The following is a 70,382-nucleotide window of genomic DNA, read 5'->3' as shown; positions in this document are numbered from 1 at the left end:
CAACTAATAAATATAGTAATAGAATTCAATAAATATTCGATCAAAAATACTAACTTATCTTCAAATACTAATATCTTCACAGAAAATTTCGCAGGATATCGAGTTGCGTTTTTAATCAATTTCTTTTCAGATTACAATCAGATTCTATTAGCTATAAAAAGTCGCGATATAACTATATTTCAAATACCTCTCGAATTATTATGCTATACTATGCTACCTTAAGATGCTACAAACTCTATTGCCTAATTCTGTAGAATCATTATGAAAATTTTGAGCGATCTAATATTCGAAATAGCAATACCGTTTTTGGACAATATAAGGATAAAGGGATTTAAGATTAACTTCAATAATGAGGAAATAGTTTTTAGAATACAAAAATTTATTCTCGAATATATTCAAGGAATTAACAAAATTCTAAAATGTATAGAGAGGGCAGGATATTCGATTGATGCAAAATCAAAATGGTGTTATGATAGTATAGAAATTGTTAGATATATAATTGGTTTTGAGGGGCGGACTCTACAACAATCGAAGATTGCTTGGATTATAGATTAATTTGAATCTAAGGATGCTATTGAAGTATAAATGTTTCTAAAAGTATATATGTATTACCATATATAGATTGAGAAATTCATTTAGAAAGCTGAATCGTTATATTGTTTATTGAAAAAAGATTGGGAGTTTGTTTGAATAAAAAAATAAGTAAAAGCTATAGAATTACTAAAAGCTGAATTAACCAAACCCCTTATTCTAATACTATTAAACTATGGAGACACTTTGATTATCGGAATGATTATCTTAAGCATAGATATTAGTCTCAATAATTAGAGTATAATTTTAGATCAAGAATTCAATAATAAGTATATAATAATTAGATTTGAAAGTAATTTATAGAATAATACGGAAAAAAAACTATAATACTATAAAAAGAGAATATAGAGGGGTATTTAAGGTTTTTTGAAAGTGTAAATACAATTTATATGGAATTCATTTCATTCTCAAAACCAATATTAAAGTCCTTATTACTTAATTGAATAGGGCTGTAACAGATCTCCTAGGAGTGCTAATAACAAGATGGATTGCATGGATTAGGCTCTTTGACTTTGAAGTTCGATATATAAAAGGGACAATCTATATTATAGCGGATAGACTTTCCTATAGATCGAGTATTCTATCCAAATTTCAATAAGAAAAAGCTTAAGATAATGATATTGATAAATGGATTATTGATAAACTAAACAATATTCAAGATATCCTTATCCTTTATAATTTTACCAAAAACCAGTAAAGTTATGTATTGAAATTGATCTATAATAAGAATAGTTAAGAAATAGTTAAATACCTAACAACATTATAAAAGCCTAAAGATATAATAAAAGAGATCTTCAGAAACTTCAAGAAGAAAGCTTTCGGTTTTGTATTTATAACAATTATTTTTTCAAAATCGATATAAAACAATTATCTTCAAGAAAAATGATTAATAATCAGAAAGAACAAAATAAGCTTATCGAAAATCTATATAAGATATATAGATATAAAGATATGAAAAGCATTTTTGATAAGATATCCCATTTATATTATTAAACAGGGATATATGAAACTATTAAGAAATTTATTAATTCCTATCCAAACTATCAATTTCGATAATCGAACCTTCAAGAAGAGCCCTTATATTTTATATAGATAAGTATATATTAGCAAAAATATAATTTAGATATTATATATATACCTTTTGATAACAATTATAAATATCTTGTACTTTTGAGAGATGATTTGTTAGGATAGATAAAAGGAAAAGTACTTTGGAATATAATTTCACAAGCTATAACTGCTTTCATTTGAAGTATTATTTGTTGACATTTTGTTTTTGGTAAGGTTTTGATTAACAGAGGATCGGAGAATAAAGTGTATGTAATGTATTTCCTGAAAAAATATGGTATATAGTGAGTGCAAATTTCCGTATATAACTCTAAAGCAAATAGTCAAATTGAAAGAGAACACCAACCCATTACTAATAAATTATTCAAAATGATAAATGGAAAAAGAGATTGGCTTAAACATTTCAATATAATATTGTTTATTAATAGGATTACAATATATCAATCAACTAATCTTATTTTATTCTATATGATCTATGGTTGCTACCTAGTACTGCCTATTGAAATAAGGTTTTACACCTAGAGAATCCTTAATTGGAAATCTGTAACAATCTAAATAGAACTGTTAGTATTACACCTTTGATAATTGGAAATATAGAATATTAATATAGAAGAAATTATATTCCAGAAAAAGTATTATTGTTTGGATGGGAAAGTATACTTTGATAAAAATAATAATGTAATAAATAAAAATATTATAATAGGGGATATTATATTCCAATATAATTTATAATCAAAAATTGATATATCGCAAAAAAGGAAGTTTATATATCAATAGTTTAAGCTATATTGAATAGTAATTATCAATCCGGATAAAAGTATTTATACCTTAGAAGAAATGGATAGTATCCCAATTGATAAAATTTATGCAGATTTCTGCTTTAAGAAATTTATCAAAAGAAAGGGGAATATCTACCTGTTTTTAAAAAAAGAAATAAAAAGAAGGATAATCAATCGAAATACAAGAATCTATTGGAAGTCTTATTGAAATTATATTGATTGAATCGAATAAATCAATATTTTGATAATATAGAAATAATAATAGATTATATATAAACAGACAAAACTCCTGAAGCCTTGATAACTACCTTAGAAGGTTTTAATTGTATATTTGTAGAAATTCCGGTTATCAGTTTATCAACAAAAACAGCGTTTTTCCCTGTATAACAAAAAAAATAAATACTTATTAAAAATTTAGGTAAGAAAAGGTATTTATCCTTATCCTTATTTGAAAATTTCAAAATCTTTTTCTTTTTCTAAAATTCACCTTTAAATATACCTTCTCTCTTATTTTATAAAAGAATAAGAAGAATTGGAAAAGCTAGATAAAAATACTTTTTATAAAAAAATAAATACTTTTCCTTTCTTCTCAAAATTGATTATCTATATTCACTTTATTTTTTTATATTGTATTAATTCTTTTTTCTTCACAATTTCTTTTTTCTTCAATTATAACTTTCTATTTCATTTAAGGGAAGATACTTATTACTTATTTCAAAGTGATTCCCTTTTTCAATTATTTTAAAAGTCTTTATAATTTTATCACTTTTTGGTAAAGTTACTTTTTATACAAAAATCCTTTATAATAATGGATCAACCCGAAAATAATAATGCCTTAGAACAGTCTGAAGATATGAATCTAGTTATTCAATATTCGGATATTTAATTACAATATATACGATATAATACGGTAATAACAATTAATAACATTAACTGATTAATATGTTAAACACTTTCAAGACTATCCAAAGACTTTTCGAGAAATTTCAATATATAAAGTTTATGGAATTCAATGTCTAAACAGAAATGCAAAAGGTAAAAGCTGATACCCTAATAGAAATAGTTATAATACTAATCCTATGAGATAATCTATATATCAAGATGTATATAATAATAAAGCAAATGAAAATCAATAATAAGGATATCCTTGTATAAATAAAAAAATCCTATAAGCTGAGGCAAAAGGCTATTAATAAGATTAGTGTATATTAGGATTACTTTCAAAAAGATATTATATTTACCACAATCCTTATCATAACTTACAAAACTAAGTTTCAGAATAAACTCTTCAAGCTAGCCAGAATAGCTAATTCTGAAATAATACTGGAATTAGTTAACAAAGAACTTATATATAAACTGATAGCAAAACCAAAAGCAGGTGTTTGGATTAATAGACATTTAATATTTTTTGAATTCAAGAATACCCTTAGGATTTTTGATAAAAATCTCTCCGATATTGTTTTTAAATGAGATAATAAACAACAATATAAACTCAATCTCCAATATAATATAATTGGTATACTAGGAAAGGCCAATATAGACTACTCCAAGGATACCCCGTCCATTGGAAATTCTATTATTGAATTTCAAGATATCCTACCTCCTCCACCCTCCGAAAATATTATTACCAATCTGAAAAGGTGGAAAAGATTTGGTGTACTAATGGTTAATAAAGATATCGAGTCCTTTCAGGAATGTTTAATAGATAAGATTATATCTTGATAAGATAATTTTTTAGAAAAGAAAAGTGATGTGTTAGAGGATGAGGAGGAGATAAATATTGTTTAACCTAAAGTCTGTAAGTATGATTAGGAGGTATTAAACTTTTAGGACTAATTTTATATACTCAAAAGAAATATATCACAAAGTAAATCGATTAGTAAGTAATAATAATATTAATTAATCAAATACTTTTTAATCTTTATAAATACTATATTTATCAACTCGCTAATATTTTTGATTTCAAGATGGCTTGTATTAACCGAAAGGTATTATTTAAATACCTTTGATATGTATACAAGAACTAGGATTGAATCGATAATATTTATATTTACAAAAAGTATTTTTATTAATTCAAGGAAAGCTCTATAACCAGTAAAGAGTAAAGAAATAAACTTTTCAGTATTCTCAAATTTAAATTTATCAATCAAAATACCACTATATCAATATTGATATAAGCTCTTCCGACTGGATTGATTGATATTCACAAGATTGGCACTTATATACTAAAAGAATGATATCTTCATCTCTATAAGGAGACTTTTGCACCGTTGATTCAAGAATCTATAAAAATATATTGTTATTATAACCGTTATAAAAAAATGAGCCTCAGCTTCACCCACCATTATTACTATTCCTTTTGGTAATAAGCCTCCTAACGAAATTTAAAAATTTAGCGAAATATTGTATTACAACACATAGATCGAGAGTTCTATTTGATTTTATTCCTTTTCTATAATTATTATATAAACCAACAAAGCTTTTAATTATATCTTTATACATAATAATATAAAAGAACTATATACAAAAGACAATACAATATATAGTAATAATCTTATTACATACATTATCCATTTAATAAACAAAAGTATTAACAAATCGATATACAAAGTTCGTTATGGTAAATAAAAACAAAAACCGAGCAAGATATAACATAGTATGAATTTGTTAAAAAAACTTTTGGGAAATTAATAAGCTTTTCGAAAAGGAGTATTTTCAAGATATAACCTCGAAAAAGAAGTATGCAGGCTATATTAAACTAATCAAATCTGGATAATTCAATAAAGTAAACAATATATCTTAGACTCTTATTGTTAATGATAACTCAGTGAGCTTTAGGCAAAATATGAATAGCTAAGGAAACAAACCGTTTGCTATATCCATTATTTTATATACTATAATAAAACTGGCTTCTGGTAATGGCTTAAATCCTATTCTCAGGAATGAAATGAAGTACAAAAATATTATAGAAGTCTATCACAACTTGAAACCTATTTTTGATAATTATATTACCAATAATAGGCAATACGAAATTCCCGAATTTCTAATTGAATATTATTTAACTTGCAAAACCTTATTAAGTAAGTTTTCATTAATAAATTCTTTTAAAATAATATATCTATTCTCAACAAGATAACAAAACTTTTTACTATAAATAACTAAAATTTCGATTAATGGTATAAAAAGTATATAAGAATTATTAAAGTTTTTCTTATATAGATATTTAATAATATCAAGTTTTGTTAAAAGAAATTATAGGAAACAAGTTTTATTTTGAAATTATTGAAAATCTCCCAAAGGATAAGTATAAAGGTATATATATTGAATCGAATAGTGAAAGAGAAATCGAATCCATTTTGTTTAATAATAATAAGAACTCTAATTCTGATCCAGACTAAGATCTAAATAAAGATCTGAATAAAAATCCAGATTCAGATTTAGACTAAGGCAAAGCTAAACCTTTGAGTATTTCAAAACACAGGAGGTTTAAGTGTAATAAGATTCTAGAGATAGAGAAAGGATTGGAATCTGAGATACAAAAGAGAACTCCCAAATAATACAAACAAAACAAAAGTATTGAAACTTCAAGTTGATGGAGCAATCGGATTCAACAAAGGGCCTCGGAGATGACTTTAAGCTATTAAACTACTAGTTCATTATAACTTTACCAAAATTCGGCAAAGTTATATCGATTGATATTAAAAGCTGATTAACGAGTTACTGCTCCTAAAAATATCGGTGCCTATATCTTTCCTCATCTTGTTCTTCTTGCTTCTCTTCCTTTCAGGATATGTTTTTTTTTCCTTTTGATTTAATCAGAACGATCAACCTTTCTATGTAGGGAGGAATATAAGCGAAACTTGGTATTGGTCATGTAACCTCTTTTTATAACTAATATTTATAGGTCTTCTTTATATAATTTAGAAAAAGCAATCAGTTCCCACCCATCTTCTCGTATGTTTTGTGATACACTATATAGAGCCTTTTCCTCCTCTCCTTTGCCAGAGACACTACATCTCAGTGACTTATCTGTAATATTTGCAAAGGACTACTTTACGACCCTATCACCTTCTACTCTTTTACACTAATCGAGAGTAGGATTTGCAAATGAATCCTTTATTTAGATTATCATTAAGTCATTTGCAAACAATTTGAAGCTCGACTAAAAACATTAGACAACCTTTGTTATACAGAAACTCTTTGTTTAGTATAATCTCAATCTTATAATCCCAAAAGCATCATAACAGAAGCTCGTTAGTAAAGGAAAATAAAAATCCAACAAATAAATCGCGAAATCAGAATAATAATTTGCTTTGAATCTTTGTTATAAATAGTATAGATTAGTCAGTCTTTTCCATAAACTTTTGATATCGTTTTCTATAATACTACAATATAATTGAATAAAATCATTTATTATTATATAATATAACTCATAAGCTCTATCTAATTCATCCCAAATTACTTTTGTAATATAAGCTTCCTGATCTTTACAGAATTAAATAAAGCTATTAGTTATAAGGAACTTTATATCATTCATTTTCTATCGAATATTTTGTAAGACATCAATCGGTTCCTCAAAGAACTTCTATAGCAATAAGGGATTCAATAGGAATAAAACGTTTTGGTTTTGTAGTAATCTTTTGTATATCCTAAAGCCTACGATAATCTATACTAGGACCGGTTTCAAAATCGGCCAGTTTGATATCATCTTGATACGGATCTCTGTTTTTCCGTTAATTCGATAAATATAACAACAATTTGAATTGAATGATATTAGATTAGTAGGATTTATATTGTAGAGGTTTCTATTAGTATTCTTCTCCACAACTAGAGTCGAAGAATTGTATTCCAAAAGTATCAACTGATTTTGAAATGAGAAAAAAAGAGTCTGAAGATTTTTATCAATAACTTTTTCAACAAAAGCACAATATAAAGTTAAGATAGATTTTTTCGAAATAGACTTTAAAATAGACTTCCTAACAGATATACATAATATTAGATTGAACACTATATCTACTAGGGTCAACATATCATTACAATCGGGAACAACAATTACAACAAAGTTAACTAGGTAGCAATATCTAGAGTAGTATATAAACATAAACTTAAGAGTATTATTACCCAATTAATAATAAAATTATAATACTAAAACCATAAAAAACCAAGGATTATAGGGTCCGCGTCAGAAAGATTGGTAATATAAAATAAGCCAATTTCTTTATAATTATTAATCCATAAATCTAATAATACATATTAAAATAGGATATCAAAATCCTTCCATCTATAAATAATAGATTATAGATAATAGAAAAAGGATGTGTAGGGATATCAAGCTTAGATATAAGGATTCTATCTATAAATCTATATTCCGTAGCTCTATTATCTATTAAGCCAATAAGTGAGATGATTATGTTAGGTATAAGGAAAATTTCCATTAAGATTTTAAGAGATTTGCTATTTATTATTCTAAGATATAAAGAATTCCTAAATATAATCGATTTCTTAATCCATAAAGACAAACTTTTTATAAAGAATCTTGATTTGCAATTATAAATCGAGATTAGTTTTTTAATATGTTTAACTGGGGAATTGAATTTCCATTATTATCCAAATATACAAAGCCTTCAATAAATCTACTTAGATTTCTACTATCAGTAGAGATTAAAGAGGTATATTGAAATGATATCATAACAGTCAGGAAACAATTAGTAAGCAGGAATGTATTTTGATAAGTAAGGCTATAAGCATTGCAATAGGGTCCGGGGTTATAATAATAATCGATAATGGGAAAATAGTAAACATTCGGAGCGTATTGATTCGTAGTAAGGGAATAATCAAAGTATTATATAATTCCTGAGTTAATATTATATTTTGCATCGTTACATCGCTTTTCTTTGCAATTGAATTTAATATAACCAGACTTTTTGCAATAAAGACAAAGGCTAAGATCTAGATATTATTCTCTATTATAATATAATAAAAGTCGCTAGCCTTAACAAACAACATCCAATTACATAAGATCTCCAAAGAAATCAGGCGTAAATATTACAACAATAATAACAGGCTTCTTTTTATTAGGTTTTTTCTGATTACTAAAGTTAATACCTTGGTTCTTGTATTGATTATCAAATGAATTTTCTTCTCTAAATTATTATAAATACTTTATTACTAGATTACCCACACATCAATATGACAATAGAAAGTTTATTGAAATAATTAACTAAAATATCGATTAGTTTTTGTAAGACTTTGAATTTAAGATTAGCAACTTGTTATTCGGTAATCTTTTTATATTTAATAGCAAGCTGCTTGAATTCAATAATAAAGTTACCAAATGGAGTCTTTTTCATTTTATATTTATCATAATCTATAAAAGCTTTATGTAAAAAATCTAGAGTCTGGTATTGCTTATTTAATTCACACCAGATATCTATTACAATATACCATTCAAAAAGCCAAAGATCGGAATTATATATATTGTCTGTAATTGTATTAAAGTATATCTAATTGTTTGTATAAACAGGGTTAGAAAGTAGGCTAACAAGAAATGTGATTTTCTGAAACTCTAATTTATTTTTGTAATCTATAATCAAACAGTAATTAATTACACTATAAAAAATCGTATACTAATCTTGGCGCTTTGCAATATCTTACTTATCACTACTAAACTTTTCGGAAATAGCGAAATACTTATAACAAAATAAAGCTTACGAATTATTGCAAACAATAATTTTTAATATCTCAATTGTATCTTTCAATTCGATAATCTTTGATTGAGTATCAATAACTTGAATCTAAACAACGACAGTTTAGGCTTATAATAACCCGCAATCGATTCGATCGATTTAAACACAGCTTAAACAACAACAAAATATACAGCATTTGGATCATTGAATAGATCTGTAAAAAAAGAAATATCAGTTTCAACAAAATTAAAAACATGATTCAAAAAAAGGAACTGCAAAGGTAAGCCAGATACAGGCGTTTCTGGTATAGATACTTGTTTACCCATCTTTAGCGCTTTTTAAGGTTCAAAACATCAGTAATAAAATATACAATAGATTAACAATAAATGCAATCGACGCGATCGGAACAAGACATCAGTAAAGCTTTGAAAATAAAATGGAAAATAAAACTGTAATAGCTTATTTGATAATAATACAAACTATCATAATACAAGTAAAGACTTATATTGTACCATAAGGATAAAAGAGCTATGAAAGAGTGAAGCCCTACTTATAGGAAATAGGGCGCGCTAGTATTCTGTGCTTGAGACACAAAGGCAACTACAGATCATATAGTTGGCGCTGTGACAGAAAGATTATTTATATTATTTAAACTTATTATATATTATATCTCTATATCTATTGATTTTTTTATTTTTTTTTAAATTTTTTTTATATAGATTTAAGTTTAAAACTTTCAAAAAGATATATAATTTTCTCTTAATAATTATTATTAAAAAGTTATTAAAGATTTTATAAAAATTTTAAATTTGTATATAATTTTCTATAAATCTGAAAATCGATATTTTAAAGTTTTAAATCTTAATTCAAAAAGTCCTAAAAATCTAAAAAATTTAGAATAAGCTTAAAACAATTTAAATTATATGTATATACAAATTTTCATTAAATTATATTATATATTAATAAATATATTAATAAGCTTAAAAAGTGATTTTTGATATAAAAGAATGGCTCAAAATAGAAATGATCAGAAAGTAGAGTATCCGACTTACTACTTACTAATTGTATTATACATTTCGATGTATAGCAAGTAGTACAATATTCACTATCAAAGTTGAGCCTTTTTTCTTTCATATTTAGCAGTCCAATTTTCAAATCTCTGTTTATGAGCTTCGTTCTGGGAGCTTTTGACAGGTATTGCAAAAGGAAAATACCTAGGGCATGGAAATGCGTCGCCAAGCTTTCCTACGCCGCCACCAGCCACAGGTCAAAAGCATTTTATCCCAAGCGCAACTCGTAGACGATTGAATTCAGTTCTTATCGTTTCACTTCCCAATTCTATATCTTCCCTCTCTAGATAGCATAGCTAGGGTGTCGCGAATCAGTGACGGTTCTGGCGCATCCGGAATGTATCCTTCTTCTTACCAAATAAGGTTACCGAGCCAATATATCAATCGATTTCTCACACTGCACGTCGTTCTACTCAAAGGGCTGACCATACTTCGGATTCAAAGTTGCACTTGAAACAATGTCATCATTTGCATTGTTCCATTGCGATGGCACTTGCTGGCCCCAGCTACACACTGTAAAAGCCAGATTCGCAAAAATCGTCAAATAAAAGGTTTTGGAAGGAATTTTCGCAATCTTGTACCAGTTGTCGTAGCTACCAACAACAGAAATGTCTCCTTGAGAGCAGATGAAACTGATAGCATTTTATCGAGATGAAAGCTCGACCTTGGGGGCATCTGAAAAGTCAAGAGATTGTGGTGCCTTTTGTGAGTGTGGTAAGCCCCTTGTTTCATTAGGTAGACATCAGCGCTAGATGGAGAGTTGAAGGGTAGTTTGATCATTTCTGGCTGTGACTTTGGTCATCTGTTTCTTTTCAAACATGAATTTCTTACTCATCTCATATGTCCTTATGTTCTCAAATCCTCATTTATATACTCTAACTGAGCATTCTTTGCTACTGCTGCCTGCCACCAGTTAATTGGTTCTTCAATATTCTGTCTGGAGGCCCTGGATATTTCTTTTTGCTCCTAATTCTAGCACCTCATTCTGCATCATCTACTTCTTGTTCTTCTGATCAGACTCCGAATGGGGCAAGCATCGTTGGATACTTTGAGCGTTTAGCCCGTAAGATGGCAAATTACAAACCGTTGCTATGGCGGTCAGTAGCTTTATTTCAGGCTGCGTGTCGTGCATGTCTGAAAGTACTTTCCTATATAGGTACATCGATCGTCTGGTACCTAGGAACGACACGGGATTCGTTTTCTATATGCGTCAATGACATGTAACAGCGGAAAGTGGTATAGACACTCCTTGCAGTGTTTTCCACAGGCAGGAATCCGGAGTCGAACAACGTATCCATCAGATTCATACATCGTATGTTGATTGCGTTGGGTAAAAGGAATGGATGGAAATTTTCACGAGAGACAGTTCTTCCGACACCTTTTTCGGGTCAAGATGACATCACGAAGAGAGAAGATAGCTCATACTCGTACGATGTCACTAATCAATATTTTGACCCCTGTTTGCATTAGAACCAAGGCACCTTCCAAACATACAATTCGACATGATTCCTGGAACCTCAAAGCTCCTTCCCTACATGATTTCATGTGCGTGACGCTCACATGATCTGTCATCGCCAAATCTAGAATATTCCCCAGCCAATTCCGCTCTGCAGTGGATCTCCCCATCCTTGCTCCGACTTTCCCAGGATTTCATTCGACTGCCGCATCATGAAACTCTAAATTTACACTTAACCTTAGCGTGGGGGTCAGCAGATCTATTGTGGGGTAGCATGATGATCCTTGAGACCGAGGTTCTTTCCATCTCTCTCAACCAAAGTCACATTACCTTCCTCCAAATAGTGACTGTGATGTCCATCCACTCCACTCTTACGAATATTCCGCGTGCTCAACGGACGCGGGGTATCATATTTGTATAGGGAAAGTGGCCCCCGAGATATCCATCCATATTTGAGCTACAAATATTGGGAATTTGTTCGAGTAGTGCTGAATTATAATTTGTTGAGATGCTTTCTGATCAGACCTTTCACTGTGGCATATTTGTACGTAAGTCATGAATAAGATCTGGGATATGGATAGTTCCTATTTCAGTCTATCGAAGCTAATCAAGATTCACACTTACTCTTTTTTGTATTTAAAATGTTGTCCCTTCAATTTATCCATTCTCATCCTTACATTCTCTAGTCGACCATCAATTTAAAACTATACTCTCTCGCCATTGTGCAAAATCTCGAACTCTGAACACAACTGAAAAATGACTGCCTCACACTCCTACACGAACGGCAATGGCTTTGCAAGTGGGCATCGTACATTGGTACCAGGAATCTATGTTCCTACTGTTGCATTCTTCCATCCAGAATCTGAAGAAGTCGACATCTCAACAGTCGCCAAACACGCTTCCAGACTTGCCACTTCTGGAATTGCAGGCCTTGTTGTCCACGGCTCAAATGGAGAAGCAGTTCATCTCACACATTCCGAACGCTCGCTCATCACCTCAACTACACGCGAAGCTCTTGACAAAGCAGGTGCCTCGTCCATGCCCGTTATCGTAGGCTGTGGTACCCAATCAGTTAAGGAAACACTCGAACTGTGTAGAGAAGCTAAAGAGTCAGGTGGAGACTATGCAATTGTTCTTCCACCCAGTTATTACGCATCACTCTTGAACCCACAACTGATATTGGATTTCTTCACACAAGTTGCGGATGCAAGTCCAATCCCCATTATCATATACAACTATCCTGCCGCACAAGGAGGGCTTGATCTTAGTTCCGACGTCATACTTACACTTTCTGCTCATTTAAATATTGTGGGTGTAAAACTCACATGTGGAAATACCGGAAAGTTGGCACGAATCGCCGCATCTGCCAAACCATCCTTCCTGACCACTGGCGGTTCTGCAGATTTCATTTTGCAAACCATGGTAGTAGGAGGTGATGGAGTCATAGCTGGATTGGCAAATTTAGCACCAAAAGCTTGTGTAAAAGTCATGAGATTATTCAGAGAAGGAAAGCTAGAAGAGGCGAAAGAGCTGCAAGCAATTGTTGCAAGAGGAGATTGGGTGGCTATCAAGGGGGGTTTCGTTAGTGTGAAAGTTGCATTGGAGAAGTATTACGGATATGGTGGACTACCTAGGAAACCATGTGCACTGCCTGAGAAGAAAGCATTGGCAGCAATGAATGAAGAGTTTTCAGAATTGCTTGAGTTAGAGAAAACTCTTTAGACCGATTGAGTTGAATAAATGGAATAGGAAACATTTTTAAAGCACTTTCGTTTCAAATAGCTTAATATGTGAAAGAACAACATCTTGACTTGTCTAGCGATTTGGTGAGAACACAGAACATCAAAATGCAAAGCACTAGAGGCCTTTCTCATATTATTTGAAATTCTACTATAGATCATATCCTTATATTCAGCTTCCTTCTTACTTGCGAGCCTGTCGTCTTTAGATGATCATGATCAAAATTCAAGTCACATACTCCCTGGAGGTTAGCATCCAAGTTACCTCCTGGAAATAAGATTGTCATTAATTAGGATTGATAACGCCATATTCATTGAAAGCTCTACAAGATATTTCAATCTTACGCCACTTTTGCCTCCGTATATTTAGAATATGGTAGTGTGGGGGTGCAAAGCCAGTTTCACAATTACATGACTACTTAGTTCGGATTATGGCGAGAGTGTACAACTGAAGAACAGCTTTGTAACCGAGTGGCAACTAGGTACGTAGTCGAATCTTGAGAAGACCATCGAGCGTCGTGAGTGTATTCGTTTACAGCGGATGAAAGAGCTAGAGACGTGGCAAAATGGTGAGAGGTGACCTGCCTGACCACCAAAGTTTTATCTTTTTCCTTCTGTTGTCGTCAAAAGAGTGATTGTCATGACTCGCACATTATCTACAGGCTCGATGATTCGAGCTGTTAAGAATACAGTCAGAAAAGTTTTGATAGTGTAGAAGAAAAAAATGAGAAGATGGTGTGATGGTATCGCAGATGTGGGGTGCGGGGTATGTCCCTATATGTAATCTGGTAATGTGCCGGGATCCGCGATTAATAGCTAAAAAATACTGTTACATCTGGAAAGAACAAGCCTATTCTCTCCTAAGCCTAGTCATGTTCGCCAACGCGGCAATATCGGGAATGCGAGTGATCCACTTTGTTAATTTTACCGATTGTTACTTCGGAGGTCACCCTCGGTTAGGCGAGTTTGTAGCTATGTATCGGGAAGGAGAGAATTTTGTTCGTATCTCGGTTAGTTTTATTGAATACGGAAGGTTCCAGCATACCCGCCTGTTGGAATTTGTGATGGGGATGACAATACGTGCTAAGCTACGTTGATTCTAAAGATCCACTTCATCTCTTGTCCACCCCCACGCCCGTTCTGTTGACCTAGAGTGGGAGAGGTAATTGAGTTATTTACCTTGCTGGTTTATGTTACTGTATGTATTCCCGAGGTTTCATAAGCAAGCAATGTTTACCTAGGTACATAAGGACCTTGAGAGATATTCATCTGATGTTGATAACAGCGTAGTATTAGAATGTATGTACTTTCTTGGTACTCATAAACTTACTATGAATGCAGGTAGAGTTAGTTGATATCGAGACGAGATTCAGGTAAGAGGATAGAATCAGGGGTTCTCATATACCTAGAAGTCGTTTGATAAGAGTACCTAATTGTAGTCCATACCTTCTTCTAGAATTATCACTTAGCAAAAACTCATGATTTCGGATCGGGCGGTTCTGAGTCTAGAAGTTCATACTGGGGAAGTGGCAGAGAGGAAGATTTGGAAAGTGCTAGATAGGAGCTGTTATATTTCTCATGTTCTTTTCTGGATCTTTTGAGAATGACTCTTGTACAGCCAGTCAAGTAACAGTTACGTCTATCTCTGCATTTGAAAGATACATAAAGACATACGTCTCTTGGACAATCGTCGGGACGCTCCTTGTAAGTGGAAAGCTATAGTAGCTATAGATATACAAAAAAACTAGATTGTGACTCTTGATTAGAAAATACCGGTTTAGTAATTTTCTAGATACTCATTTCAGAGTTTTCATCAATTGGCCTCAAGATACTCCAATCTGATCTACTCATTTTTACTCGACAAGTAGGTCGATCATTTTCAATTGTTTTTATTATAACTTATTCATTATGGTAAACGTTTCTATCTTATTAATTAAAAGTCCCATGAATTGCTGTCTTAATTAGGGAACTTGGACGATGATTTACTTCTTTGAGTGAGTATTGAGGCGTCCAGATTTTGACTAGATAAACGCATCACCCGGTGTATGAATATTATTTAAACTATACAATATATAGACCAATGCTTGATAATATATACTCAATAGAACAAAAAGATTAGTAAAATGCAGCAAACCTTTTTGAGTGACTCCATTTGATATTTCTACTAAGAACTAGTCGTCCGGTAACACGTAGCGGACGAAATAGAGCGCGTTTAGATAGGATTCTAATAGTAATACATAGTGTCTAAGTATCGATATTGACATAGGGAGTCCCAGAGGCAAAGTCAAACAGTCTGAATCTAATTTAAAAACGAATAATCTCATAGGGTTTAGGTATATTCTATTTCGGTGTGTGTTCCATCTTGTGGTTTAAGGTCGCCTCTTCTCCTCGAGGGGCTTAGCGAGATCTCTGAACGAATTCGAATGGCCATGACGCACGGGTTCTTAAAGATTCTCTCGAATGAGATTATGCGGAAGTTTAGAATCCAGATTTGGACATTGTTGTTCAATGGGAGGTTTCTATGAATCTCGCTATGAGAGGATTGATTTGAATTTAAGGGTTGGAGTACAACGTAATGGGATAGATAGGTGATTAAAGAGTAGGGCATAGAACAGGATGTATCAGATAGAATGAGATGGAAAGAAAAAATTCCCGATAACTCGCGAACCAACCTCAAATACATTTCATTCATTCCCACATAATGAACATGAAAATCAAACTCTGAAAAGTAGAAAATAGATGGAAGAGAACAATTAACAGATTTTGAAACGTGAGGCTATAAGTTGATAACAACCCATTTTGATCATTTACAAGAAAGAGAAAATGAAATATCGATCAGAGAAGAGTATTCTCTTTTGCTCTTCTCTTACATCTCCATATTATCTCCTCCTCTTGGATATCTTCTCATCTCAGTTCTTTGGTCTGATGATGTTTTTTGACCATAAGGGGAAATAGGTATTGGTCAAGGAGATACTTGGATATCAAATTCTGGTTACAGTATTTAGTTTACATTCAAATTCTCAAAGAAGTCTCACGATGAAAAAAAAAAGACCCAAGTCATAAGTGAAATTAGATTACAATGATTGTCTTTTAATATCCGGCAATCTCTTTATCTACTTGAGATATAATCACACATGTAACTGTTTCTCAAATCGATGAAATGAAGATATGAAGATGTGTCCAATAACCAGAAAGATTCGTTCCTGTCTTTCCCTTTCTCTCTTATTCTAAATGTTCCAAACCAACTAGAGATAGCGAGAAATAAGGATCATGTGCCTTCAAAGCGAACTTTTGAGAAGAGCAGAAGCCAGCATATCTCCCACCGAATCATGCTCAGTCCTACCAGTTGCATCCTCCTGATCACCATATCCAGATTCCTACAAATCATCTCCAGCAGTAGAATTATAACCCTCCCAGTCAGAAGATCCGAGCAGCTACAAATCATCATCATCGGATTCGCAGCTACAAACAAACTCTTCCTCCGGATAAAGACAATGCCTATTATAATCCGATATTGGGCAGCCCATTTTCTCGAAGTTTAAGAGCTGTACACGGGGAAGCTTCCAATCAGGATTATCTAGAACCCCTTCCTCTGGAAAATTAGCATCATCAAAATTTGGAAGCTCATACCTTTCAATGAAAAATTCTTTCCATATAGGCTTCCACAACTCCCACCTTGCAAATGTCCAATCAACCTTTAGTTGTTGCGATGTTAGCTTTAAACCCCTGTAGTAACGAACCGGCATAACATGATGAGGTAAGAAATCTTCAGAGTCATTATCGCTGTCCTCGCTCGAACTTTGGTCGTCTCCAACATTACCATCATCTGCAACTGTGAAATCATCATCGAGATGTCCACCTGAAATTTCAAAGTGGCCTGAGGCTGTAGCAGCATCATCATCAATATTGCTGACACCCTCAAAGTCTGGCTCCTCCTCCTCTTCCTCCTCCTCCTCCTCCTCCTCCTCCTCCTCCTCCTCCTCCTCCTCCTCAACCTTATCGCAACTTCCATAGATTTCAGTTTCATGCACGATGTCGCCATCCTGTCGTTTCCTGTGCAAAACCGATGTCCCGTCCCTGTGAGCCTTGTTGTCTCGCAAATCCTTGATATCTGATTTACGCAAGAAAAAGCTTACCACGTGAGCATTCGTCAGTTGCTGAATTGAATATCTGATATAAGATTCGAGCCAGTGGTTCCACTCCAGGAACAGGTTATCATAATTGAACGCCAAGTGGGTAATGCGCCTTTTGTCCTCCTCCGATGCCCATTCAAAAGGATTCTTTCTATAAGTGATCTCACTTTTCGCATTGTTCAATCGATTGATGTAAACAAGATCTTTCTCGGGATTGAAGTAAATAGGCCGTTCTAGAAAAGACGAGAAGCAAGACTGATAGTATTTGAGTGCTATCTTTGGAGATATACGGGTAGTGTGTAAGAGAGCAGGAGGGTTTCCATTAGCATGTTGAAATTCGGTCAAAAAGGCACACCGAAAAGTAAGACGGCCGTGGTAGTCTATGATTGGAAAATCATCATAGGCATATCGGTTAATCTTCGTTGCACGACCTGTTCTTATTTGGGTCCCTATGTGTCTCCCATCAGATTTCGGAAGATCTGCTTCAAACTCGATGACTCGGGGTGGAATGGCAACGATGGCGAATTCCCATATCAAAAGCTTGAATTCGTCAGGGAGGGATACAAATTTGGTGAAGATTCTCTCTTCTTCTATTGATCGAACGGTATGCATTGAGGGCGTCGTAGTTTCTTGATTTGACTTATCCATTGAGATTGTAAAATTTGTTCGATAGTTTTGCGCATAAATTAATAGAAGATTTCTCTTACAAAGATTGAAAACGAATAGAACACGTATAGAAAATGTGTAAAGTGCGAAATTTTTTTTTAAGATATAATGGAGCTAAAAGTCTCGTTCGTCATGTATGAGAGCTTGGCAGGCTAGAGAAAAGATCGGCCACTACTTTCGTGAGATGATACCATGAACTTTTCCCTAAACTCCTACTTGTCATCTAAAGTCACATGGAATGCTGGAAGTAGGTACATTTATCAAAAGAAGAAGAATAGAACAACTGCAAATGGCCAAGAATTTTGAACAAGTTCCAAATTAACCCCAAAATTCAACAGGTCTGGCTTGATGGTAATGGTACAACTAAGAACGTAGGATGTTTTAGTACTTCATTTTAGGACATGTGTTCAAAATGTGATATTTGAATCTGATGAATTCTTTACTGATATTGAATATGCCATTTTAGAATGTGTGCATTACACATAGAATCTGGAACTTAAAAATCTAAAGGATCTCTAAGGATTCTCGAAGTAACAGAGAAGCTCGTTTGGAAGGGGAGAGTCTCCTTCGATCATACGATTAAGCATTAGCTTCGATTCTATAATAAGGCTCAACTATACCCAATCAGAAACCTTGAACTACTGTTCATCAAATTGCTCAAGCTTGAATGACTTCACAGGATTTAGAACTCAATCTGACTTTCGATGTTGTGGACCACGTCCTGAAACTCTTTTACTGCTGCTCTTGGCTCGTCATGCTAGAATGGCGTTTCAGGCAAACTCCCTTGAACCCAATCCATTGTGGAAACCAGCAACATATTCAAAGACTAGATTATACATAGCAGCAATCGAGTCTATCCAAATATCAAAAACTCTATCATCTTAAAACAACAAAGCAGATCGATTGAATTCTAGTTGAGTAGTTTCAATACAAAACCGTATATAACAACCATCACCTACCCTAACAGCCCGCCGAACCACCCCGCAAACAAAAACAATAAAAATTGAAAAGTGGAAAACTCCATGGTGTACTATTCTGACTCTAAAAGATCGAGTACTTACTCCGTCTTCCAAGTCCCCAATCTGTTGCAGAATCATACATATACGATGTGCAGATCCGCAGGAACTCCTCAAGAGGAAAGAAAACCATTCAAACCATCGATACACATCACAGCACATACCTATATCGCAGATGACACCCATGAATCACTCAGAAGAGAAAAGAAAAGAAATTTATAATCTCAAACAAAAAGCTCGCGTACACTCAAACTCCTATCTTATAAGGAAGCAAGCTATATCCATATTCGCCATTAATATTAGAGGTATCGTATCATATCCATATATCATCTTCCATTTCATACCCTGTTTAATTCGCCATTCCATCCCGTCCCAAAGAATTCATCGCCACCTGGCCCTCATCCTGATTCTCATTCTCATACTCATACTCACAAGACCAAAGCAACAACTCCCACCATGCCCATAATTCCTGCAACTCCAATCCCCACCCCCGATCTTCCCACACCACTATCCCCAGTCGCACTAGCCGTCGTACTTGCACTTAACGCAGAAGCACTAGCACTCGCCACAACTGTCGTAACCGTAGCCACGACCTCACTGACCGTACTCGCCGCCCGCGTACTAGCACTTCTCGTCGTTCCTGGGATAGTGGTCTCCGTAGTCTTTATTTGAACTTCCGTGCTAACAACTTTATTTCCCCCAATTGAAGTTGTAATTGTCGTCGAGACTGAAATCGTCTGCTGAGAAATACTTTCCGAGACAGTAGTCGCGGGAATCGTAGTAGCAGGAATAGTACTGGCAGGAAGCGTCGTCGTGTAAGTAACTGTGACTCCACCTAAAACCGATGCGGGAATAGCGCTACCTACTCCACTAGCAGTGAATTGGGATGGCATAGGGAGGGTAGCGGTATTGGGCTTGGCGGCGCTGTTGCTACTGTAGATATTTCCTGTTGTTCCATCTTTATCTGTATAATCTCCCGATTCCAAATTGGCGGTAGCACCCGAAGAAGAACTATATGACCCTCCTACTACAGTTCCATAACTGTCATCTGGAAGATAATAATTGGTTGTGAATTGATCGTAGCAAAAAGGGATGTTTAGAGAGTGCATGGTGAGACATGTTAAAGAAGAAACGCAGCATAATGAAGCCGAGTCGCGTTTTTCAATAATATGCTCTGAGGATGAAGAAAGCGATCGTTTGCTTGCAGGTAGAGAGGAGAGAACGATATCTTGGAATAGATTCACGAAATCTGAATCGCCGATTTGTGGGGTAGTGGCAGTAGTCGCCCCAGCCGGAGAACAAAGGGTGTATCCTTGTTGACACTCACCACGAGACTTGAGAGCGGATGCTGCCGCCAATGCTGCAGGCGCAATAAATGCGATCAGAAGTTGATGGCGCATCTTGTTTGTATGTATAAGTCGTCGTGATTAGGGGTGTATCAAATATATGATGTACAACCTGAGGTTTGTATGTATGTACTGGGTTTGGAGTAGATATTAAAGTAAATAATTTGAAGTAGAAGTAAAACACCTTAATCCGGAAAGCGAAGTGTTACCTGCAAGCAATACAATCAATGAATATAAAAAAAGAGTGGGATAGATTGCAAATTGCCAACAAGACAAATAACGAACGATTGACAGTGAATGTTCTCGCCGACACGTCTGAATTTCCTTCACAATATACAGATGTGCAATGCGACAATGTTTAAAGAGAACAGAAACACAGAAGTATTCGATTCAAGAAAAGAGAAGCAAAATTTTCCGTCAACCAACAGGAAGAAAGCAAGGAGAGTAAAATACTTGGCTGCTCGGGTTGGACAATACCGTGAACTCACTGAATCAAGGATGGCTAGTATAGATAGTACTTGCGTGATCGGGACACGAGACCCGTTCGGCGTTCATAGGCCGTCGATTTGCGTGTGCCTTGCAGAGGGTCTTGCATTGTGCAGATAGATGGAATTTGTATGGACGAGAGGAAAGAAGAGAAAAAAAAGAAGGACAATATTTACGGTCACATTGTTGAGGGTTTCACTTAGCTGGTTGGATGATGTTGATTTGCTTAGTCATGTGAGGTTAGCGTGTGTTGATTAGGTAACTAGTGGATTAAGGTTATTTTAAGGCTCGAGGTCTAATAATTGTGAATTCAAAGCGCTTCACAAGCGTCGGATATTTCTTGATTATCACTCGCACCTCCTCGGTAGGTACCAGGTCGGTAGGTACATCGGAAAGTATTTGGCGATATCTAATGAGTACTACCTACCAAGATCTAATTATAAAATCTCCTTCAATCAAATCTCAACTATTCGCTTCCTCTTATTAAAGTATGAAGTATAACCTCATCAACCCTCCTCCTCATCACCTCAAACCAACATCCCACCAAAGCAAGCCCCGATTGACCCACAACCGACCCATCTGGTCCCAGCACTCACTATCCACCCCTCCTTCTGCTTCTCATCGTCTATGGCCGTTTTATCCGTTGCACGTCAATCATCAAAGTGTCTGAGCATTATTGAAAGTTAAAATCCCTCCGAGAACTTTCGACGAACCGGTCTACGTTAGGGGTCGGAGCGCAACCATTATCAATCTTGCAATCTAGACAGTTCTGTGAGGACCTCGGGAATGTTCATTATCTGACCGCACCGCCACAGAACAGCCATCTGCTCGCCGAATAATTCCCTTTCGGGTATTGCTGCACCGGGAACCTCTTCAAGAGAATTGGGAAGTGATGTCAAAATGTAAATGTAAGAAAGAAAGGTCTAGGGAGTACGTTTCTAGCTTCGTTGATTTCTAACGTTTGCTATCTCATTCTTGTGCCCCCTACCCCTCTCTGCCAAGTCAATCCAATGTCAAAAGCTTACTCAGTTGATCCCTCACACTTCGTGCTCCCATCAATCATGAAAATAAAAGTTATAAAACAAGAAAGCGTGGGTATACATAAGTCTCATCTATTCTTATAATCTTCGTTGCTCGTCACTTCTTTCTCTTCTTTATTCATCCACTGCCCCTCCATATCTATATCCGTTTCCCCAACTCCGCTCACTCTTTCTCACAATGCTACCACCGCCAAACTCCCTTATCTCATTCAATCATTCCACAACAATAGGTAATATCCTCAGGCTAAATCCAATTACACAATAAGCTCCCCAGTCCGCTCCAATAGATTTTCTTTACTTGAATCTCCACTAGGGTTTATTCATTTATTTCTGTCCTGAGAAAAACCATGAACTTCTCTTTGTGTTCCCGGTGCTTCCTGTGTCCGAGTTTTGCAAGTTTCCGATGATTGGAATTTGCGCATCACCACCACCGCCTCTCAGTGGTTTGGCAATTCGGCTTCCGGCGCCACCAAAGCTAAATCCACCCGTAGGTGAGCCTAGTCCACGGGTACTGCCTGCCTTGGCAGCTTCGAGACGTTCTTTTACCGCTGAAAGTTGAGCTTCAAATCTAAGGTAATTGTTAGTAATGCTATTGATGTACAACTGAAAGCAATCGGAAAGGAAGGCGGAAGTAAAGAGGGAATTCGAACCTGTGACTGGCAGTAGTCAATTTCTCTTGCGAATCTTGTAACAGACTCTCCAAACTCTGAATACGTTCATTCCTTGCAATCAACTTCCTCTCAGCAATCGCAACTTCCTTCTTCAAGCTGCCATTTTGTTCAACCAATTGTCTCTGAACATGAGTCAATTGCTCTAGATTTCTCTCCAAGAAAGCCATCTTCTTCTGTTGAGCTCTGTTGTTAGACGAACGAAGAACGTTGTTATATTGCTCGCGAGTCTCATCGAGGGAGATTTCTAGTTCAACAACTCGTTCACAACGATTTTGCAAGTCCCGCATCAAACTCTTCTTCATCACGTCGAATTCGGCGATCTGTTGTTGAACAGTCTTGCCGCTTGCTGAGCCTGGTGCTGTACCATTGGATGAACTGCCTGACTTAACTCTTTGTTGCAAGTCTTCATTTACAGCCTTGAACTTCTCAATCTCAGCCGACTTTTGAGCGACCTCCTTCTTGAGGTCTTCCACCAATTCGACCTTGATGTCTTGATTGTTGGAGTATGCCTTCTCTAGACGCTCCTTGATCTCAGCAACATCCCCCTCGCCTAGGTTGCGTTCGAGAAGGTCTTCGTATTCTTGCTCGAGGACTTGAAGACGTTGTTCTAACTCTTCTCGGCGCTTGACATTGGCATCATTCGATGATGAACCGAACATTGAAAGTTCTGCCTGTCGAACAATACCCTGAGTCTCGACAAGTTTTGCCTTCAATTCTTCAAACTCATCAGGGGGAATGGCTTCCCCGGCAGAGCTTTGCTCATGTAGAGAATCAATATGATCAATGACCTTCTTGATGGTCGCTTCGTTCTCACTGAAAACATCTCCGCCAAGATCAAATCCAGCCATCATTTGTGCCATCTTCTCAGCCTTTCTCTTCTCCTTCTCATCCAAGGCAGCAGTCGATTCTTTGGCGCTCATTTTTACATTAAGCAATTGCTGCTTGAGTTCGTCGAGCTCTGCGGTCAGTTCGGCGTTGGCTTCTTTCAAACTGTCCATGGTAATTTGTGCCTCTTTACTCTCGAATGCTAATCGCTCAAGTTGCATCTTGAATTCGTTTGCTTCACTAGTAAGTTTCTCATTATCCTTGTTGACCTTTGTATCCCGCTCCTTTAGATATGTGAGCTCCTCTTTGGTGTCTCGCAAGGTCTTCTCTGCAGCCGCAATTTGAGTTTCCTTTTCCGTTATCTGATCTTGAAGTTCATTTTCACGTCGTAGAAATTCTTCTCTCTCGTCCTTGTCTATTGGTATACCTGGAGTGGCGGACCTTTCTGTCACCGGTGTCTCTGCACGACTTTCTGTTGCGAGACGTGAGGGTGTAGATGGCCGAGGTGTTTGAGCTGCTGCTGCTTTTGTCCCACTGACGCCTGCGAGAGGGGGTGCCCATTGCTCCTTTGGTACAGATTCTCCCTTACGCCAAAGTTGAACTTCTCCTTCAAGTGTAGAAACATAGGTTTCGAAAGTAGTAACTTGAGATTGAGCCTTTCTAAGTAAGGCTTTGAGTTCCGCTGGACTGAGTTCTGCGTTGACCTTGGCCTTATTCTTGATTGCCTTTGCTCGCATACCGAATCTCAAGGTACTCAGGGTTTCTTCGGCATTGTAACTACTGGGCGAGCAGTTGATAATGAGTGTTGTCCTACTATTTCCTCCTAAACTCTCTTGTAGAATTCTGGTAAGTTTCGAGTCTCGATAAGGAATATGCGATGATTTGCCGTCTGTCAGATTGTTGATAACCATACCAAGAGCACTCAAACTCTTGTTGATCTTCTTTGCCTCCTCCAACGTCTGTCCACTGGCACCAGTCTTTCCGACCTTTTCACTACCAGCCAAATCGACCAAGAAAAGTTGACCGCTCTTTGCCGACCCGGTTTCAACGTTCTTTTGTGTGATCGTTATAACGAATATAGAATGTGATCGAGAAGACTCTGCGTTCATGTTGGTCGAAGCTACCACTCTTGCATCCCCTCCTCTTTTCAAAACTTCGTAGACTTCTTGAACACTTGAAACATAAACCTCTAATAAACCTTTCACGTAGACGCCTCTATTCTTTTCTTCGTGGATTGGCAGATTGTCGTTCTGCGGCTGTAGCAAATCTCTAATGCGTTCCATGTAGATTTCCATGTAGCTGACTCTCACTGTATACTCGATCGTGCCTGGACTGGACAGAATGCTGGCGAATATTTGCTCCACAATTCTGGGAATAACACCTCTACCATCATCATTGTCAAGGTTTGTTCCCATCATAGTATACGACTTTCCCGCTCCTGTTTGACCATATGCAAAGACCGTTCCATTATAACCGTTGAGAATATCGTCCACAGTGGGCTTGATAGAGAAGTCAAAAATATCTTTCTGCCGTGAGCTCATGCCAAAGACACGATCGAATGTGAAAGAACCAGCCGCTCCATTTGACTATCTCTGAGGTCAGTAGAGTACCGTATCTTCAAAGAGTTAAGTTTCACAAGACACATACATCAAGAGCGCAGGTATCATCAGCCTCGAATTTTACAACTGGTTGAGCACCCTGCTCATTCTCAATGCGATTCTGCGGCCTAAACCGACAGACAACCTTAATAGAGTTCGACATGATCGCGAGATGGTTGCTATCCCGGAACGACCATATGTACAAGAGTCGAACTCAGAATTTATGTTGTCGTTGCAGTTTCAAAGAACGTTGTATTTGAGTACTGCTTTGTGGTCAGTGGTTGATAAGGGGAGGATGTTGACACACAATCGCGCTAAAGATCTTCGCGTAGTAATTCCCAAGGCCAATGCAATGTCGGAAGAAATAAATTTGTGTCAATGCAATGCGACCATACAGAAAAGGTTGTACGGTAATGACTAGGGATATGCTTGTATGAGGAGTAATATCAATGAGTTGTTATGATTGTCAAACAGTACCAGTAAGAATACTTTTTGTACGGTGTGATGAATCCAGAAAAGCAAAAGAAAATTGCTAAGTAAATCCGTGATTCATTTTTAATCGATTGTGCTGTGTTACCATAGGTACCGTGTGGCATGTATGTACATTATCTACGATAGGTAAAAGCAGGTTGTCTGAACAAAACGATATACTTCAGAAATATCGAACAATGCTGTGTGAGATGCACCATGGTAGAGAAAATCTTGTCCTATTGACTAACTCTTCGAGAAAATAACCATATAAACATATTGTGAAGGGAAACTCCATGATAGATGCCCTTTCGAAAACTCCATAACCCCGCCATGTCATCATTAAAAGAGGCGTAACGTAAATATGACCAGGTAAAGAATCACGTTGAGTGTGCTTCAAAGCAGTTCAGCCATTATATGAGCTTCTCAAATGTTTGAAAATCCATCATCAATTATCCTCCCAACTCTTTTCCACCGTTTCCCTAACACGCTTTGTGTATTCTCTTCTGTTGTCTTTGTACAAGTTGGAAGCTTCGACATTGGCGGGCGAGCCAGTATTTGGGTCATTAAGAAGACTACTCATAGATCAGTACATATATCTGGAAACCAACAGACCATTTGTGAAGTATTGATGTACCTTTGAATACTTGTCAAAACAGCCGCAACATCATATGTAGGACTCCACCTGTTCTGCAAAATATCTAAACACAACTCTCCGGTTGCATAAACATTAGGATGAAACATTTGGCTGATGAACTTGACGGCAGGAGGCTTATTTGGATATTGTTCCTCGAAGGTCATGACGAGTCGAAAGGTTCCATCCTCAAAGGGAGTATCTGCAGGACCGATAATGACGGCATTCCTAACAGTTTCATTATTGGCATCAAGTCATGAATATTAGAATTTCTTCGGGGAGACTAACCAAAGCATCACATTGTCTGCAACAGGAGATGCGGAAACACCAGCGGGAGGATCAGTTTGCATGCGCTGTAGATGAGCGTTAGAGTTGCTCTCCAATTATCTGGGTACCCCTCCGTTCCTGGATAATGATTGCCACTAACCTTGAAATCGCGCATGAGACGACGACGAGCAGCTGTAGACATGATGGAGAATTGTGCGAATGATAACCAAGAATCAGGATGTGGAGTTCTTGTTGGATCGCGTTGGACTTGGATGAATGGGAATGTTTTATTATTTGAGTGATAGCTTTGAGGTATGCCGAAAAGCAAGTTCTATCAGATGGATATTAGTGTCCGATGTGAAAGCCGGCGGCGGAAGTTTATGTCGGCTGCCGCAAAGGATGGAATGATGGTGACTTTGTGTGATGGGTTTATCGGAAAGTTTTGATTGGAAAGGAATGAAATGACCAGTTCTAGAAAAGTGAAGAAGACTTCGCAATTCACTTGAGCGTTTTCGATGTTATACAGAGACGTATCGAGGTCTCACGACTTTGTTGGTGTGATTCGAATTTTCATTAACAATGGCCCAGCACGGTACCAACAGCCATAATAATTATAGACCGCTTTCACTCAACCCTTTTGACCCCTTCATGCAAGATTTGTCCACCAGAACCGCCACGCAAACAAGGCTCGAGCAAGGATCCTTGAGTCATGTTATCGTGAAGTCACGTGGAGATTGTGACGATAAGCTACAGCAGAATGGGCTTAGTGGCTGTCTCACAGCTACCTGGGCACGTGTAGGTCCGAGCATTTTACTCTGGGGTAAATGGAATATGGAATACATTCCGCCGGTGCTAACCGCGGGACAATCGGGACAATCAATGCTGAATATTGATCAGAAGCAACTCATTCATCACTTTTTCTTCCCTTCTTTCCATAAAGTCTTTTGGCTTGATCAACGCTCTCCTGTCTTGTGAATCCTCCAAACACATTCATCATGTTTTCACATACTGCCAAATCTTCGATTAGAAATTTAAGGATGTCGTCTCCATCATCACGGTTAGCACAAGTTCAACGGCAATTCAGCGCAAGTACCTCGGCCAAAAGAGAGATTCAAGATGCATACATTTTGAGTGCATCAAGGACACCTACTGCAAAGGTAATTCGATCTATTTCAATGTATCATTTAAAGTTGACGAAAACTAAACGGGATGACAGTTCAATGGGTCATTTCTTACTGTGAATGCCCCTCAACTTGGCGCTGTAGCCATCAAATCTGCACTCGAGAAATCCAAAGTTCCGGTCGAAAAAATCTCAGATGTATACATGGGAAACGTATTGCAGGGTGGTGTTGGACAAGCACCAGCTCGACAAGCTGCTATTTTCGCTGGCCTCCCTTCATCAGTTGAAGCGACCACAATCAATAAGGTATGCGCATCCGGAATGAAAGCCGTTGTGTTAGCTGCACAAAACATCCAACTTGGTCTCGCAGAAGCGCAGATTGCGGGAGGAATGGAAAACATGTCTCGAGTACCATATTATTATCCTCGAGCTAGCAGTCTTCCTCCATTTGGAAATGTACAAGCTGAAGACGGGCTCATTAAAGACGGCCTATGGGATGTTTACAACCAATTTCACATGGGTGTATGCGCGGAGACCACGGCAAAGAAATATGAAATTACACGAGAACAACAAGACGAATACGCTATCCAATCATATAAACGGGCGCAAGAAGCATGGAAAGTCGGCGCATTCAAAGAGGAGATTGCCCCGGTAACCGTAAAGGGTCGAAAGGGCGACACGATCATCGATACAGATGAGGGTTATCTGGATGTCAAGTTCGATAAGGTTTCCTCATTAAAACCAGCATTTGTTAGAGATGGAAGTGGAACAATTACCGCTGCCAATGCTTCGACATTTAATGACGGCGCCAGCGCATTGGTATTGGGAAACAAAGCCATTGCACAACAATATGGAACCGGATCGAGAGTATTAGCAAGAATTTGTGGCTCTGCAGATGCTGCAATTGATCCAATTGATTTCCCAGTAGCTCCCGCCAAAGCAGTGCCACTTGCTCTAGAACGAGCTGGAATCAAGAAGGAAGATGTAGCAATTTGGGAGTTCAACGAGGCATTCGCAGCAGTTATCAAGGCAAATGAAAAGGTTTGTCCCACTCGATCGGATTGATCAACGAAAATACTTACACAATCTAGATCCTCGGACTTGAGAACGCAAAAGTTAATCTACTTGGTGGAGCAATCTCACTTGGCCATGCTCTAGGAAGTTCGGGTTCACGGATTCTCACAACATTATTGCATCAATTAAAAGTCGGAGAATATGGTGTTGCAGCGATTTGCAATGGTGGTGGTGCGGCGACGGCGATCGTCGTACAGAGAATTGATAGCGTATAATTATGATTTATGATGTTTGGACTGGTTCTAGGTCCGGTATTAGGTAATCAAGATCAAAAGAACTCATTAATTTATCACAAATTAGATTTATCTCATTGGAAATATTTCAATATCAAAATAAAATGTGAAACACAAACGACATCGAAATTAAGGTTCTAAAGCAGCTCAGTCCTTTCCCGCTTACCTCTTTATGGAAAGGGGGGGCATATTTCACATGTCAACGGAAGGAACCGAGATCCTGGAAACTCTATCCCACTTCGCTTGTGACATCATCGTCGCGATCAATGCAGGTGTTTGGTTTCAACATTCGATTTCTTTCAAAGATGCGCGCAATTCATTCATTGGTTCTGCAATCGACATTTCTTTCACCCAATAGAAAATATAACTCGATAGACTACGCAATTGCAATCAGCGAGTGAAGAAATTCAATCAAAATGGATAATCCAAGTAAGTTCAAGATTCAAAATTGAAGGAATCTTATCCTCACGCTAGGAGAATCGCAATAGTACCTCGAATCCCCATGTTATCCTCCCGTTCCTTCTCTCCCTTCATCTCACTCACTGTTCCCTTGAACACCTTACTAATCATTGAATGTAGAATCACAAATTACATCTCTGATCCACACCCTCTGTTCCGGGGCTCCCTCCGCCCAACAAAAAGCTCTACAACAGTATTTCACCCCCGACGCATCGTTCTCGCATCCACTGTGCTCGGTACCTTCTTTCTCTTCTGTTCGACTACCCGTGGTTGGAGAGGTCAATAGTAGATGGGTATTGGGGTGTGTGTATAAATGGTATAAGGTGCTGAGTCCAAGGGTTGTGGTGGGAGTGGATGGAGTTGGTGAGTTTTCTCATGATTTATGATTGGCATGGAGTGGAAAGGAAGGGGAAAGGAAGGGGAAAGTCAGGTAAAAGGGAGGAGAAGGTGGGAACGGGGAAATGGGGATATGGAGGAGGTCAAGGATAGAGGAGTTGATGGGATGGAACTATGTGATGTAATTTGGAGCCATTACTAATCTTTATCAATTCCAGAATATAACGCAGAAACGCAAACTCTCTTTCTCCAACTCCATCAACAATTCCACCTCTTCTTCCTTCCATTTTTCTATCCAACAGTATATCTAACCACAATCCTTAATCTCTCCCCCATCAAAGAATCTTCTCAAACCAGCTCCTCAGCATCCGAAACCAAATACCTTATAAAGCACCAAGAGATCTCTATCAATCTTGCAGAACTCGTCAAGTTTTCTGGCGGGTGGAACACAAATCATTAGCCTTTGGAGATTGATTGCGACATTGTTATGTATAGTAGGGGCAGTGATGTTTGCGCCGATGACGTGGATGGAGGAGTGGGGATGGTTTGGCAATGGGATGGATGTAAAGAGGGGCGAGAAAGAAGATGGAGGCGAGCACGAGACAGGTGGTCGCGAGACTAATGGGGTGAATGGCTCAAGGAGAGAGAAGAGAAGGAAAACGATTAGTGGTTCCGGAGGGAAGGAGAGATAGGGTGATTTGGTCCATAGTAAAATTGTAAAATTTTCGGGAAGGTTTGAATGTATTTTTGGGATAAGTTTGGTTGGATAGGGATCTATTGCTAATTTTACTGTAAGAATAATTTTGTTGCATATCTGAAAATTAATAATTTTGAGCTTGCTCACGCACGTTAGCTAGCAAAGAGCAAAGAAATTCAGAAATTTCCTCTATCGACGTACGAGGATAAAATTTCAGATATGCAACAAAACTCCCTTCAGTACTGAAATTAGAAACTCGTTTTGAGGTCCACACCAAAGACAAACTGGTCGGAAGGACAAGTGAATTATGAAATAGTTTTGTACCTAGATGGAGGCTTCTGAATATGGTGCCAAGAATGGGCTATTACTGTCACAACTCATTCACAGAAGATGCAAGGAAGCCAAAATAAAACATGCTGAGTTTTTAATTAGATTCGCTACATAAATACACTGGGTAGATACGTGATACTAATATACATTCTGGTATTTTCTCGTATTATTCTGACATTTTATTACTTTTGGAGGGTTAATGATAAAAGTAGGTGTGTTTTCTTAATACTATATCCTCATGACCACCATTGCTAAATGATGCACCTTTTGTTCGTTGATGTGTCGGATGTTCATCATCCTTTAAGAGTTTGGTGTATCGCGGATGGTGATATGTTTTGATAGATGAATTGTGGGAGACTCCGGTGATTCAGTTCAGACTGGGAAGATTGGATGCTGAATATTAAACATTAAGATTTAAAGTGTAAATCGTGAGGAGAACTGGAGAGATTAATCTGCTAGCTAGCAAATACTGCTTTGCGATGTGTTTTATTAAGGCTGATATGAGTGAGAATTTTGAACTGAAGTTTATGATACGCTGCGGGTAGTCTTAATGATCCGGTATTGTTTTGTATAAGAATATAGTCGCTAGGTATCGAATGGCCGAAAATGATGTGAAGATGGTGGATCAATCTGATAGTAGGTGATAGTTGGTTGTATCAGGTTGTATATTGAAGTCGAGATAAGTAGAGACTGGAAATTGCGTGAAGATGACGAAGGAAATGAATTGCTCGTTAGGCTCGTGATAGTATTTTCAGAAGTCCAGGGCGAAAGTTAGTTTCAAGCATCAAATTAGGAAAAATGAGTTCTCTGAGGATAACTGAGTCATCTCAGTGGATACACTCATGAAATATTGATGATGTTCGGGGGGTATAGAAGGATCAACACCTATGGTATTGGACTGCAACGAGAATAATTGGGTGTCTGGTTGCGCTTTAATGCCTCTGACTAATCTTCTTTTGCGGACTGGAACTTCTGGTGATTGAGAGCCGGAAGCTTCATTCTATTGTTGTAAATCTACAGATTCATCTTTTTGACTGAGAGCTGGTTGATGAACTTGTTGTAACTTCCAGCGACGTATCGCTTCTTTGTGTTCTCGTCGTAACATTCGAGATGGCCCGAGAGGTTGTGCGTCTGCATTGGCGAATTTTTGTTCTTCAGCTCTTGGTTTGGTACCCCTGCATAGTCTTCGTCTACGAGCCGGAGCTTCTGGCAGTTGAGACTCGGTAGCTTCATCTCGTGGACTGGGAGGTGGTTGATTAGCGTATCGTATCTTCCAGCGACGTAACGCTTCTCTTTCTCGTCGTAACGTTTGAGGTGAACGGCGGATTCCATGAGCTTTCATTGGTGAATTTTGTTCTTCGGCTCTTGGCTTGATGCCCCTGCATTGTCTCCGTCTACGAGCCGGAGCTCCTTGCTGTTGAGCCTTGGCAAGTTTACGTTGTTGCGACTTCCAAGCGCGAAGTTTGTTTTGAAAGTATTTTCGTAACTTGTCATATGGACTGAATCTCTGCGCTTTTGCTATTAACTTGGGGATTATTGTATCTCTGTAAATTTGGTTTCGAAGTTCAAGTTCCAATGGCAAATCCGAATAGTCTGACATAGCTGCAGTTGTTATGTATAAGAGGCTTCAATATCTAGGCTGAGTGTTCAGAATGAACCAGGAAATTAACGTCTGATTGTAGTCCAGACGGTTCAAACACCCGATTTGTGGGTTAAATTGATCGATATAATAATATTCAGGTCCAAGCTAACGGGGAAGCGGATGAAGCCTGCAGATGAAACGAATCAACTTGTGAACCTACACAAATGTCTTGATCGGGTTGCACTCACATTCGCTTAAGGTTTTCCCCACGCGAGTATCCAGACGCTGGGAGCAAAAAGATTGGATGGGTGCAATTATTGTGCTTTCGTTGGTTTCAAGTACTGATATTCGATGAGATATGTGTCAAAATGATGGCAGTAAGTGTTTCATCGAATTATTCGGTAAATTGGAGGTGATGTATTGCTGTACCAAGGGAGAGGTATAAATGTTGATAATTGTGAATGGTGATGATATCTCGATAGCAGTGACGATTATGATAAGGTGATAAAAATAGAAATGAGAAATGTGTGGGATAAAAGACTTCTACGGAGTTTTCGACACTAGAGGTCTCATTGGACTGATCTAAGGGTGTTAGTACGCCAAGCTTGAGTATGGAGGTCAGAAGAAGGTGATAGTCTGAATATGCATATATCTATGATTAGATCGGCTCTAGGGCCCTTAGGGGTATGGTTGTCACAATGGTAGCCAAATCCATTATGATGAAATCTATTTTTCTAGAGCTAATGTGTAAGCTGGAAGTGATTGACAGCAGTACAATCTATATTAGTGAAGGTTTTATGGTTAGTTGGTACGATTGGCGATCTTGGAATGCACTTGAAAAAATGCTAATTAAATTTGGATACCTTCTTTGCTTTTCACTCGTTCCTACGTTTGGTGGATGACGCTTACGTAGACTAGCGAGGGATAGGGAGAAAATATTGCAGATACGTGTCAAAAGTCTGAAGGAAGTATAATACTGGTTCTCAATGCTCACTATCACAAAGAAGTTTAAAGTGTTAGAGTTTAAGTCTAGTCGCATTAGGGGAAAAAAAGAGTCGTTTGGAGATGCGCGATGCTTGAATCCGGGGCTTGGCTCTTTTTGAATCAACTGTTTTTTTACATCCAAGTACAGTGAAAATTGATCGTCGCCATGAGTCCATGTTGTGATACTCCAATGCGGGTTCTTATGGAGGACGTATTTAAGAATGATTTCTCAAAATTCAGGCGAAATCTTGAGAAGACGAGACATTGTGTTCATGGTCTCTCCGATGAGATACGGTGTGATCAAGCATACCTGCTTTATATCAGTTAGGTACGTGTATAAATTGGAGATGTCGTTTGATTCGATGTAAAGCAAAAGATCCTGTTGCGCTTTTCGTTTGCGTACCCCTTAATCAAGCTTAATTCTCACGCGAGTGGAAGGTAATTGATAGGCACTGGCAAAAACAGCTTGAAGGTGGATCTTTTCATCCTTCTCAAATTCAATATGTACTGTTTATCTCGACATAATGTTCAATTAAAAAGTCTATCATACAATTAATCATTGGAAACGGAAATTACTAGCCACGTATCAGTGTGACGCGATTCTGACCAAGCTCAAAGCCGAATATTTTAGCTGCTCAGCCCAAGAATCTACCTAGAATTCCAGATATCTCGGATAGTCGGGGAAAATGATAGATTAGACCTTTTGCAAGGCCTCTCACCAGATCTTGATCTCTCTTGTGGCTGCTAAGTGAGCAATGTTAATGATATTGCGAATCCAGGTAAAGGCGTGAGCCCAACTCTATCCCTTCCCAATGATGATGCGCGTAACTATACATTAATCATAGCATGAGTGGTACTTGAACTTGCATTCATTATCTAGGCAATATTGTATTGCTGTCGGAAATTGAGTTCTGAGATACCGTTCCCACAAATTTAACACCAAGGTGCCAAAATCACACACAACTCGTGACGCATCCTGCACATCGCGGACGCAAAACCGTCGTTATAAATACCAGAGGATTTCGCTATAGTACACTGGGAATTACCCATGTTATTCTATTGTTTTGAGTGATCAATGTCATAACTTGATTGTTGGATTGGGGAATGCGCTTGGATAGGACCGATTGATTGATAAAAAAACTCTGGGAAAGAAGATTTGGGGGAGTTCGTGGTTGCTTCTTCCATTTTATGGGAACCGAATACTGGTATGAAATCATCAAGACTCAAAACCTGTAACTCGTTCCATACACGCTAAAGCATCACTGATCAACTCTCTCGTCTCTCGATCGCCATCGGCATTCCTCAAGCCTTCTCTCCAGATATCCCACCTCTCCCTACTATAACCGACCCATCCCTTCTTCTCATACAAGTCTCCACCAGCTCCAGTTCTATCTGGCATACTTTTCTCATTGACGACATTCAACCGCAGTTTCTCGGCTGCAAATACAAGCCACCAACATGCCACCCGCATTTTCAAATTCTTACTCTTTTCTCCTTTGTTCTCAAATGCATCGCGAAACACCCATAATGCAAAAAGTGAGAAATCAAGGGGTTCAAATTCATTAACTCCAATGCTGACCTCACTTATTGCTAAAAGTTGCGCTAGAAATGCGTTCTTGTTTTCATACGAAGTCTTTTCTCTGTCTGTCAATGTGGAGGAATATGCATCTTCGCACGAAGTTAATTTTATGAGGGAATTGAGCAGAAATGAGAAGGTAACAAACGAACCAGTGTTGTAAAATCTCACGAGCCTCCCACCCGAAGCCTGGCAACTGTCTCCATAATTCCATGTCATAATACTTCAAAACTTTCGACTGATCCGTGTCTCTGTCTATAACTTCAATCTTCTGAAGACCAATGATGAATTCGATTAGTCTAGGTTGTTGATCAGGTGATGTCCGATCGACGAGTACAAAAAGTGCACACCAGGTGTCATAAGGGTGATCTCTGAGCAGGTCGGATCCATCTGCGGGGGATGTTTTGCCATTTGCCCAAATTTCTTTCTTTACATTAGCAATTGTGTTCGAAGTGAGAGCCGAATGAGCATCGAGAGCGGAAGACACATTGGAGGATGGGTCTTCTATGAGAGGTAGAAGAAGTACAAATTGAGGAGTTTTTTCAATGTGAGCAATGTTTTTCAACTTGTTCGCCTCATATGCCATCATTCTTTTTTGCTTGCGGGATCTAGGCATATTTGTATTGAAAATCTATGAATTGATTGCAACGTACAGAACTAAAAAAAAATGGTACGAGTAGACCTGTTCTGATTTCAGGATCCCAAATCCCCGACTGCATATACGAGACACGTGACATTCAATCTTATATCCACCGCACCAAGCTATAACCGATTTCCCCACTATGTGCACGTCCCTACTACGTGCACGACTTTGAAAATATTAATATTATGGCTTCAAATATCGATGATATATTTTTAGAGGCTTGTATAGAGCTTGTATTAGATTATTTGAAAGAGGTTCAAGCTCCTAGATATATCTAGATAGCTAATTTCTTTAAAATTAATCGATTTATATTTTTCTAATAATATAGAAATAAAATCACTTCGAGAAAACAGTTTCTCTTCAATACAAAATAAACGCTTTTTAGTAATTAGAAGAAGGTTTTAATTAATCAAATCAATAAGCTGATATAGAAATCTATCCTTTCTACAAACTATATAATCAAAAATCTTGTAGAAGAGATTCTAAATAAAGAGATGGGAAAGAATTGAATTAATAATTTTATTAAAAAACATTCAATATATCTTAAAAGTCGATATCTTTATTATATTAATAATTTATATATAAAAGCTAATAATATTACTATATTTGATTACTTTTATAATCTGGTTTAAGCTATTTTCTATTGTTGTTGATCTTTATTATCTAAAACGCTTTTACTAATATTTTTCTTTTTTTAATTTAGTTAATAAAAATAACTATAAAATATAATATATGGTCGAGAGATATATATAATTAGAATGAGAAGGGCTTTATAATTGGTATAGGGAGGACTATAAAGAAAATAATGAGTGTTAGTATCTATAATAGAGGCAGAGTGATAAAAGCTAGGTAAGATGGATCAAGAGAGTTTATTACTCTATTAGTAGTTATATATGCTGATAGGATAGCTCTTCTTCCTGCTCTTATTTATAAAGGAGACTTAAGGGATTTATAAGATATATAGGTTCAGGATATAGGGAAGAAGGATAAAGCCTATTTTAAAGCCTTAAGTAATAGATAATCGTCGAATACTTTTGGCTTATATTGGCTTATAAACGTATTCGATCTTGCTATATATCGAAAAGTAGGTGGAAGATATTGTTTATTTATTATTAATAATCATTCTAATTATATTAATATGGAATTCCTTTCAAAATGTAATGAATTAAAGATTATTATTTTAATTCTCTCTTTTTATTTTATATATCGATTACAATCTCTCAACGTTAGAATCTTCGGTGTCTTTTCAATAAATTATAATATATTATTGAATAATTTGATATATAATAATAAGGGGATTGTGTCACGGGGTGACACTAAGCCCTTTCTGTCCTGTCCTGTCCTGCTATATATGTGAGAGTAAGGTAGAACTTCCAGTTCTACCTCCTAGTCTTTTGGGCGTTTAGCTCAGCGGTAAAGCTTCTGAATACTCCCAGAGGTGATCCCGTGACATTAGGTAGAACTACCCTTGGTTATAAGTGGAGCTGTGTGGGGGGCCCACTTATAGCTTACAAGCCTTCATTGGTTTGGGGGCTAGCATATATAGATCCTGTCTGCCTGTCTGAATGCCTGAGGCATTAGAATCCAGAATCCTGAATCCTGAAACCTCCTAGTAGGTGATGGTATGGAGACCATACCTTAAGGAGGGGGGTGGTGTCACGGGGTGACACTAAGCCCTTTCTGTCCTGTCCTGTCCTGCTATATATGTGAGAGTAAGGTAGAACTTCCAGTTCTACCTCCTAGTCTTTTGGGCGTTTAGCTCAGCGGTAAAGCTTCTGAATACTCCCAGAAGTGATCCCGTGACAGATTGTTGATATAATAAAGTGTATGTTTTGGGGTATATTTAAAAAGGCTTGGGAGCTTATTTGTACAAGGCATAATATCTTACGATCCTTCGAAAAAATAGGCATATATTCTATAAATAAAAGTCTTATAATCAATTGTATTATTTCGAAAACTCCTCTTATACTATTTATATTATTTAAAACTTATAGGAATACTCTTATTATATTATATATATCAAAAGCGATATATAAAATGAAATTAGAATTTTATTGTATTTCTATTTATAAAATCACTTTAAAGCTTTTTAAAACTATATGTCACGGTGTGAGCTCACGTGATATGCTGGTCCTATCGGAGAGGACCGAAAGGAGCGCTCGCACCGGAGCGCAAGCGAGCTAGGGCCCGATCGGGCTAGCTCGCTGTGAGAATTCCGTATATCTTCAACTCAGAAGATCCTGTATTGTAGCTCTTTGAGCTACGTCTTAATCCTCAATCTGAACCTATTACCCGAATCAGTATAGCCTTGCCAGATTAGGGCAAAGTTATTAGAACCCTATCCAGCCCGCCTGCCCCGTGATACTATAATTATATTAAAAACTGAAACTTCTATATAGAGATATAGATCTAAAAGTTTAGAAAAGGTTTTAAAACTTGAAAAAAGGAAAAGAGCTTATTCAAAATATTTAAATCTTATTAAAGAAAAGGGGAATAATATATTTTTATAATTATCTTTTATTATTATTAAAGCTAAAGTATATCAAAAAGATAAAGTATTTAAAAAGGAGTAAGAAAAGAAAGCTAAACTTCAAATAAAAGTTAAAAAGAAAGCTGAGAAGGAATAGAAGGAGATTGAAACGAAAGAGAGGGTATTGCAGAGAGAGATTAATTATCAGATTATACATAATACAAAAGAGGAGATTAAAAAAACTCTAAAATCAACAAAATCTCTAATCAAAAGAAATAAAAAGTTCCCCAAAGCTTTTCTACTATAAATCTAATATCGATAAAGACTATAGAGCTTTCTGATATTATAGAAACTAATAATTCGAAGGGGAAGGAGGAGGAGGTTATATTGTGATCTAGTAGAGGGCGAGTACTACGAATTCTATCGAAATTCAAAATCTGAAGATTTTATTATGTTTTTAGATAGTATTGTATCTTATCATTTATCAATTAAATTGCTAGCTCTTTATCTTATAAATTGGAATTGTTATTAATTTTTAAAGTTATTCAAAAGGGTGATCGAGATTGTGCATATAGCAGGGACGTGCACATAGTAGGGAAATCGGTTATCAGTTCATACAGTAACCGTGCACAGCTGTTCATCGGTTTCAAAAATCACACCAAAAATGGGCATTTTGCTCTATTTATATAAATAAAAAGAAAATATCCAAAATCATTAAAATTAGTTAGAACTTTAAATATAGCTTTATAATATAATAAAATAACTAAAATTGATAATTCTTTTGAGTTTAAAATATATAGATATTATTTTTTATAAGGTTTAATCTAAATCAAAAGAAAAGTTCTTGATTTTCGCTTGTTTTTACTAGTAAATTTCAGTATTTTCAATTTGTACTAACTTTCTATATAAATATCTTAATGTATAAAAACTCTAAAAATAAACTATTTAATTTTTATTAAATTTTAATTGAAAATGAATAGAATTATATAAAATTTAATAAATAAAATCTATACTATTGTTAAAAAGTATATAGATAATGTATATGAGTTTTGGTGTGATTTTGGTGTTCGGCAAACAGCTGTGCCCTAGTACTGTAGCTCAAATATCTGCCAGATGTAACAAGCGTTACACTGTGACGGTGGAATGACAAACATTCGAGTTGCTTTTGCTATCAATCCTGAAGGAGACGATAAGAGAAGAGAAACACAGAGTTTGTCTTTGGGAATAGAGCATTCTCAGTCCAATCATCGCTTTTTCGACCGAGCGTTCCAAAAGTCGCGTCAATACATAGAGTCAATGAATTCATGGCAGATGGAAGGCCGAGAAGAAATGTCAAATCTGGCAGAAAACATATTGCGAATCACTGTTCAATGTCAAGTCGAGGTAATTTGCTTCAGAAATAGTGAATTAATCGCATCTTGTAACTAGCAGCTGAAAACTATTGTCTCATCGTTAACATCAGCAAAAAGATTCTTCGACAATCCAACTTTCAGAAAACACTACAATGTTTGCGCCAGCGGCTCAGATGAAGGAAAGAAAAATTCGAAAGCTCGATTAAAAGTTGTTTAAATACGATCAATTCTATCTACAGCCATCTTAGCAAAAATTACCCCTTTCGGGCAGTCGGTATCCCAGAAGAGGTATTATTCACTTACAAAGGGATATTCCACTTCTACTTGTCTGTCATTTCCATTACTATCTAACATTCAATCAAATTTATAATGGCATTTTCTCAGTTAGAGGGATCTGGCGCATGTATGGCATCCGTCTAAGCTATACTTTTTTCTTGGCAAGACCTTCGTCCGGATGCTTCAAGAACCATCTAATCCCGCTGCAAGGAACAGAGAATATCTAGAGCATGGCAAACAAATAAATTTCCAGCTTCTCAACCATATCAACCCTATGCTTGCAATTAATAAGTTGATAATTTAATCTGCTAAAAGATCATATCTTGAGTGTCACAATAAGAATCGGTCGTCTTCTCCGCAAACTTTTCCCTTGCCCAGAATCTACATTATCCTCGCCGTCTACACTGCCATCTCCATGTCCATCTCCCCATCAAACCCCAAGTTACGGCCACAGTGCCTGGTACAGTGCCTGGTTCAAAGGCGCTCGAACCTTAGGCGCCTTCCACGAGAGACGATATCTCCCCGGTCAAATCTTCGGTGCTCCAGACAGTTGTTGGGGTCGATTCATTCCACACTCCGGTGAAGCTCTGAGAACGAAGCATAGTCATCTAGAGAGTGGAATTGTATTTAGACTCTGTAAAGAGCGGGCGTGAAAATTTCGACTACCGGTACAGTTTTCAGGGCTGAAGAAGGAATATGGAAAGGGTTTGAAGGTTTTGTATCAGAGTGGTAGAAATAAAGTGATGGGAGATGGTGAGGTTGAAAGCTGTGTTGGTTGGCTTCTGCTTCGCTTGGCGGAGCAAAGTGCGATGGGATATAAATGTATCTGGTGAGGGCTGGTTGAGAGATAGGAGTGGAGATGAGAGATAAGACATTAGCAGAGTTTGATCTGGAAACCAAGAAGCTGAACAATCTTGGAGAATTTAACCAAAAATGATTCTAAATGATTGGGTGGCCCTGATGAATTTTTCCCAACATGAATCCGGGGATTGGGCATGAAGTTCCTATATATTCGGGTATCCAATAGTGGATTACACTTCGACAATGAACATTCTATTGAGATTTGGGCCAATCCGTATCTTGAATCATTGAAAAATGGATGATTTTTGATTTTTGAACAATGAAATGACATCTAGAAAGAAAGGATTCCCTGGGGCTTTTGGAATCGTATTACAGTCCGGATTTTGTAGTCGCGCCCGGGCAAGCACGTTGAACAAGGACATCAAACGAGGGATGTGAAAATATGGAAGTGTCTTTGAAAACATTCATGAGCCGCCTGTTCTTTCAGTCGTGAACGGACTATATGAAGCAGTGTGAACATGTATGTGGTGATTCGCCAAAGACGGCGCTGACCCCTTTCTGTGCCCGGTTAACTGACAAAAGGAGAAGCCTCTGATATGAATCATGATCAAATACTTACTGCCATGAAATCAATACAGCATTGAATATATTTCATACTTATTAGCATATGAGCGATTTTTCAATTATTTGAATGTCAACTGAGGACTTGTGAATATGAATATTTCCGGCCGGCTCCTTAAGCTGATGATCTCTATTTCCAAGCGACTCTTTTGATATAAATATTCTACAACGCCCCGGTTTCAATATGAAGATAAACAAGCATTTCATTTACTTCAAGCTACAATAAAACTACTTGGAGGCTATACTACTAGTAAAATATTGATTCAACATGGACAACCAGCACTACTTACCCCCTCCAACTTCCAGCCCTCAGACCTTCCAACCTTTCGACGCCACCCGCTGGCTCCTCGACACACAACGACAATACACTCAATTCACCCACTACCAACATCTTCTCTGCCAGATATTCCACGCCTCCGATTACCGGTGGAACGAATTTCTCTCATTCTGCGATGTCTTTATACAATCCAGATTCTCCCACTCAAGCACATCTGTGTGGAACTTCTACAGCACTCCACAGATACGCGGAATGCGATCGGAGTATTTAACAGGAGGTCGGAGTTTCACAAACGAAACTGGAGAAATTTGTAACTGGTTGGCTTTTTGTCTTAGGGAGTTGAGAAATGACGGTGTTGAATGGAACTCAGATGCTACAAGATCTTCATCAGGGACGAGAAGAGAGGAAATTTCAAGTGACAGACAAAATGAAACTTCGAGTGGAAGAAGAGAGAGAAGAGGGCGAAGAGAGCGAGGACAGGGAGACCGTAATCCGTCGGTAGAATGGTGGTGGAATGGAGATGTCATAGAATTTACCTTGAATTAGGAATACGTCTCAGAAGTGATGATGATAGATTGGTTTCAATTGGACTTTTATCGTCATGTTTGTAGCACTCTAGCTGGGGTGGGTAGGATTTAGAGAGGAGTTCGGGATTTCAGGTAGTGAACCTTTAGACATCATACATTAGTATAATGAACGTTGATATTCAGGAATAATGACTTGTATCGATGAAGTCTTTAAGTGCCCCCTTAAAGAAGCTTGCACTCTGCACTTATGATGCAGGATTCATCATGCATGTATCAAGGTTCTAGAAACTGATGTAGAAAATTGACTTTCGACAACCTTTTTCTAATGTGTCGGTACTGTGACATTCTCCCAACTCTCCAGTACTGCTTCGGGAGTGACAACCGATTGTACAATCGTTGAACTTACATTCAAACTCTTTCGTCGGAATACATGAAGATCCCTAAGAAATCATCGCGCATTCACAGATCTGCCCCTATCAACAAGATCCTAGCAGCTCCTTTGCCCCAATGACATACTTTCTTTCAGCTTATTGAGGAATGATCCAGCATATGAAGTTTGAATATGGGTTTGATAAATCGTGTAACATGATGCCATATCTACACTTCACTTGAGAGATGTGTAGATTCCATCCCAATTTAAACTCCAGCAGTATCAACAATCCATTCCCGAAGAAGTCGAAAAGATTTTATTAGTGAGAAGCCGTTGCGCATATCGATGTAGATAAAGGGATTCATAAATACTGACCCATACATACAAATCTCCATACGAATTATAGATATCTACAGACCCCGAAAACCTTGATTGCTTAACTGTAGACTTCAAAAATATAGTTCTGAAATAAAACAAGAAAGAACGACTCGTGAATTCGTGAATATGGTACAAACCGCATACTCTATATACATGATAATAACATGACTTCATCATCTGCTGCCCCGACCTTTTCCTATTCCCAATACCCCATTCATCGTTTCCCAAGCTTTTACATACATCTCCACGTTGCGAATTCTTACAAGAATATAAAATTTAAAAAAAAACCGTCCACCATACCTATCACTAAACGCCATGCCTTATTTCACCATCGCGGTTCGCTTGGAAATACTGGGTTCTCCTTCCCTATTCATCTTCCTTAACCCAATTAATAACTCATTCCATCAGTTCCAAGAATTTAAGTTCCCGTTCCAAAGAAGTACTCATCGAGTAGATTGATCCCCGCCGGTCCACCACCCGCTCCAACACCCCCAACTGTCGTAACATCCCCCAAGTTCTCTCCAAATCCCATATCAAATCCACTTAAATCCCAGTCATCTCCCCCCGATCCTTCTGCACCACCATAACCCCCACCCGCGTAATTCAAAAAGCTTAACCCCGGTGCATTTTGAAAATCAAAATTATAGGCGTTACTGTTGCCACCGTTTCCATTGGCAGGATCATATTGATACATGTCCGGATTTTGGCTTTGGCCTGGAGCTGATGTATATCCTTGCACTGGACTCTGCTGGTTCGGAAAAAGGTTTGGATCGAGGTTCATGTTGTTATCTAGATTACTAAATGGAGGCGAGATGGCAAAGTTTGGTGAATTGATTTGTGAAGAATTGGAATCATTTCTGTATGTTTCAAATTCCGTCTTCACTGCGTTATTCGAGCCCGTGCCATTTCTCGAAGTTGGCCTTTCATTGGCAAAATTCTTCCTGGGTTGATTGTTGACAGAAGTCTCCCTAGAATGCCCTTTCGTACCAATTGGAGGAGGCTGAGGAGTAAAAAGATCATTGAGACCCATGTCGAACTGAGGCTTCGGGCGATTAGACTGTGGCGGTTTTCGAAGCCGAGAACTGTTGGCATTGAAGTAATCATCTGGTTGTGATTGTAGGTGATGTTGCCCACTAGTATGATGGGGACGTCTTGAATGAAGTCCCTGCTGAGCCCCGGAACCGAAACCAGTAGTAGACATGCACATCTGAACCGTAGCTTTGGACATGCGGTCGAAAGCATCTCGACATGCTTCAGCCGGAGGACATTTATCTATGAGATCCCCAAGGACAGACGTCGCGGCCAAAATTGTAAAGTCAACTTCATCCATTGTCTGAAATCGCAATTAGTAACCATCTGAATGAATAAGACGAATATATGCAAACCTACCAGACGACTTCTGACAACCTGAGAGTGCCAAATAGCATACAAGAATGAGATCCCAGCCATGAACAAATGATGCGTAGCCAGAAAAGTATAATTGACAAGTCGCACTCGATGCAACTGTCTATATAATCTCAGAACTCTCTGTCCCGCCTCGGCAACTTTCAAAAAGACCCTTTCCTCATCTTCTCTTAGCTCCACATTATGTATACTGGGACTCTCAACCTCTTCACTGGTGCTAAATTCTCCTTCAAACATTGGTGGCACACTCAAGCTTTGTCTATACAACATGATAACACATTGCCAATAATTGAGCTCCAGAAAGTCTACTGAGAACTCTACACCCATGTCCCGCTTGGTAGGAGCCGATGTTTTCCATTCCCAGAGGCGTTTGTCGATGTCAATACGCCAAGAACGGAAGCTATCAAATTTCACCAGGAAAGGAGATGGTAGTTGTGTATGCATGAAAGGATTGCGTAAGTTTGCACCACCCGCTCGCGCATGCAATGCTTGTTGATGCTGCAATACCTGTAAAATTTCAGACTGCAGCAGTCTCAGGCGAAAGTAATGATATGCCACATGCTTGTAACTTGATCCGCCAACCCCTGGGTCCTGCAGACCAGCAGGAGTGATATATTTGTCGTCGAGCAATGAAGGGAATTCTGTTGTCACTACTTGATCGGTAATGCCAAAGGGTCTTCCAACGCACGTGGAAACAAGTCGATCAAAGGAGTATGTGCACCACCAGAGTCGCCTCCTATAATCTCGGATATATTCACGACGGCCTCGTTCTCGCATTGTACGCTCCCGATGTAATCTTGCAGTCTCCGCGTCTTCGTTCTTTACTCCAGGTACTTCCAATTTTGGAACTTCAATATCCTTCCCATCTTCATAATGCAGACCTAAATCAACTGCTAAGCGAACCGCCACTCCAATAATGTACCACAAACCAGGAGCCACAGGTCTCAATAACGCGAATCCTGCCAGGAGTAGAACAGCTTGGAGTTCCTCCAAACCGCCACCGAAACCATCAACTCTATCTACCGAAGAACTGAGGCATGCTTCGAGATGAACGATTGCTGAGGCGTGATATTCCTCAGGCTGGCTTTGTTTGCCACTGGTTGTGCGCTTTGATTTGTCGCCATTAATTGTCTTTTCCGCCTCTTCTCGAGCGCCCGAATCACCAAGGAAAATTCCAGCGCCAATGGCAAACACAATGTTGAGCATATAGAGTTCTCGAGGAGTCCTAATTTTGGTATCCCCAGTCGCATATGCCTCCTCAAATATTTTCATGAATTCTCCTCGATGTAATATAGGTATCTGAGGATTTGCATGCTCGAAATAGAAGTCCACCAATCTCTTTCCAACATCCTTATCAGGGAAAGGGGCTTGTTTAATCGTAGGTTTTGTATGCAAACCAAAGAATGAATCACGCATCGAAGTCCCCCCTTGTGCAGCAGCTTTCGAATTTCCTGCTGGTCGTGAAGGCCTCACACCACTATGATCACTAGCAGCACCAGACACTGAAGATCTCACTGCTGCAAACACCACTCTTGCAAACGATATGTCGGATGTTGAGCCCAAGTATCTCTTGTCTGAAGCACCTTGAACCGAAACACTCTCAATATTTGACATCAGTTTGTTCACCCTCTCGGATTCGTCCTGCCTCTTGTTCCATGTCGCCTCATCTTGCGCTTTTTTTCGCACAAGTGCCGTATCCCCATTGAATGCCGATCTGCCATCATCACTGGGAGTTTGTACTGCCGCAGGATCTGTCCCTGGCTTTGGGGAGTGTTCCAGAACTTCGGCTGGCGCAAATGGAATGTTGTTTTGTATTAGCAAGGATTCGAGGTGTGCTGTCCTCGTCTCGAGATAGTACACATAACTATTATAGTCAGGTATTAGCATTCAATATTCCATCACCAATTCTCATGAAAAGAAAAAGATAAGAAAATTCACCTCCTAGGAATTTCCCTCTTGGTGATCGGATCATAGCCCACACATTTATGCCCCGCCTTCTCGCAACTCGCACAACTGGGCAAATTCTGATCGCATTTATTCTTCCTCAATCGACATCTGTTACACGCGCTGACATTGCGAAAACTGCTACTCTGTCCCGCCTTACCACCAGCAGTTGTCTCAGCCTTCACTAGTATTGGTTCCGCAGGTACAATTTCCTCTGCTGCAATCTTTGGGCTATCATTCTTAACTAGCGCAGCAGATATACTAGGAGGCTCTGGAGGACTTTGTCTCGCTCGTTTGTTCGGGTAACCACTTGCGCTCGTAGGCGGCGAGTGGGGGTTCATCGTTCTATCGTCTTCTTAATGTCGTCGAATGCGCATTCGATGTATCTTCCTCGCAATGGGAAAATATCGAGGATGGATTCTGTCGTTGAAAATCGGAATCGCGCATGCGATTGAGTGTAATGGCCCTTAAATCCGTCTATTCTCTCTCATCCTGCTCTTTCTCAACCTCCGACTTTGCGATTGTGTAATGTTAAATTCCCGCTCTCCAATACGACAGCTCCGTAATCTTTCCGGCCTCTCGGCGAAAATGTCAGATGTTTTCGTTATCGCAATTTCCAAAGAACGTTCCTTTCCAGTGCTCGAGAGATATTTTGGTATCAATGTAACATTATTGAACAGAGCCGCCTCTTCCTCTAGAATATGCGTGGGGTTTACCTTTACCCTTGATTCAAAATGTACACACCTAGAGTAGATGCAAAAAAAATCCATGGATTGAACATTTCGCTCAGGCTAGGGTCGATAATTCCACTCCCACTCAATGGCACTGATAGATAGATAGGCGATTGATGGAGCTGAATGATAAGAGCTTCGACCAATTGAAAATCATCATCCAATGATTATTCCATGCCTGGTTCATCTTATTTGTAGACGGAAGGTGGGTACGGAACTCTATCAGCACTGTTGACTCGATAGCATCGAGTAAAGCTTTGCTCTGCGGCGTGGGATATCTAATCGAGGATTACTTGCTTTCAGAGGGTAGTAAAAGGGGCATCACACTAAGTAGTCGGTAAAATTGATCAATGAAGGACGAAATTACATCTTTCATTTCAGACATTCATTCAAGGTTTGTTCAAATCATATCATTTGAAGAATTGATATATAAACAAGTAGCCTCCCATGTCATCGACAGGAATCATAAAACTACCTAAACGCCAGATAATATGCAAGCCAAGCCAGGCCAGCCGTTGATTCTTCCAAGTCAGCCGAAAAATAATCTGCAATTGGAACCGCAGTCCGGCGGTCCATCCCTAGTAGGTAGTGCGATAATGATATTTCCCTTTTGTCGAAACTCCTACCGTCCTTGTAGTGCAAAGAACTAAATACCGTTTTCGCAAACGACCCAATTCTGTATAGCACCGTAACCCCAATGACGCCCAAAATAAAACCTAACATAAAATACCATCACCGTGATGTATAACGCTCAAAAGCATGAGGGGATATCTAACGTCGAAATAAGAACCCCACGGAAATTGCCCAAGATGGCCCAAAATGATTTTTATACAGATGCCCTCCCGAAAGCGGTCTTCAAGAATTGAATTGTTCGAAAAGAAATCTCATAAGTCGTGAATGTATAAGAAAGATGACGGCAGTGTCGTCTAATGTTCGACAGTGATGTGTCTTGGCTCGGCGCCAGCGGCGATGCCAGTATCAGGAGCACAATGATCAAGCATTTCATCATCGAATGCTTGCTCATGGTCCTCTTCACTCTTCTCGTCAACATCCATTCTTCCTCCCTTGTCAGTCATGTAGAGACTGATAACAGCACCAATCATAGCAATGATAGCACTGCACCACCACGCAAGACCAGAGTAACCTAAGCTAGCACCAGCCGACAAGAGGAAACCTGAGACCGTCGGGCCAAAGGCTCTGGAAATACTAGCGGTTGATGCTGCAACACCGTTGATAGTTCCCAACATCAAAAGCGATGGTGCCGAATTAGTCAACAGAATAGCATTGCTTGGATAAGTCATTGTCGAGAAAGTGCATTTCCAGATGACAACCGCATACAAACCAATCATTTTGAGATTCTCCGGAAGTAAGACCAAGTAGGGTGTTACAATATAGAGGATTGGATACGAAATTGCCATGGTTCTGAACAAGTTCAAAGCTCCCAGTCGTCGAACCACAATTGGGAATAAGAAAATTGTAGCAATCATCGAATATAATCCTTGAACCGAAAGAACCACGCCGACATCTGAAGAGCTCATTCCATATGTACCGACGAATTTGAAAGGCAACTGAGGTTCTGGGAATGGTGGAGCATCATCCTCTTTTTTGTAGGAAAGCATTGTTGGAAGCATGGAATCGAAAGTCATTGTGTGGCTGGAAATCTCGGGTCAGTTACTCAACTCGTATGGTCGTGCAGGTGGAAAACGTGAAACGGGTGAACTTACTAAGCCAAGATACCATAACCGATAATATTGATGACGACCTGTCTCGTAAAAGCCTTAGTTGCTGCAGGTTTAGTTCTTGCAGGAACAACAAATTGATCATGTGCATTCAAATCCAGGATTTCCTGCGGGTCCTTAGAAGTCACAGTCGATGCAAGAGTAGGTGACCCTTGGGTTGTTCGATATCCTGGCGGCTGATCCTCTGAATCACCATTCAACAACAAAAGTATCTCGTCAGACTCTGCCACCTTTTCGCATCGACTATTCTTTAATTCGGCGCATCGTGTGAATTTACTGAGAATCCATTTTCCTGCTTCTAATCCGGGATCCCGACGGTACTTCTTCTCCGAGTGCGTTTCTTCCAAAAACAAGATCCCGACAATTACTCCGCAAGTTACCACGACTGTACAAACGAGATTGGGAAGTAAGTAAGGGAACTTTTCCCAAATCGATCCTTGCTGAAATGTTCCTGGCCAATTGACTACGGGTCTCGCCAGTGCGCCTCCAAGGGACGGGCCTAATATGGATCTGCAAATTGCAACATTAGTATAAAAATTGTTGAGAGCTGACAAGAGCTGACAGCTAGTTCGAACTCACCCGAGACACCAAACGAATGGCATGATTGTATATGCGCGAGCTATGACTTGTCAGAACGAGGCTCCGAAACCCAAAGTGATAGATCACTTACGCTGATGTTCTTTCACCGTCACCATCTCGGCCACAGTAGTCTGTAAAACGCCAATGTTTCTAGAAAAAGCAATTCGTCAGCATTTATTGCCTCAAACAATAAAAGGGGGGCGGAAGCATGGATCCATACCCGTTCAATAAACCACCCAGCGCGCGTGCCAATAATGCTGTTGGCAGATTGGGCGAGAATCCAAAGATGAGCATACTCAAAGCCGTACCCGCAAGCCCGGTAAGCAGAACGGGTTTTCGTCCGATTTTATCACTCAGTCGACCCCAAGCCACTCCAGACGAGAATTCTGCGAAAGCGAAAGCCGATGTGACCATGCCACAGTACATGAAGATTTGAGCATCGTTCTCGGTAATGTGGAAATCTTTGACCATGAAATATATATAGGGGAAAATGCTCATGAAAGCAATGGGCTCGCAAATCCGACATAGTGCTAGAGTATGGATATCAGTGATTGTACCGTTGGAATAGTTGCTGCAATACTGCTGTATAAGTCACAATGATAGTTACACAAACGTACCCAGGATTGTCATTTGCTTCGTGGGGAATGGAGGGGTCCGCCTCCACGCTCCCGTCTGTCCTGCCGCGGATTGCATGTCCGCTACCTCTTCTGTGAAGCTTCGATAGGGAGTTGTAGGTTGAATTGGTTGTTTAGATAAATGTCGTAGTAGAATTGATCGTTTGAAAGAACTTGACGAGAAAGTAAAATTTGTGAAAAAGTCGACGTTTCAAGAGGTGGAAGTATGTTTATATATTGCTCGCTCCTTCCAAATCTATTTTCTAGTTTTGCTTTATGTTGTGCAATCAAACTTTATATGATTGATTTTAGTAGATGCATGAGCAATATGTAGTTAGAGAAAAGCAAATACGTGCAGCAGGTCTTTGCTTTACTGTGAAAGAAGAAAAGAAAAGAGTTGCAAGTGAGATCGAAATGTTCGAAAAATCGATGCGCAGCAGGGCAAGAAATATGTAGCTGACCGCTGGATGGAGACCTTTAGAAGCATAATCAGACGTAGTGGGTAGTAGCGGCGCCGACTTTAATACAAATCTGATTATGGTATTATCATTTAGCGGTGTCGAGGGAACGAGGGTAGAACTTGCTGTTATTACTGTCGTGGCTCATCCCTCCCTTGCTAAGGCCTGTTGAGCGAGCGAGCGTTGTCTCTATGGGGCAGCGCACACAGGTTTGGGCCTTTGAGCTAGAAGCCGTGTATGATTGTGAATGAGAGAATGAGAAGATGGTACTACCGTACGTACCCACACGTCCCGGCATTTAGCTCCGTGACCCGTTGGGCTAAACATGAGGGAGAATTTAAAAAGGGAAGAAATTGTTGTTTGCAGGCTCCTCACATGAAGGAAACCCTGCCCTGTCACAACTTGGGTGGATTAGGTCTTGGGTTCGGTAGCGTCGTGGATCAGGGAAAAAAGGATAGTGAGTGACCATGGCTCGCAGGGGCCATGCCATTTTTTACTCGCGGCGGCGGTGTGAATGGTCACTGGTGGAGGAAAATGTGAAAGGTTGAAAATGCTTGGGCTTTGATGACACTACCATCATCATAACATGTTTTGTTTTGCTTCTGCCGGTGGAGCGTGAGTGTGGTGGTTATGCCAAAACAGGTATTAGATGCCATCTCCCTTCACACACACTAGGGCTCATTCTCTATAGACGCATTTTTAGAGCTTCCACCGGTCTTCTCAACTCAAGTTACATGGAGAGAATGACATGATGTGATCATTCCATCTATCCATTTGTTACATGCATTATATTTATTGGGTGTGAAGATCACCCCGGAAAATACTTCGACAAGGCAGGGAATACAACCTGGGTAGACATCATCAAGTGAGCTGTGCTACTTTCCTTTCGGTGGTCATGAACGGAAAGGTGTAAGTAATATTGTGTTGTTTTATTCCAACTGCAGTCGATGTGCAAAAAGTAATGATACTCTAACCTTCAGCTTTTTTCCTCGTGTTCGCTTTGGGCATTCCGACTACTGCCAAGCTTTCCAAAAGGAGTGCTAGATGCGATGATTAAATCCAGAAGAGCTTCATTTGGCTAACACGTCGGTAATTCATTTGCTGTAGAAGGCCAAACTTGGAATATACTTTATCATGGCCTTTCTAAAGCAAGAGGTCTGAGTGGTTAGTGCGTGTAATCACAGGTGCGGGGGTTGATTTCCAGGTTGATTTACTTCCTCATCGAATTTCTGAAAGTCGCAACAGAAGGCGCGCTGAACGGAACGGAAGCAACAGCCTTAACGTTCAACCCCACGGCAGCTGATGCCAAATGACATTCTAATGAGTCCAGGTGCTTCTTCACTCAAGGTTTCCTTCAGGGCTCAAGCTTTTCCCTGCATGGCCTCCGTGTCATGTAAAGCAATATCAAAAGTTGGCTTACAAATTGTGTTGCGGGCAGCTACATCATTCGCCGGCTTTCCACAGTTTTGTTGCATTTTCAAATTTCGATATCGTGAAGATTATAATTGTTTATCATTCGATTGCATTGCCGCTAAATACCACCCTACATCTCACCTAGAAGTTCCAAGGGCCTAAAAGTCAGCAATTGTAGTCAAGGCGCAAAGAAATGAGTATTTCCGAAGATCAAATAAAAGCCAATGGTAGGATTGCTGTCGGTACACACGTCGGTTACTAAACCGTGACTTGCAGCCTCTGATTCTGTAGCTCTTTCCATCGCGATTTCCCGCGAACATGAGGTCTATCCACAACAGCTCCATTACGGAAGTGGTCATGTTACATAGAGAACAGCAAAACTAGGATAAAGCATGGCTACCCTACCTGCTGAAAAGATAGAGACTTGGTTTTGTCGTATCTAATTGGGATTTACTGGGGATCTTGTCCCGAGACCCAGAGCAGTGGAATATGCCCTGTATTAGCCCTGTACTCGACTCGGCCCTGTCGATTTCTAATCTTTTCTGCCTCGCTAACTAACTTACTCGGATAAGATCTATTGATAGATTAGCAATCCGGCCAGGCGGCCTTGCAAATCAAATGACTTACCTATAGTGTTTTCGATTCAAGATTTGATCATTACTAGTCAGGGGTATCTGACCCAAAGGAAATGGAAAAGACACAACAGAAAGATGATGGGATCCCCATGGATGAGAATAGACGAAAAGAACAAGGTAACAAAAAGTATGGTAACACAAGAACATACCCGGTAGCTATTCCTTGTAGTGCAGCTTGCCCGCTTTACTTAATCGGAGGGGGTTTTCGTATTTGTACTGTTGAAATGTAGCTTGTACAGATACATGTCTTCACAAATGGTACAGATGATCTGTTTCGATCTCTAAGCAAATGTGGCAGGACGGGATAGGTTGAAGATAATTGTAGCAGCAGTAACGTAATGCTTAATATATTTAAGGTAACGGTGATCTATCACCGAGTGCTATATGTATGTTTATATGCTACATATATGTATGTAGGTGTCCTCAAGCCTCTGTTGGTTCTTCGTTGGCTATAGTAAGCGTAAGCTGCGTTTAACAACCTCGAGAGAAGTTGCTTCATGAAAATTGCAGGGACCCAGCGAGAAATTGGATTCCGAGTCACAAAGTTACTTTTCTTAGCTCATTTTATGTTACCCTATACAGCAAGTGGCAGAATTCTCAAAGTCTATTCGTGTAGATCGAACAAGCTGCGAAATGCAAGTAGCACGAAAGTAAACTCGGATTTATTTTCCGTCGTGCACTAAATACGTCAATTGTCGAAGCAACATCCATACAAGAATCTCCATCGATAGGTCAAGGATCGGGTCTCTCTAGGCAGACCGTTGGTGCCGCGGAATCGGGACACAGGAACATGGATTAGAGAAGAAATGAAAGCTTCGAAAGTTCTATTCAAGACCCATTCGAAAGGAAATGAACCTTAGCGCCTTTACGTCCTTGGAAGGTTGTTTCGCATACGAAGATGGTGCCAAACGACAAGGTTATTCAGCTTAATTTTCAATGGGTCAAACAACTAGGGGAAATGAAAAATTGGATCAGTGGGATTGGATCGAAGCCAACTCGCAGTAAGCCGAGAAAGCCATATGAAAGAAAACCGGTCCTTGCCACGTTTTGTTGTGGCACCCCATCTTCGATAATGACGATCATTATAGGGGATGCCGTAGCTGGAAGGCTGGTAGAAGGGTTCGAATTTCGAAAACTCCAAGGTCCAGGGATGCTTTCCTTAGTGGAGCACCCTCAGCTACATTTTAAGATAAAAGGGGCTCAAGCAGAAGCAGTTTGTAACTAACAACTCTAGTAGCAAAGGCTAAAAGATGGTGTGCTTGTTCCAAGATCAGAAAGCAGACCAAGGTTGGCTGATTGGTTTCAGAGAGCTTCGCGGAAGTTGTTCCTAGACCCGTAGCGAGAAAATCCGAACGAATGATGTTGAGAATTCGATGGTTTGCCATCTAAAAAACTTTCGAGTGGTGTGGTTTAATATTTGGCGTAGTCGTGCAAAAGTTTGAACTGTACCTATCTCGGACCATTCCTTGACGTTTACCGGCGCAGGATAAGTGTTCCGAACTTCCCATTCAGCTTTTTTTTCTTGGATGTGTGTAACACCAAATCAAGTTGGCAAAACATTCTGACAGTATTCGCAATTTTGACGCCGAGGGGTTTAACGAAGCGATGAAGGGGTACAAAAGCCTCAGTAGACGCGTTGTATTCTAGAAGGAAAAAAAGGATCCGGTACTGATTCTATGGATCTAATTATCGATCCATTCATACACATCACACACATCGCACTTTCGATTTTTTCCTTAACCCCAATGTCTCACACCTCCATCCATTTTTTTCTTTTCACCTTCTTATATTCGTAGAGTATCGCCCAAGTTCCCAACAAACAACAACGCTGTTCCCTGAATACACAGAATGATTCTCAATTCCCGCCCACATTCAATTCCCGAGAACAATATCTGTGTAACTAACTTTCTATTTATTTGAAAAGACCAATGAAATTATTAATCTCGAATTGATACACCGCCAGTTGTAAGTTCTCGTTCCTGTGATAGTTTTCCTTTTTCCTCAAATCTCGATGTTGTTCAATAGATTCACGCCACAATCCAAGGGGTTGTTTGATTTGATGATTGTATTGCTTCGCGGAATTTCGGATGTCGAATTCTGAGTGGTACTGTTGGTATATGCACTAATGTTTCTCAAGTACTCTCTTTGCTCATGTTACGATTTGGAGGGGTCACAGGATTCTCGGAAATATCTATCCTGCCTGAGCCTGCATCGTTTGCTAAGTAATAATCCTGTGATTTTTCTTTTTTCGGGTGCAAAATGAAGATCCCGGAGACCCGCGGACACCACTTTTGGGAGACATTTTTGGAATGCGACCTTCTACAGACCTATATGACTGCTGCAATGTCGCGCACTACATGAGATGCATCTGAGATTTGTGGCGTGGTACTTAGGCTTTGAAGTCAAAATCTTACTATCCACTCAAAAATATTCATCTGTCCTTATTTCTTGCCCATTGAAGAAAGTATTCTGATGATTGAGACTCCGGACAGAGTTAAAAAAAAATCATTCCATGGGTTTGGGAAGTCATCCGGCGCATCGAACATGCATTGCAGCGGCTACGCACATTGCAGCCCATTCTTATATCAGCAGTACCGAAAAATTCTATCAGTGGATCGTGATACGTCAAAGTACCATTGACCGTCCTCGATCTCAACTGAATAGATTTGCGGCACTGCGTCGAGATGCGGCATCAAGAAACATTTCTCCAGCCAATTAGACCCCTCAAGTGTGTGACGACATGGGTTGATTAATGTGCTCGTTTGGGCACTCGCCATAACATGTAGTGATGCTGTACCCAAACCTATCTTTTGTGCGTATACGTTGGAAGGCACATAGATTTCAATCTCTACAAAGTTGATGGCTTGCAGATGCAAGATGCACCGTTACCAACTTCAAAATTACACTGCATCTACCCATGTAGGCCTGCATATGCATCGAAGGTTACTCCTCCGTTCTCTTTTTCAATCCCGTATTACAACCACGCATTTAGACTATATTGGCCAGAATTAAGACTGAAAACAGGGGTTTGGACCACGAGGTGTACAACGTTGGGCGCCATTTCCTGTAATACTATAAGCAGTAAGGTTTTGGCAAGCCACTTACAGCTATGTGTCGGCTTAGAGCGGATTCTAACTCCACTCACATGGAACGATTCCTTCGTACAGGGTAACGTTCTCATCGTACTCCTTCTGATGCATTGATGGTCAGACGGGTCGCTTGCTAGGTGTATCATAGCAGATACCTTGAAGTGGAAGTCTCCTCGCTTCGCCAGGTCCATATCCGGAGTCCTGGCATGAGGATATCCCAAACGCAAGATACTGTTACAGCGGAAAGGCACAGCCTTACAGGAAATCCCTGAACAGACCGCACGTCATGCATAGGTTACTTACTGATACCGAGTTTTATCCAAGAATTTGAACCAATCATGGCTTGACCGCAGGGACTGCGCCCTTCTCACCGAGTTCTTGACCGCACTCACGTCTCAGTGCCTTACTCAAACTTTAATATCGCCCCCTAAAAAGTGAGTGGGGGTATGATATGTTGTGTTTCATGGGCAGATTTCAGTCTCCATGATGGCTCGGAAGATGATCCCATCTTCCCCATCGAAAGATAAATTTGTATGACCGCCCAAAACAAAATGCATGTACCCAATCTGACTGATGCAACTATTGACTGGTAACGGGATCCCTTGGAGATTTTTGATCTGGTATCACACGATAAATCATACGTGGAAGATTTCTCCCGCACCCAAGCATCTTACAACACTTCTCGGTGAATGAGAATCGAATTCATTGGGGAAATGGACGAGAATGGATACAAATTGAGGGTCATATGATTTTCACCTAAAATCTGCAAAGCTGAGCACATCAGCATAACAGTGATATAAGGCTTTCGCTCTGCATGAAGGATGCCCATCATATCACATTCGAATTCTCAGATCCCTTGTATATAACGTTGAAGTCCATGCAATAATGATAGAATTGGGCAGTATCGGAATTGCTGCGGTACGCCGGCTATGTATGAAAATCCACAACCAACGGAATAATAAAATGGCTTCCTTGGGGTAAATTTCCGACGGCTCTATCCCTTCCACTTTTCTCGACTTCAGAATGGACGGTTGACGTAGTATTGGATTGTAATCTTTCCGAAGTATTGTAAGCACGATTCGATTAGAGATAGCAGAAGCCCCTGAACCTCTGGTTAGGTCACGTGATCTTGTATCCAGTGACCTTGGCATCGGTAATTCGGCAGACATGAATAAGCAAAGTCTGTGGCAGCCTGAGGCAAAAGTCCGAGATTCGGATTCACATTGGATCGCTTTACCCTTGAAAGGGCTGCATCATCCAGCATCTGGCGGGGCAATCATGAGCCTGGAACCACCAAAAGAGTCAGAAATCACATCAAGACACCAGGATTGATCAATATTTCTTGACATTACCCTACAAGAAAATCTTTTCCATAATCAACCACATCGTCCAATATTCATAAATACCCGATCCCTTCATCGGCTCGTTCCTTTCAATAGTTGAGGGTCGGTCCATCGCAACGGTAACTAAATCCGTAAGCCGAATAACTAGCACACACCAGTCAATATGGGTAAAAAGCAAGCTGCTGGAGAGAATAGCAGAAAGGCGGCTGGAAACGCCAAGAAAGCTGAAGTTGCTGCGTCAAAAGCGGCAGTTGAGAAAAATAAAAAGGATCAAGCAGAGTCAGAAGAATGGTCCAAGGGAGCAAAGAGCAATGCAAAGGCGTGAGTCCGAATGGTTGATTTCAGCTTTTGCTGCCCCGCATATCACCCGACCAATTTGCTAACGTAGTATTGAACAACAGTGAAGCTGCAGCACTCAAACAAGCCGAGTTAAATCGGAAGAAAGCAGAAAAAGAAGCATTGTTGAAGGCTGAGGAAGCTGCTGCTCCGTCTGGTCCGAAGAACTCGAAGAAAGCCGAAAAGAAGCCTGCCGTTAAAAGAGGTCTCGACCTATCACAACTTGACGACTCCCCTACTAGTGCTAGTCCATCATCAGCTCTCAATGCTTCCAACATTGATGATGCGTTGGATGCGCTGGCTTTGACATCAAATACGAAGGAAAAGGTCGACAGGCATCCAGAAAGGAGATTCAAGGCTGCTTATGCAGAATTCGAAGAGAGGAGATTGCAAGAAATGGATAATGATGGTAGTGGAAACGGGCTGAGAAAGAACCAAAAACAAGACAGAATCAGGAAAGAGTTCGAAAAGAGTCCTTTGAATCCTTACAACCAGATCAATGGAAGATATGATTCAACCAAGGGTGAGTTGGCAGAGATTTTGCAAAACGTACAAGCTGGTGTAGAGTCAAGGTTGGCAGGCAATTAGGTCACTATAAGCTGTGTGTTTGCTAGTGTGCGCGGCGATTCGCTATATCTTGTTGGCATACATAACTGCTTGCGAGTCTGGGGGGCGGGGGGTTGACGATTGAAACGATACCATTATTGCAAGAAAGCACTCAGTAACGATAGAGAAAAAATGAATGACATCCATGATTAAAGGCAAAGTTCACCTCGTGCGAATAATCTACTCGAGCCAAAATTTGGTCCAAAAGTCATGTACAAATAGCATTGATGATGTTTCATGAGCCTACCTCCCTACTTATGATTCATGAATAGCTTCCTGGACATTCGGGATACCTACTGCGTACATTGGTAAGGCAATAACTTCACCGCTTTTACATCATCCCCAAGCTCTGGATCACAATCACAATCACAATAACAATCACAAGCAAAACAGAAACATAAACATAGACATAGTCAAAGTCAAGTACAACAACAATAACAATGGCGCCACAACGATTATCAACCTTATCTACTGTTCGAAAGCAGCATTTACTCGTAGAATTGTGCGTTTCAATCCAATCTTCTCATCAACAACCAAGTACATTACCATGCTGATGAGAGATCCACCAATATGCAGTTCAAGTCTAAAATACGCATGTCCACATGGCGTGTTCATGAGCCTCACACCTGGCGACCCCACCCTCTGGTCTGGCGTCCTATTCGTGCGGAAAGGTACGTTTGAATCTCATTGAATACTATCTGTCGTCCCACGCATCTCCCGTCCGCGAACGCGGGTTCCATATAGCCAAACTATCACGTCTCGACATCGATGACTTCAGCTAACTCGTCTTGATCTGCCTTACTTTAGGCCCCTATGCGCCTTCAATCCTGCGCTTTCAGATTTCGTTTCCACCTCAATATCCTGCTCTCCCGCCTCTAGTAACTTTCTCGACGGACATTTTTCACCCGCTGATTACGCCGCTTACAACTTACATGTACAGTACGGATATACAGTCTGACGGTACAGTGAGCGCGACAGATGAGGAGAGATTACCTCCTGGAGGATTCTCACTGAGAGAAGGGTTCCCGGCATGGTTTGGAAGAACAAGTAGAAAAGGCGCAGAACAAGGAACTCCCACGAAGGCCGGTGGAAGTACAGCTGAGAGCGAAGCTATGAGTAGCCCAGGAAGTGGTATCTATCCACTGGGAAAAACTGCAGATGGTATCAGGGTTGGGGTTTATGAAGTATTGAGATATATCCGGAGGACGTTCGACGATGAACTCGTGCTAGATAAGGTACCGTTAGAAGCAGCTGGTAACCCCGGCGCATGGCACGCGTGGAAATCGTATCGCATAAAGATAGGCAAGATGACTGCAGAAAACAAAGACTCCAATTTGAAGGATCCGACATCACCAGTAGTAGCGCGCGCACCAGGAGAATGGAATTGGGATGGCGTGTGGGAAACGAGAGTCAAGAAGGGTATCGAGGCCAGTACCGCCGAAACAGTCTTATATGGTTTAGGAGCAGATGATCTGATACAATTTCTCAATCTTGACAAGGAGAAGGTTGAGCAAATCAGAGAGCAGATTAAAGAGAGTGCGGATACTTTGGAACCACATCGGAGAAGCGTGGTATGATACCTGAGGAAATCCTGGACGTTTCGGCATTTTTTACAGTTCAGCATATCCTACGGACTATTCTTTCTAGCATTGATACCCCCGTTCACATAATACAAGCTTTAATTCTCCTTCCGATCTTCACATGCATTGGCCCTTGTGTTGCGCAAGAAAAATACCCGATGTCTTCAATTTTGTGCATTTTCATGATCATTGAATGATCGCCTTCGCGTAACCCAGTAGCGATGCTCATCATTAGGGGCACATTAACCCCTAGGATTCAGATCCTGCGGGAGCAATAATCGACGTCGCATACAAAGTGGTCAGACTTCTACATTTTTATCTTCAATCCTGGGAGGATCGCAGGCGGTCTGGATTCAGTCGGGGGTTATCAGTTCGATGGAGACAATTGTTTTATGTTCTTGTTTGATTAGGTTGTATCACTCATTTTAAGTGTGTGCTTTGAGTTTTGTGAGCTGGCCTTGGGGAGAGTGTAAAAGTATGGGTTTCAGTAGACCATCAAGTCGGTTCTTTGCGAGTCATCTGGATGGACTTTTCATAGCTTGTTTACTGGATTGTACATTGTGAGTAATGGAGAGTTGCCTGTTGGTAAAGTGTTATCATTCAGTTTTCAATTTAGTCAAACATTGTTCATTGGAAGGAAGAGTCGTTGATTTTTCAGTCTCTGCCAAAAGACTCGGTATATCAATATTCGAATACTGATCTAGATTTCTTCAATTTTATTTCTGAAAGTTCCTGAAATATACGGGTCATTTTCACGCATAATTTCCAACAATTTGACCTTCAAATGTCCTATAGTGTCGATACAATTCTGGCGGCTCTTCTGGCGACTTTTTTTGTGTGTGTGTGTGTTTTTGGACAGGACTCTTTCTCTTGAAAAAGAGTGCATACTCAGGCTTTTTGAACTCTTAAATCTTAGAGATCTTCGTCTACTGAGGCTTGACATATAGGGCTATCATAGTCTCACCTACGTCTTGAGACGAACCAGCTTTTACACTGTATAGAAGTAAACGCTTGCAAATCTCGTCCTGTTGTAGGAATCATTGCCTTTTAGTTCCACGGGATGAACAATTAATAACTGTGCAGTTCTTCTGGCGATCCTTCAATTTCGATCTCATGTAAACCTTTTTGGCACATCTCTGGTGCTTTGGGGTTCTTCCGGAAGATTTGGCAATAGAATATCCTATTCATGTCGTTCACTTGAGCATTAAAATTCTCGAGGTCTCCGAGAGCTTTGATTTGGTGTCATTCTATATCCCACATGATCTTTCCCAAAAGATTGAAATATCGCTCTTACCCGGAATTTCTGTAAGACAGACACACCTTCCTTTTCAATGTCGTGTAGTATTGTCGTAGGCAATCTTCTCAATTTTAAAAAATGGATGGTATCTTCAACAAAGTTATTGCTTCAATCTTTTTGGCTATGATTACAGAATCTTATTCCCCTACTGGCGCACTTATAATAGTACCAATTATTATCCTATTGTTCGTTTGTATTGATTGCATTGAAAGCAAGTAGTATTTGGAGGTGGATCGTTAACTGTTGCCACCGGCCTGGGAACACTTTTCATCGTTCCAGATTATACCGGAAATTCATAACTCGACACTCGAGTCTCGAAGATACCTACGACGGTGCCTGGAGCGATTTAGAGACTACACGGTCGGGTGGTTCTAGCTTCGTCAGTAGAGCATCCAGATTGGGCACTTTCATGAATCCATCTTCGGAGACACACTCAGCAACCTCAATATGGCACACTCCATCTCAACAACCAGAAGCTTTATGAGCCAGAGGTCGAGCCGCTACGAATTATCAAACGTAGCCAAACCGTTACCAGTCGCATTTCGAGCTCAAGATTTGGAGGCGCAGATGAATGGGGAATGGCTGGGTCCCCGTTCGATGATGAGGGTGAGGGAAGCCCGCCGGTGGCAGCGGACAGACCTTTAGTGTCTTTGACTATACACAAAATAAGAAGGGGTAAGGGTAGAGGCAGCATTCTGGATGATAGCGATTTATCCATCAAGATTGTGGACATTGTGAAGCAAGGTATTGATTGCCTGAGTATTAGTCATACTATAACAGCAGCTAACTGTTTCAGATCATCCTGACTATTCGAAAGACGATTTTGAACTTACGCCAAAAGCATCTGAAGCGCAGAGGAAAATAAGCACAGGAAACTTCTTAAGGACAGAATTGCATTCTCTGAGTTCAGAAAAAGATGTTGAATCTGCAGATATTCGAAAATTAGCTGGCTCTCCTGTGGTACCCCAAAGAAAGAAATCCAAATCCAAGTATTCTTTGTTGAGGGCATTTGGTGGTCGACGGATTGAGGATCTGGATTCTAATCCTACTCTTGATCGGAGTCATTTTTCGACTTCGACGAAATCACATAGTACTCTTCTTCGCAAGCTTTCTCGTAGAAAATCTTCAGCTTCTACCATTCAATCGATGGCTTCTTTGAGTGTTAGGACCGTCGAACTCGCTAATCCATTTGATACAATTGATAATCAGAATATCAATGATTCCAGAACCAATTCAAGAATATCGTCCTACTACGATGGCACCATCATAATGTCAAACCCACCTACACCTACACCCACACCAACGCTGGTACCAACAATCAGCTCTTCTAGAGAAGACAATTTCGTTCTGTGCCCGCAAATTTCTGTCACTCCGGAGAGTGCTAGTGTGAATGCGGGTGTTTGTACATTATGGGCTGCTGTTGAGATCACCGGCGTACTTAGGAAAGCTGATGGCACATCGACATTAGATGATGCCGGTCGCACTTATAGTACAAAAGATCTTACTTCACGATATTTAGGTAGGTCATGGAGTTTCTTGATCTTTGAAAAGTGCTCTCATTGACTTTTCTAGACCTCAGAAGTTATGGCAGCCTCCACAACATTGCTGTTGAATTCCAACCTGGGCCAGATTGTATCATAGTTGACCAGCCGGCAGACACCTTTCAAGCTAAGACTATTCGGGTGAGTGAAACTCATCTTATGTTAGTGAAGATCGATTGAACGAAGTCAAGAACTCGCTATCGCACGCGAAGCAAAGATCATCCGATGAACTGATCGAAACCCTGAATGAAATTCTGGGAGATATCACTACTCATTATTTGACTGTAAAACTGAACTATAGACACTCGGCTTTCTTAAACTTAAGATCGCAAGCTGCCGAGGAGAGTTCAGGCTCTTACCACAACACACTTTGCTAGAAACTAAAGCCACAGCATCTATTAAGCGCCACAATCCAGCGTCTGCTTGGTCACCTAGAAGCTCTGGGACTTTAAATTCGGCAGTAGGAGCTAGTGTGCTTACGAAGATTATCGAAAAGCACTTTTCGGCCGAGAAATCGAAAGAAGCACTTCAGAGCTCGCGGAAGATAGAACAACAATTCCATATCCTCGAAGAACCTACGGATATTTGTCGGATAAGGAAAATCGGAAATCTACAGCGAGCTCATTGTCATGTGTAGATTCAACTGACAGTCTACTCTCTCACTCATTTTCAATGACAAGCCATCTCAAATTTTAATGCTCGTAGTAGCCCTCTTTCCAAACGTTTGGGCTCGCCTTACGACCACCCATTAGATCAAGTAGACGGAGAGAATGGATCCTGCACGGAAGATCTGGTCACAAATGCGAAGGACCTCACGTCCCGCTCGCAAACATCCTCGGGCGAGTATCAGCGACGGGAACTACTTTAGCGCAGATCCAGACGCGCTATTCGAGTGCACTCCACGATATGGAGGTAGCTTAAGAGGTCCAAATCTCTCGATTTTTGAACCGCCTGATAATCTCCTGGACACCTCACCTGAATTGACACCAAAAGCGAAACGAGATCGACTTTCGAGGGGGAAGAGTACAAATGATGTGATTGATGATGATAGACATCACCTTAGAGAGATGGCGTTGAGAAATAAGAGAAGCGTTGGTCAAGAAACATTGAGGAGCATGGTACCTAGTACTCATAGTGGTGGAAACGTGTTCGGGGGTAGGCACGGTGGCGTCTTGGGGCCGTAGCGGGAGTAGGGTTACCGGGTAGAAATTGGGGGCAATGGCTGCCTTGGGGTGGTTAGATGTTGTGGTGGGATATCGATTGAACATTGTCTGACTTGAAGTTGGACATTCAGATGGTCGAAATAATTAGTTGTTTCTGTTGGAATTGTTATAGGAATGGTTGTCTATGCTTATAATGAGAGTTAAGGATTTTTTTGCCTCTCTTTTCCTGAATATAGTTAGTATCAATCAATGCATATGCATGTTTCTGAGATTAAATACTGAGTTACATCAAAACTGGTATTGGTTTTGGTAGTGAGAACCTGGAATGACCATTATGACTAATAGACCTGAGATTCTCCTTCCCCTGTAAGTCTTCCGTGTCATGTCTCGTGTCAGGAGAGTTGCTTTGGAGCCAGCCTCTGAGTTAGTCAGTTGAAAATAATAAGAGCTATTGTTAACAGGAACAATTCATAAATCAGCGAAAAGGAGAGGAACATTCTGATCATGTGCTGAAGTTTTTCTTTTTTCGTTGCTTCTACTGGTAGGATGAAAGATCGTCCTGTCTTTGGAATGAAGACTATGAGAACTAAATCTAGTCTGTGATACCCGTTGAAATAGTAAAGTAATATGTAGGATAGAGAAAAAATCATTTTTTGTTATAACCAGTTCCGTTCGCCATGTTGCGAGCTTGCGTTGTGGTTGCCAGTGTTGACATACTGGAGAGAACACGACTGGCGATGTAGAACTATGAATATTGAAATTCGTGTTGGTCGTATACGATCATTGCTCTTTTCGCTTAATAGCCAGAAGCATACGCGACTCGATACCTGCATTTCGAAACGAAACCGTTGGCTCCATTTTCTCGGTTCAAATCCAATGAGAATGACCTTACAAATTAAGCACAGAGCAAGATTCTTTTACGCTGTTAATGAGATCATGAATCTTATGGAATATCCTCATGCTAGAAAGAACCAGCTCAAACTAAATCTTATTGTAGAACCGCCAAAACAGTCGCGAAAAGTATATATAGAACAAATTCGCTAAGGTTCTTCTCCATTCTCTGAAACGAATTATGTCAACTGATCATACTTGTGTGACAGAAACTGTTATTGACTAGCAACTCATCAAATATATATGTTTCTGAATGGCCATGTTATGATTAGCATAAAAAAATAACTCTTAGGAGGTGGGGATTTCCAGACATACAACTTAACAACATCCGGAAGCCAGAAAAACAATAAATGTATCATACACAAATCTACAGAAGTCGAATCTAGCGGAAAGAATAGTATGAGTTCTCTAGCAACTATACTAGCATTTGTGGGGGTAAAGCCTGTATAAATTAACTCGAGATGTGCAACACCAGACTTTTAGAGACTTCAGTTGGACGTTACACTATTCGATCAGATAATAATTCTTAATTGAGAATTTTGAGTAGGAGATGCTGGAAACTCAGATATCCCACAGCCACAGAATGTTTTAACCCTTCAAATTTACAAAATAACAACGAGAAACCAAAGTTAATGTGACCAAGCTAGTAGAATCATCTCAAGTGCGCAACTTCTCTCGAAATCTATGTATGAACTATCATTAGCTGCCTGGTAGAGTATTTATAAGCGTGAAGTTGTTTTAGAAGAACAATCAATGTTTTACTTGAAAAGAACGCGAAGTTCTCAGGAAATTACTTTTAAAGAAGGGATTTCTGGATTGTTCTATACTCTATTGAAGGGATAAGACAGCTGTAGGAGAAGAGAGAATTGCAAGATGATATCAATCACATCAGCTCAAACTTCAATTTTGATATCTGATTGAGACGTACAGCATACTCAGATTATTAGCTGGGGTATTTGGATATGGCCGAGACTAGGTGTGTATTTTTGTTTATTTTTGTAGCCCTGTAAGCAAAAGAAAAGTGGGTTGATACTTAGATAGTGATTAGATACAATCAGTTTGAGTGTCATATAAGCTAAAGCTAGAATCTGATTGATATCTAGAATCAATGAGACCGTATAGTGGTACGATTGAATACAATACGGCTAGAGTTATGTAGTGAATCGAGGCAATGGGTAGCTCGGTAGTCAAGTCAGTCCACTTTGGAATTAAGAATACTAATAAGACGTACAGTAACCACTTATTTAAACGCTGATGAAATATATCCCAGGTCCCATTCTTGACATTCTCCTAGTATCCATCCAAAGTAAGGCTCAAGTTCTCATAGAACACAAATCATTCAGAACCTGACCCGACGACATCTTATTACGTGCGTACTAGTAAGTCGGTCTCCAACACCAATAATCGGACATACACTGATATTCAAAAATTAGTGAAGGCCCAAATTTCACTTTCTATCGGCTCAACAAAGAGATGTTGAAACGATTTAAGTCGAATGGAAAGACAAAAGCTGCTCAGAGTATCGGATTAGTCCCGATGGATCTCAATTCCCAAGAACAGATCACTGCACCCATCAATCAAACTTTCACCCTCTTCCCGAACCTTCCTCTCAAGCTCCAGCGCAAAGTATGGGAGTTTGCTGCCGTCCCAATTCCGCGAGCGATTGAAATCCAAAGCAAATTCAAAGAAACACCATCAAATACGTAGCATCTTTCTACGACAAAGTCTCCATTCAACGTCGCAGCCGATTTTACACAATCACCTCTCCTATCCCAACAAATCTTCTGCATGTCTGTAGCGAATCTCACAAGATCGCTTTGCGAAACTACAGCTTTCGGACTTTTTTCCGTCGCCCGTTTTACCTGAATGAAGATACGGATATTCTCTGGGTGCGAGGCCCAGCCATTGTTGGTTTTGAGACAAGAAAAGGTAGTATAATCACACAATTTCCCCGGGAAGAAGGAACATTCCACCACCTGGTCTCAAAATACAAGTTCCGCCATCTCGCCATCGATTACCAAGCCCAGCACAAACCATTCCATACGTGGTCGAATTTCTTCCCGGGCCAGCGCGATCGTGGCTGGAATGTGCGTTTTGGGAATTCCTATATTTTGGAGGGTCCTGCGTTTGAGAAAATCTACTTGGTGTATACGAAACCGGAAGAGCAGAAGATGGCCCAGGAGGAAGCGGAGAGTATGTTTGAGCTGGGGAAAATTTGTATGGCGCAGTGGGAGAAGGATGTAACGGTGGTTATTCCGGGGATATATACGTGGTATTGTAGAGCTACGGAGTTGAGGCGGAGATTGGGATTAGTATTTAAGGTCCCTCTTATTGAAACGATTTTGGATGCAGAGCTCATGCAACAGTTTCTCTGAGTCATCTTATCCACTGTCTTCTACTACACATATGACTTTGCAGGGTTCAAATTCTGGAGGAGCTGCATCATAATTGCTTCCTTTCTTCTGGAGCCATCTGTAGATATCCCTTCCAACCTAATCTAACCCACTTCATCTCACCTCACCTCAAATTGTCTCGCTTCGTCCTCAATACCATCAAGTACTGGAAACAAGGAAAACAATCTAGACATAGAGTCTCGGTAGCAATATATTTATCTATCTACTTCAATTTAACAAAAACAATGAGAAAAGGGTAATTAATGCTTGATATGAGAATTGATATGAAAGATTCTACAAAGGTTATATGATGGCTAATATTTTATTCCATCAACCCCTACGAGCTTTTATAACAATAATCATTAAACTTAAGATCATCAAAACCATTTCAAATCAACATCATCTCTCACAACTCAAATTCGCACATACTTACATCCTCATCACTAACAGATCCCCCAAAAGAAAAAGATGCCATCTTTTCTATGATTTCAGGTTATCTTCAATTCAAACACATCCTCCAACGAGCCATCTCGCCTTCTCAATCTAAACCAAAACCAAATATCTTCTAGATCATACATCACACATCTTGTACACTTACATCAAAATATCCAAGCTTAAAACAGCAGTCAGCTTATCAATCTACTCGGCATTCTAAATATATCTATATATCCATCTGCAAAAACAATCACAACAAATTTCGAAGGAAACTTTTTCTTCGAAATACGACCCTTTCGCGATCGATTTAGATCATAATTATTAAACCAAATTGATTATAATTATCCCCAAGTGATTCTGATCAATAGTTATTATAATACTATCGTCAGCATTCCAAACACAAAACGTACACAAAAATTCGCATAAAATTTTTATTTCAAATTATCAAAATAAGAATAAAATCCTTAATATGGATTGTCTCGATAATCCATTAATACTTAAGAATATAACTATAATAAAGACTTCTTCTGAAGCCTTTATTATATCAAACACTTATCCTATTATTGTTTTAGATATCCCAATACCTTCAAGCCCTCCCCCGCCTTCTGAAAATCCTCAATTCGAAATCTCTAGCCCTATTCTATCAACCAATCAGCTAACCAGTTTTGAAAAAAGAGTTGAAAAGTTTAATCTATTTAGTAACCCCTTCATTACTCAAGATACAATTAATACTATCTATATATTTAATCAGAATAAGAAACAGGGCTTTACAATACCCCTTAGCAATCAAAACAAACAACCTAGAATCCAAAACAACCCAAATACACTTAAGGAAGCTATTTTGAAAGCTAGAGATCTTATAATACTAGCTTCCTCTCTCTCCCAATTATATAAAGAATAATTCAAGCTCTTAGATCTTCTAAAGATCTTTAGAAAATATATTGAAAAGGGGAAGCTTACTATAGCTTCTAATATTATTATCTTTCAAATCACCTATTTGGAAATCGCTACACGCAAAATCGAATCACAAGCAAAAGTATTAGCTAAATCTTTTTTGTTTATTATTGTTATTATTATTATATTGAAATCAATATATACTGATATTTCAAAAAAAGGAGAATGGAATTTAGTCCCTAAAGGGAAAAACATTATATCTATTAATATAGAAAAGAAATCTAATCTTATTCAAAAACGAATTATCTTAATCAAGTCAGATTTTCCAAATCCTATCTTTTTTTCCCCTCTAATTATTCGAAACAAAATAAATGAAGTCTTTCAAAAGATCGGAATCAAAGGGCTAGTTATTACAATAGCAATTATATCCTTCAATAATAATATCATTATTACAACAAATGATCCCTTTATATTACAATTCTTATTGAAGAAGAAAGCGATTTGGAGTAATATTATCAAATTCAAAAGAATCCAAAAGAATCAAGAATGGCACAAAGTCATTATTCACAAAATCCCAATTAAAGAATTCTCAGGTATAAAAGGAATGGATCTAATACTCGACGAAATCAAAACCTTCAATCCAGACTTCAAGCCTATAGGAACCCCCTTTTGGCTTACACCCGCCTCCAGAAAAGCTTATTAACGAGAGGGTGCTATTATTATTGCTTTTACTATAAAATCAGAAGCAGAATTAACTATTCGAAAGCGATTATATATTGCTGGAAATAATATAAGAATAGAATAATTCTATGAATCAAAACCAACTATACAATATCAGAAATATCAAGGATTTGGATATCAGGATGCTTATTGTAGAAAGAACTCTTTCTATAGATTATATAAAGGTAAGCATATTATATTAGTATATTTGTATATGGTATATAATATCAGAGGAAAGTTCTGTTAACATTTAGAAGTAAAATGCTCGAATTGCTAAGGGAATCATATAGCAAATTCGAAAATATGTGAAACCTATTAGGCTATTTAATAAAAATTGAATACTATTCATTAATGAGTTACATTAATATTCGAATCCTTCAAATAAATCTTAATCGGAGTTTATAAACTATAGAGAACATTCTATAGCTTGTAATAGAACTTAATATCGACCTCATTATGATTTAAGAATCTTGGATTATTAAAAACAGAATCGATTACTCAAATTCAAGATCTATTATACACTTCAATTTCATACAACATTATCAAGACTCAATTCTAATTACCGGCCATATACACTACTATATACATCAAAAACTCTTCAAGCTATAATCAATCTAGCTTCCGATTCTCCAATAGATTCTGATATACAGATTTTCAATTATCAAAATGGAAACAAAACCTTTCAAATTATCAATATATACAATAAAGCTAATCAAACTAAAAAAAAAGGTTTCATAATCGAAAGATATTTGTATAATATATCTATTATACAAGAAACCATTCTTTTAGGTAATTTTAATACTTATTATCTATAATAAAATCCTTTTTTGAAAAAAAACGGAAATGCTAATCAATTAGCTGAATGATTTGAAGATCAGAATCTTATTCTTTTAAATGAGCCTGGAATCAGCACTTTCTATCAAACTAATCTTCTTAATCTAAGTATTCTTGATCTAACACTAATATTAAAGAGAATCTCTTTTCAAATTCACAATTGGCAAATGCTTTCAGATATAGGATCTGATTATGCAGGAATATTATTCGAATTAAAAGGAAAAGAAGATCTAAGTATTTCTAATATTGGATTGATAGCTAGATACAATATTAAATTAGCGAATTGGGAAAAGTTCGAATTAATACTCAAATCGGAATCCTTATATTCCCTTATACTATCTAATTTAGAATTAATTATTCCAATCAAAGAGAATTCCTTAAATCTTTTGAAAAACAAAGATAATCATTATCTAACTTTAGATCAAACAATAAGCAAACTTATTAGGATTATTCAAAAAGCAATAGAAAAATGTATATCTAAAATTGTTTCAATTAAAAGGGCCAAATTATGGTGAACACTTAAATTGAAAGATCTTTGAAAAGAGCTAAAAGAAGCAAAGCAAAGAATTGAATCAGATCTGGAGAATTATAGCTTTAAGGAAGGATATCGAATTGCTAAAAACAAATACTTTTAAGCTATTAAAACAATAAAGAAAAATCATTAGAATAAGTTTTTAGAAAAGGAGGATATAAAGACAATCTTCAAAGCAATAGCCTATACTAAAGACTTTCAAGATCAAAGGATACTGGATATTATAACAAAAAGCTTTTTCGAAGAAAAATGCTCTGCTTTCAAATCAATTCTGTTCCCACCCCCTTTTATTACCCCAAAACCATAATAGGAAGGATATAAACAATCCAAGTAATAGGAATGGCCTAATTTCATTCAAATCGAATTAAGCAATACCTGTTTAGCCAAAATCCAAGGAAAAACCCTTGGCTTAGATGGAATCACTTAAGAGATTATTATAAAGACTTATAAAACAATTCTACAAACCTTTTTTACTTTTTTTAATAAACTTATTAATCTAGGATATTATCTGAAATGTTAGAAACAAGCTATAGGAGTTATTCTGAAGAAAACTTCCAAACCAGATT

The 70,382-nt window shown here is 38.9% G+C and overlaps 16 protein-coding genes across 16 annotated transcripts; 8 read left to right on the top strand and 8 right to left on the bottom strand.

The window, feature by feature from the left end:
- Positions 1-12,406: 12,406 nt before the first annotated feature.
- EAF02_003931 (uncharacterized protein) lies at positions 12,407-13,372 on the top strand (the record flags this gene model as incomplete). The annotated part of the gene is made up of 1 exon (XM_038899979.1): positions 12,407-13,372. One exon carries the CDS (start codon positions 12,407-12,409, stop codon positions 13,370-13,372), a length of 966 nt encoding a protein of 321 aa, XP_038759686.1.
- Positions 13,373-16,823: 3,451 nt separating this feature from the next.
- EAF02_003930 (uncharacterized protein) lies at positions 16,824-18,170 on the bottom strand (the record flags this gene model as incomplete). The annotated part of the gene is made up of 1 exon (XM_038899978.1): positions 16,824-18,170. One exon carries the CDS (start codon positions 18,168-18,170, stop codon positions 16,824-16,826), a length of 1,347 nt encoding a protein of 448 aa, XP_038759685.1.
- A 1,462-nt stretch (positions 18,171-19,632) lies between these two features.
- Positions 19,633-20,604, bottom strand: EAF02_003929 (uncharacterized protein; the record flags this gene model as incomplete). Its single annotated transcript, XM_038899977.1, has 1 exon — positions 19,633-20,604. One exon carries the CDS (start codon positions 20,602-20,604, stop codon positions 19,633-19,635), a length of 972 nt encoding a protein of 323 aa, XP_038759684.1.
- Positions 20,605-22,400: 1,796 nt separating this feature from the next.
- On the bottom strand, positions 22,401-25,333 carry EAF02_003928 (uncharacterized protein; the record flags this gene model as incomplete). The annotated part of the gene is made up of 3 exons (XM_038899976.1): positions 22,401-22,644; positions 22,727-25,158; positions 25,220-25,333. The coding sequence occupies 3 exons, from the start codon at positions 25,331-25,333 to the stop codon at positions 22,401-22,403; spliced, it is 2,790 nt and encodes a 929-aa protein (XP_038759683.1).
- A 390-nt stretch (positions 25,334-25,723) lies between these two features.
- Positions 25,724-27,191, bottom strand: EAF02_003927 (uncharacterized protein). The gene is made up of 4 exons (XM_038899975.1): positions 26,700-27,191; positions 26,561-26,625; positions 26,276-26,500; positions 25,724-26,213 (listed from the first exon to the last, which is right to left on the bottom strand). Exons 1-4 carry the CDS (start codon positions 26,739-26,741, stop codon positions 26,087-26,089), a joined length of 459 nt encoding a protein of 152 aa, XP_038759682.1. The 5' UTR covers positions 26,742-27,191; the 3' UTR covers positions 25,724-26,086.
- A 219-nt stretch (positions 27,192-27,410) lies between these two features.
- On the top strand, positions 27,411-29,056 carry EAF02_003926 (uncharacterized protein). The gene is made up of 3 exons (XM_038899974.1): positions 27,411-27,696; positions 27,756-28,700; positions 28,751-29,056. Exons 1-3 carry the CDS (start codon positions 27,535-27,537, stop codon positions 28,946-28,948), a joined length of 1,305 nt encoding a protein of 434 aa, XP_038759681.1. The 5' UTR covers positions 27,411-27,534; the 3' UTR covers positions 28,949-29,056.
- Positions 29,057-29,285: 229 nt separating this feature from the next.
- EAF02_003925 (uncharacterized protein) lies at positions 29,286-30,453 on the top strand (the record flags this gene model as incomplete). Its single annotated transcript, XM_038899973.1, has 4 exons — positions 29,286-29,395; positions 29,546-29,784; positions 29,980-30,062; positions 30,192-30,453. Exons 1-4 carry the CDS (start codon positions 29,383-29,385, stop codon positions 30,451-30,453), a joined length of 597 nt encoding a protein of 198 aa, XP_038759680.1. The 5' UTR covers positions 29,286-29,382.
- A 1,335-nt stretch (positions 30,454-31,788) lies between these two features.
- Positions 31,789-32,388, bottom strand: EAF02_003924 (uncharacterized protein; the record flags this gene model as incomplete). The annotated part of the gene is made up of 1 exon (XM_038899972.1): positions 31,789-32,388. The coding sequence occupies one exon, from the start codon at positions 32,386-32,388 to the stop codon at positions 31,789-31,791; it is 600 nt and encodes a 199-aa protein (XP_038759679.1).
- Positions 32,389-34,570: 2,182 nt separating this feature from the next.
- Positions 34,571-35,546, bottom strand: EAF02_003923 (uncharacterized protein; the record flags this gene model as incomplete). Its single annotated transcript, XM_038899971.1, has 2 exons — positions 34,571-35,022; positions 35,102-35,546. 2 exons carry the CDS (start codon positions 35,544-35,546, stop codon positions 34,571-34,573), a joined length of 897 nt encoding a protein of 298 aa, XP_038759678.1.
- A 5,815-nt stretch (positions 35,547-41,361) lies between these two features.
- Positions 41,362-41,916, top strand: EAF02_003922 (uncharacterized protein; the record flags this gene model as incomplete). Its single annotated transcript, XM_038899970.1, has 1 exon — positions 41,362-41,916. One exon carries the CDS (start codon positions 41,362-41,364, stop codon positions 41,914-41,916), a length of 555 nt encoding a protein of 184 aa, XP_038759677.1.
- A 1,147-nt stretch (positions 41,917-43,063) lies between these two features.
- Positions 43,064-46,334, bottom strand: EAF02_003921 (uncharacterized protein; the record flags this gene model as incomplete). Its single annotated transcript, XM_038899969.1, has 3 exons — positions 43,064-43,978; positions 44,035-45,913; positions 45,988-46,334. 3 exons carry the CDS (start codon positions 46,332-46,334, stop codon positions 43,064-43,066), a joined length of 3,141 nt encoding a protein of 1,046 aa, XP_038759676.1.
- Positions 46,335-47,650: 1,316 nt separating this feature from the next.
- Positions 47,651-49,735, bottom strand: EAF02_003920 (uncharacterized protein; the record flags this gene model as incomplete). Its single annotated transcript, XM_038899968.1, has 6 exons — positions 47,651-48,377; positions 48,449-48,973; positions 49,043-49,082; positions 49,134-49,192; positions 49,263-49,572; positions 49,660-49,735. 6 exons carry the CDS (start codon positions 49,733-49,735, stop codon positions 47,651-47,653), a joined length of 1,737 nt encoding a protein of 578 aa, XP_038759675.1.
- A 7,022-nt stretch (positions 49,736-56,757) lies between these two features.
- On the top strand, positions 56,758-57,518 carry EAF02_003919 (uncharacterized protein; the record flags this gene model as incomplete). The annotated part of the gene is made up of 2 exons (XM_038899967.1): positions 56,758-56,915; positions 56,996-57,518. 2 exons carry the CDS (start codon positions 56,758-56,760, stop codon positions 57,516-57,518), a joined length of 681 nt encoding a protein of 226 aa, XP_038759674.1.
- A 458-nt stretch (positions 57,519-57,976) lies between these two features.
- Positions 57,977-59,113, top strand: EAF02_003918 (uncharacterized protein; the record flags this gene model as incomplete). Its single annotated transcript, XM_038899966.1, has 3 exons — positions 57,977-58,038; positions 58,113-58,207; positions 58,344-59,113. The coding sequence occupies 3 exons, from the start codon at positions 57,977-57,979 to the stop codon at positions 59,111-59,113; spliced, it is 927 nt and encodes a 308-aa protein (XP_038759673.1).
- A 1,378-nt stretch (positions 59,114-60,491) lies between these two features.
- EAF02_003917 (uncharacterized protein) lies at positions 60,492-62,591 on the top strand (the record flags this gene model as incomplete). The annotated part of the gene is made up of 6 exons (XM_038899965.1): positions 60,492-60,598; positions 60,693-60,792; positions 60,851-61,157; positions 61,210-61,932; positions 61,986-62,095; positions 62,256-62,591. The coding sequence occupies 6 exons, from the start codon at positions 60,492-60,494 to the stop codon at positions 62,589-62,591; spliced, it is 1,683 nt and encodes a 560-aa protein (XP_038759672.1).
- A 2,890-nt stretch (positions 62,592-65,481) lies between these two features.
- On the top strand, positions 65,482-65,715 carry EAF02_003916 (uncharacterized protein; the record flags this gene model as incomplete). The annotated part of the gene is made up of 1 exon (XM_038899964.1): positions 65,482-65,715. The coding sequence occupies one exon, from the start codon at positions 65,482-65,484 to the stop codon at positions 65,713-65,715; it is 234 nt and encodes a 77-aa protein (XP_038759671.1).
- Between the last annotated feature and the right edge of the window lie 4,667 nt (positions 65,716-70,382).

The sequence above is a fragment of the Botrytis sinoallii genome (genome assembly GCF_014898435.1).
Source record: "Botrytis sinoallii strain Bc 23 chromosome Unknown BSIN_006, whole genome shotgun sequence".
NCBI lineage: Eukaryota > Fungi > Ascomycota > Leotiomycetes > Helotiales > Sclerotiniaceae > Botrytis > Botrytis sinoallii.
The sequence above is the reverse complement of the archived record's forward strand: the minus strand, read 5'-3'. Positions and strand labels throughout refer to the sequence as shown.

Coding starts and splice junctions, on each gene's coding strand:
- EAF02_003927 (XM_038899975.1), bottom strand. CDS start 26,741: ATGTCTACAGCTGCTCGTCGTCGTCTCATGCGCGATTTCAAG. Junction 26,626..26,699: donor GTCTCATGCGCGATTTCAAG/GTTAGTGGCAAT, acceptor GCTCATCTACAG/CGCATGCAAACTGATCCTCC. Junction 26,501..26,560: donor GCAGACAATGTGATGCTTTG/GTTAGTCTCCCC, acceptor TGAAACTGTTAG/GAATGCCGTCATTATCGGTC.
- EAF02_003926 (XM_038899974.1), top strand. CDS start 27,535: ATGTTTTCACATACTGCCAAATCTTCGATTAGAAATTTAAGGATGTCG. Junction 27,697..27,755: donor CAAGGACACCTACTGCAAAG/GTAATTCGATCT, acceptor ACGGGATGACAG/TTCAATGGGTCATTTCTTAC. Junction 28,701..28,750: donor TTATCAAGGCAAATGAAAAG/GTTTGTCCCACT, acceptor TACACAATCTAG/ATCCTCGGACTTGAGAACGC.